Here is a 72,089-nt window from a genome sequence, read left to right as displayed (position 1 = left end):
AGGTGGACGTTGCCACTAGGGTAACGTTCCTTATACTGCGTCTGGCAGTTGTTCGTATCCTCGCACACTAGTGGAGCGAACGCAGGTAGGAGCTTTGTGCGGCTTACGCTGCTGTCCGTCTCTTTTGCACCACTAGAAGAGCAGACCTAGGCAGGTGCCATATCTAGTGGTTCGTGTCCTCGCACACTAGTGGAGCGAACGCAGGTAGGAGCTTTGTGCGGCTTATGCTGCTGTCCGTCTCCTGGCACCACTAGAGGAACGGACCTAGGTAGGTGCCATTTCACACTCACTGCTTTTGTCTCTGTGATCTTTAACAGAGACCATTCCACACACCCTCCAAGTAAGGGAGGAATTGCTTTATTTTCTAATTATATTCCTCTGTGAGTTTAACAGAGGTATTGCACTCTGCACTTGTGCTATTATTTTTTACAGTGGCACATTTATATACCCCTTATCCTCTGCCATAGTCTGCAGCAGAGTCTTTGCATGGTGGACCCTGACTGTCTGACATTCCTTTAGGTTTTATTATCAGACAGCCCCCCGTAACAGGTACACTCTGGTGGAGGTGGTGGTAACTCTTCCTCAGGCAAGATGGAATGCACAAAATGCACCGGACGAGATGGAGGTGCGTGCGGGTCGCTCTGAATCCTTGTGGGACAACTGGATTGCAGGTGCCCAAGGTTTCCCACACCCATAACATCTCCTCTCTGTGATTCCCCCAGGGCATGGTTGGAACTGTTGGGGCCCAGAATTGTGAGACGTGGATGTCATTAACCTGAAGCTGGGTAGAGGGGCAGATATAGCTTGAGAGGGCCGAGGCGCAGGAGGATCAGACTGTGACGTATTGTCCATAAGCCTACTCCATTGTGGTTGGATAGTAAAGGCCTCATCAGTAAGGGGTGCAGTTCTATCCAAGGTGCATGGCGTGCGCTCTCTGACCCATTCCCGTATTTCTGATAGACACTTGTAAACAAATTGTTCTATAAGAAATACCTGCATAACGTCTTTCACAGTGAAGGCATCTTCCGCTTCCAGCCATCTCCGACATGCCTGGGACATCTTATGGGCATACATCCTAAACGATCCCCCCGTGGTGCATGGGAAGTCTCGTAATTGTGCCCTATGTGAGTCTGGGGTGATAGCATGGTAATCCAGGATAGTCAGTTTTACAATGTTGTAATCCCGGTTCTGCTGTGAGTTAATGGTGCGATAAACCTCCACCAGGCTTCCGTTCAGGAGTCCCACTAATAAACGCATCGAGCCAGAGTGGGGCACTTCCATCACGGCACACTGCTGCTCAAAGTCCTTGAAGAACCCCTCCACAACTCCGGAAGCCTTATCAAATGGCTTGAAGTCTGCCCAGGTAATCCGTACAGGCTCAAAGAGCTCCACTCACATTACTCCTTCTGTTGGACTCCATTGCTTCTTGTCTCCTCTGTGCTTAGCGAGCAGCATCCTCCTTTTACTCCTGAGATGCACAAGGGCCAAGAGCTGCCATCTCTTCTTCGAACCACACCAACCACTGGCTTTTTGGGGCAGGGATCCACGTCCCATGTCCTTGTCCACCAGACATCTGGGAGGAGGTGGACTGGCTCGCACCTACCAGTAGATCAATTAGGGCTTCTTTACTCAGTCCCTGGTAGCTCATGCCCAAATCACTGGCTCTCTCCTGTAGACTGGATGCTGTCCAGTTTTCTTACTCACTCTGTGAGTTGATCTCCATTAGGCTGCGCTCTGTTGATCCCACCGCTGCCACCAGTTGTGACGGGGTCCTTCTCCCATATCACACAATCAACAGAGCGAGAGAATAGTGAGCAATCGAAAGCATATTTATTCCATGCAATCCAGAATTTCAATCAAATAATCCACCACACAGAGGATAAAATATTCCAATAATGGTATAAATGTCCCGGGAATGAGTCACAATCCTCCAGCAGTCCTTTTCCAGGCAAATCGGGGTGTCTCAGTCTCTCTTCAAGTTCTCAAACAGACTGACCAATCCCCCCAGGTAAGGAAATTGGTTAGGTGGGTTCCAGGCCCACCTCCCCCACACCTAAGGACAAACACTACAGGGGGTGATTACCTGCAGACAATACAATGTACACACAAGCAATACAAATAATGGACAGTGAACCACGCCTAAAATACGACCCTACACAACATGATACACAGTACACCATAACCCACCATCACATCAAGGACTAGTGGAAACTATATGCAACTGGGTAAGGAATTGGCTAAAAGATAGGTAACAAAGAGTTGTCGTAAATGGTACATTAAATGGGCTATAGTCAGCTCAGCAGTGGGGTACCTCAGGGATCTGTGCTAGGACCGATTCTTGTTTATCTCTTTATTAATAACCTTGTTGATGGACCTTTCGATCACTGTTTTTAAACATTTTTTTTTGTTTAATAAGACAAATGTGCACTTCTTCTGTTTAAATATATATACAGTATACATATAAAAATTTTTGATGATAAAAAAGTCATGCTTTATTTTGATTTTTTTTTTTTTACATTTTATCCCTTTATGTAAGTAATACAGTTTTACAGTTACCACCATATAGTAATTTTGGGGAACATCTTGTAGTAATGTTCCCATCCTGGTCCTCATATTTTAGTAATGTCCTTCATCCTGTTCCTTTTCTTGTAGCAATGTGCACCATCCTGGTCCCAATTCTGTAGTTATGTGCCCAATTCTGCTCCCTATTCTGTAGTAATGTGCCCCATCCTTGTCCCCTTATAGTACTGTGCCCATCCTGGTCCCCATCTTGTGTAATATTCTCCATCCTGGTCCCATCCTATAGTAATGTGCCCATCCTTGTCCCCATTCTGTAGTAATGTGCCCATTCTTGTCCTCATCCTGTAGTAATGTGCCCATCCTTGTCTCCTTCTTGTATTAATGTGCCAATCCTTGCCCCTTGTAGTAATATTCTTCATTCTGTTCCCCACCCTTTGGTAATGTGCCCCATCCTTGTCACTATCCTGTAGTAATGTGCCCATCCTTGTCCCCATAATGGTATAAAGTGACCATCTTTGTGCTCATGCTGTAGTAATGTGCCCATGTTTGTACCCATGCTGTAGTAATGTGCCCTATCCTTGTGCCCATCCTGTAGTAATATGCCCAATGCTTTTGCCCAGCCTATAGTAATGTGCCCATGCAGGTCCTCTTTTTGTTGTTATGTTCCTTTTGCTGGTCCACTTCTGGTACAAGTGTCCCATCCTGGTCCCATATTGTACCATTCTGCACAAACACACACAAACCAAAACATTCTTCTCACCTATCCTCCATTCACCTAGCAATGAAAAATAACTGGCACACCAAATAAGTAAAAAAGAAGGTTGATAAAATCTTGCTGTTTATTTTCGTGCATAAGGCATATGTAAAACAAAAAAAGTCCAACGTTTCGACCCTTGTAGGGTCTTTATCATGGACATATGGTCTAAATAGGTATGTGCTAGAGTGTTGTTCTCAGAAGAGGTATACCCTAGTCTCTTGAATATATGCCATAAAGATGGTTTGATCAAAGCTCTGGTGTCTATCAGACTATAACCTGAATATTCTTTGTGTTGGGAAATAATCCAATGTGAGGTAGTGAAACCAAGCCGGTGATGAGGCGGCGTAAGTTAAATGTTGCTAGTCCTGGAACCATAAACTGCAAATGAATGGAGACAATTAAATAAACCACTTTGACATTTGAGAGTCTGACTGATAATGGGAGTCTCTGCTACTATGTCGTATTAAATATTCAATGAGAATGCCATATTCAATTGGCCCATGAGTTAATTATGTGAAGGGTTAGTATGTCCTGGTGTATGGGTTGGTGCCCAATTTAAGTGTAGCGGAAATGCACCTCCAGTGGTGAATCAGGTGAAGATATATGTTTATGGTTCCAGGCTTAGTAATGTTTAACTTACGTCGTCTCATGACCGGCTTGGTTTCACTAACTCACATTGGATTATTTCCCAACACAAGGAATATTCAGTTAATATTCTGATAAACACCAGAGCTTTGATCAAACCGTCTTTAAGGCATATATTCAAGACTCTAGTGTATACCTCTTCTGAGAGCATCACACTAGTACATACCCATTTAGACTATGTGTCCGTGATAAAGACCCTACAAGGGTTGAAACATTGGATGTTTTTTGTTTTACATAGTCTTTATACACAAAAATAAACAGTGAGATTTGATCAACCTTCATTTTTACTTATTTGGTGTGTCAAAGTTATTTTTCCCTATTGTGTACTATTTTGACTTTCCTGCACCCAACATTTAATAGTTCAGCCAGGTTTTACGTCATATTTGCTCCGTTCCCCCAGTGTCCTCTTTCCTTGGCCCACAGGCACGTGGACCAAGTAACAATCACAGCCACTATCAGCGCTTCAACTGAACTTCAGATTAACATTTTCCCAGTGCTGCTCAAATGGCAGCCACTGGCAAATCAAAGGCAAACAACTGAGGGCATACATGTCAGTTGCTTGCCTCTGATTGGCTGGCAGCTGCCATTGCAATAATTGTGCAGCAAGAGTTTGACTCTGCGCAGCACCGGCAAAAGGTTCATCTAAAATAAAGCACGCCCCTGCACCAGCCACAATCATGATTGGGTCCACGTGCCTGCGGGCTGCAAGAAGCAGCCTGAGCGGCCACATGCGGCCCCAGGGCGCGTGTATGAGACTCCTGAACTAGATAAACCTAGATCTTTTTTCAGCCTATGTAATTATGTAATTATACCATTTTCTAATTGCCTGTTAAGGGCGCTTTACATTCTGCGATATCGCTATTGATATCACTAGAGAGCTTACCCATCCCTGTCGGTTGTGCGTCACGGGCAAATCACTGCCCGTGGCGCACAACATCGCTTACACCCGTCACACGTACTTACCTTCCATATGACGTCGCTGTGGCCGGCGAACCGCCTTTTTTCTAAGGGGGCGGTTCGTGCGACGTCACACGGCAGCTGTCCAATAGAAACGGAGGGGCAGAGATGAACGGGCGGAATATCTCGCCCACCTGCTTTCTTCCTCATTGCCGGTGGACGCAGGTAAGGAGATGTTCGTCGTTCCTGCGGTGTCACACATAGTGGTGTATGACGGCGCAGGAACGACGAACAACCAGCGGCATGCACAACCAACGATATTATGAAAAGGAGCGACGAGGCAACGATCAACGATTTTTGACGTTTTTGCGATCGTTGACTGTCGCTCCTAGGTGTCACACACTGCGTTGTCGCTAATGACGCCGGATGTGCGTTAAGCGGGCTTTACACGCTACGATTTCGCTACAGCGATCTCGTTGGGGTCACGGATTTTGTGACGCACATCCGACCGCTGTAGCGATGTCATAGCGTGTGACTCCTAGAAGCGATTTTGGATCGTTGCAAAAACGTCCAAAACCGCTCCTCGTTGACATGGGGGTCCACTCCCAATTATCGCTGCTGTCGCAGGGGCGATGTTGTTCCTCATTCCTGCGGCAGTGCACATCGCTCCTTGTGACGCCGCAGGAACGAGGATCATCTCCTTACCTGCCTCCAGCCACAATGTAGAAAAAAGGAGGTGGGCGGGATGTTACCGCTCATCTTCGCCCCTCCGCTTTCATTGGGCGGTCTCTTAGTGACGTCGCTGTGACGCCGGACAGACCGCCCCCTTCGAAAGGAGGCAGTACGCCGGTCACAGCGACGTCGCTATGCAGGTAAGTATGTGTGACGGGGGTGCCGGATTTTGTGCGTGACGGGCAGCGATATGCCCGTTTCGCACAAACGATGGGGGTGGGTCGCATGCTAGCGATATCGGGCCAGATATCGCAGCATGTAAAGCCACCCTTACTAGCGACATGACCCCGACGATATATCCTTAATGATGTCACAGCATGTAAAGCAGCCTTTACTGCATTTTAATGCAATATTGCGGCGACCAAAAAACGTAATGTTGGCATTTGGATTTTTTTTTTTTTGCTACGCCATGTACTGATCAGATTAATTGATTTTGTATCTTGATAAATTGAGCATTTCTGAATGCAAGGATACCAATATTTGTACTTTTTATTGTTTTATTATCAATGGAGTCAAAGGGGATGATTTGACTTTATAGGTTTTTTTTCATATTTTTTAAAAAATCTTTTTATTTTTTTAATTAATTTTACTAGTCCTCATAGTGGACTTTATCATTGCAGTGTCTGATCACTTGTGCTGATCAGAGCAATGCTGCAGGTTGACTCCCAAGTCTGCCTATGTGGATCCCAGGCACCAGAGAAAACATCGGAGGAGTGTCAGAATCTGCAATCTGAACAGAGTCCAATGCCTTAATGACAGTTGGTGAAGTTTATGCAAGACTTTGCGTGATATTACCCCTCTTTCTAAGATGGGCCTCTGGACCCTCAGGACCTAGCCTCTAAGGACGGAGATGATGGAATGTCCTAACCAGGTGCTCAGTATGGATATCTGAGGCTGATACCCAAGTCCTCTCTTCGAGGTCATAACCTTGCTGATGAACTAAACACTGTAAAGATCGCCAAGTGAAATGAAAATCAACAATTTTGGAGACCTGAAGTTCAAATGACCTATTGAGTAAGACCAGAAGTGAGGGAAGGGGAAAAAGAGTTCCCAAACCCACATATTTCTTTAACAGAGATCTATGAACAACATTATGAATCTTGTAAGTTTCCAGTAATGCCAGGCAGAAAGCAACCAGATTAATAACTGCTGTGATTTTGTATGGACCAATAAACTGAGGTTCTAACTTCAATGAAGGTATCTTAAGTATAATGTTTTTCGTAGATAACCACACCAGATCACCCACACACAGGTCCAGGCCAGGCATATGTCTACAGTAAGATCCATATTTCAATTTAGAATATTTAAACTTATGTAGATGATAATGCTGAGACATATTGGTCCTCGCCAGGCACCCCTCTTGAAATGTAGAGAATTGGGGATGACGACAATAGACACAAAAAATGGAGATATACCAGAAGATTCATGGCGGCGATTATTGATGAAAAATTTAGCAACAGGAAGGAACAATTACCACTCTTCCTGATTATCTGAAGCAAATTCTGATTCACGCATTCTGCTTACCCATTAGACTGACCTGGAACGCTAACAAATGAGATAGTTTAATCCCTTATCAGGAGCAGAAAGCGCTCCAAAAGTTGGGGATAAACCGAGTTCCTCGATCAGAAACAATATTAGAGGGAACTCCATGGAGTTTGAGAATGTCACGAATAAACACCTGGGCTAATGTGTTACGAGGGGGACCCGGGGAAGCGTGCCAAGATGGGGAATGGACAGCTTCCGCCGGTCAAGGTCCACTGTGCGGTGTAAGGGACCGCTGCTATGGTGGGTGAAGAGTGAGCGGGTTGCTGCTAGCGATCGTCTGGAATGTCACAGACGATCTATGTACACCGGTCTGCCCTAACCCGTGTGGGTTTTATGGCAGGGATCACACGGCTCGGTGTACCTGTTGCACGGGGAATCACAGAGGTGCCCACGCACGTGTGCCAGTGGAAGTCACGAGAATATGGCACGAGGGTAGCACAGTGGTGCCCACGCACGTGTGCTTTCAATAACCAGGTGAGTCCAGTGGAGACTCGAGGAGCTCACCTGGGACAGGAACACGGCCTGTAGAAGGAGCTACTGCCGGAGCAGCAAGGCAGGGACACGGCCTGCAAACTAGGTGCTGCCTAAGCAGCAAGGGCCAAGCCCACAGAAGAAGATAATGCCTGAGCAGTGGCGTGGCAGCACGCTGCCAGACATCCAAACATAGAAGGACGGTCGCGCGCCGCCATGATGGCAGGAGGAGCTTTTAAGGAGGTGTAGCTCCAGCCAAGGGCGGGCGCGAGGCGGAGATGATGGACTTGACCCAATCAGGATCCACGACATCCCAGCCTGGCCAGTCAGGATTCACCACGTCACCAGCCTTGTCATCAAGCCATGTGACGTCAGTGGGCGAATCAGGATCCACCAAGCATAGCACATGCTCACCCTCCTGCCTCTGGGAAATAGAGGTGGGATCCTCGGTCTCACAATGTGTAGAGATAACGGGAGTCTCACTGCTTCCCTGAGCAGCAAACCTCTGCACATTGCGCAACCTCACAGACCTTCGAGGCTGCTGAGCAGGAGGAGCTGCGGCAGGCAAGGAATGGGAGACCGCCTCATTTCTTGCAACAGGAGTACCACTAGGTGTCACCCTTGTGCTGCCTCTCTGAGGAGGTTTCTCCTGCACTCTGCGCAGTCTGGCAGACCTTCGGCGCTGCTGAGTAGGAGCGCTCGTGGCAGGCAAGGAGACTGTCTCATTCCTTGCCACAGGAGAGCCACGAGGTGTAACACTAATGTTTTGGAATTAAGTAACAACAGTAAGGCAATAATATGTGTCATCTTAGAAAACCTATCCACCACCACCAAAATAACCAGCAAAGGAAGGTAAATCCAGAATAAAGTCAGTGGAAATATCTGTACAAGGTTAACTAGGGACACTCAAAGACTGCAAACATCCCGAAGGATGAGAGTGAGATGCCTTCAACCACACATAGGTGGCACATGCAGACACAAAGGATACCACATCCCTCTGGATTCTGGGTCACCAAAAGTAATGCACTATGAGAGTACCTTTGACCTCAGAGTGACCAGGCAGGACTGAACAATGACGCTCTCAAAGAACCTTGAGATAAAGATTCTAAGAAACAAACACCTTGTTTACTAGAACCCCAGATGCAGCATCACCTTGAGCCTAAGCAACCTCAGATTCCATTTCAGTACTAAGCACCAACACCACCACTCCTTTCTGAAGAATTCAGACCTGGAAAAATCCTTGACAAAGCGTTGACTTTAAGGTTTTTAGAACCAGGGCAATAAGTAACCAAAAAACTAAACCTAGTAAAAAAAAAAGACCATTGAACTTGGCTCAGTGTTAAATAAAGACCATTGAACTTGTCTCAGTGTAAGATATTTAGTAGACTCAAGGAAAAGAAGGTTTTTATGGTCACCATTGATCAAATGCTTACTTAGTCACCAACAATTCCGTTACTAATATCCTAATTATGTTTGGCTGAAGATACTTTCTTAGAAAAGAAGGCACGTGGATTCAGTTTACCAAGAGACAGACCTTGGATGACAAAGCTCTCACCCCCACTTCTGACACATGAACCTACCCCTGACGAGGAGCACTTCTTTAAACTGTCGAAAGCATATAAAGCCCTATAGAAGTCCATACCTTCTTAGTCATGTCAGTAAGTGGTTTTATAATAATAGAGACATGCTTAATAAACTTCTGGTAATATGTAGCAAAACCTAAAAAACGTTGCAGGGCCTTGAGGTTCTTGGAACGGTCTCATTTTAATATAGCCTGTAGTTTAGTGGTATCCATCTGAAAACCTGCAGCAGAGATAAAGTAACTCTAAAACGGAGGTTCTTGAACAGCGAACACACATTTTGATAGATTAACGTACAATTTATTCACCCTGACAATTTGTAATACTTATAGCCTACAAAGATATACAGGAATCATAGGTTATGATTTTCAAAAATAGAAAGTTTATTATGCAAAGTGCTAGTGCAAAAACAATAAAATTTCATTATACATAGGCTGACATAAATTTGGGTATTGAGGGGATAAAGAGCCGCACCACAGAGGGTGGTACATATAGTGCAGTTACCACAACATATTAAAGATGCATATACAATGGCCAGTGATGATCACATATCACATGTAGCAAGGAAAATCATAATCGGTATATATCAATAATCTCAAAACAGGTCATTGAATGATAGATACCTAATATCTACATGTGACTCTATGCAAAATATATATAATACATCTCCGGGGTGTTTAATATTTAGGGCACACTGCCCCTATAAATTACATCCATCCCATAAGTATTAATGTTGCATAGATGTAGCCATCTAAATACCTGTGGCCATTAATGAGGTAAATCAATCCTGTGCAGCACTGCAGAATATACCACCACCACCTCGACGCGTGTTTCACCATACTGCTGGTTTCATCAGGAGGCGTATCCATAATGTGGTGTGTGTCCCTTTTTAAGGCTCCATAATTAGATTCAGGCGCACACTGACGGTCTGGTTTGTGGGCGCATGCCATGACATGATGCGCATACTGTGCTTGAGTCGCCCATCGAGCGCGTCATACGTCACATGACCATGAGTCACTCGGTCAGCGAACACATGACACTGAGCAAGCACGGAGACACACAGCGCATTCCACCCGTGCGTCCCTCGATAACCGAGCAGTGCCTGGATCCAACCATAGACGGTAGTGTTGTAAATGTTAGTTATGCTTTTGCTGCTTTGAGGCTCCCTCCCTTGGTTTAGACAGAGACCAGGTGTGTTAAGCAATGGACATTTCCATTGCTAAAGGGGCTTTACACGCTACGATATCGTTAATGTTTTATCGTCGGGGTCACATTGTTAGTGATGCACATCCGGTGTCATTAATGATATCGCAGCATGTGATACTTACCAGCGACCTTAAGCGACCTCAAAAATGGTGAAAATCGTACACCATGCAGAGGTCATCCCAAAACCAAAAATGGGTAATGGTTGATTATCGATGTGGTTCATCGCTCCAGAGGTAGCACACATCGCTGTGTGTGACACCGCAGGAGCGAGGAATGTTTTGTTACCTGCCACTGGCCGCAATGCGGAAGGAAAAAGGTGGGCGGGATGTTACGTCCCACTCATCTCCGCCCCTCAGCTTTGATTGGCCGGCCGCTTAGTGACATCGTGGTGACGTCGCTGTGATGACGAAAGTCCCTCACCCTTGAGGGAGGGATTGTTCGGCAGTCACAGTGACGCCGCCGACCAGGTAAGTGCGTGTGATGCTGCCGTAGCGATAATGTTCGCTGCAGCAGCGATCACACGAAATTGTATGCACGATGGGGGCGGTTGCTTTTGCGTATGATATTGCTAGCAATTGCTAGCAATATCGTAGCGTGTAAAACCCGCTTAACTCTCTGCCTATTTAAACCCTGGTCTGCTAGCAAGCTATACTGATGTCGGTTGTTCTTTGTTCACCGGCCTGCTTCATCCTGCTCCAGACCAAATCTATCCCAGATAAGTGCTTGGCTCTTTATTTGTTGTTTGGTTCTTTTTGATCTTATCTGAGTTTGTCATTTACTGTGGTTGCTTTCAGTTTATTTGCATGCAGGGATCTTCCCTCTCAGTTGCTTAGCTGGGAAGCTCCCTGCAGCTATGTTTGGAGTATTACTCCTATTAGTCCATGTGTTTGTTGCTTCTTGAATTTGTAATGGTTCCTGCTTTCTGTTCATTGGTATGACAAGAGCGCCAGGTATAGGACGGAGTTCAGATCTAGCGATCTGAGGGCTTTTTGTACTGTCAGGTTTTTGGATTTTTAAAGGGTTTTTCTCTGGCCACCATCAGTCCCTTTCCTACCTTGTCCTATTTCGTCAGTAGGGCCTCACCTTTTGCTAATCCTATCATCTATCTGTGCATTGTGTTTTCCTATATTACCACAGTCTTTGAATGTGGTTGGCTTGCTATTCTTTATCTATTTTCTGAGGCAGAGAGTTATTCATCTTTCCTTCCTTTAGGATAGCTAGTTCTCCGGCTGGGTTCGCGGTGCACAGGATGTTAGTTCACCCCTCGGCTACTTCTAGTGTTGATGGTTAGTGAGGGGATGGTGGCCAGATTAGTTGTCAATGCTCTTGTCACCTTTTACCAATGATTTATAGTGGTTTTCCATGGTTCTGGATCATAACAGTACATGCGGCCCACAAATTTAAAGGGTACTCTTAAGTAGGAAAAAATAAATAAATAAAAAAAAAAGTCTGCTAAAAGATTTTTTTTTTTTTTTGGTGTTTTTCCTCTTTTTCTTTGGGTTCAGTGGAAGATTTCTTTTTCCTAGCATGGATGAATTGGGTGAGTGTGTTGCTCATCTTGATGCTAAGGTTCGCTGTATAGAGTCTTATCTTGCATAGACTCATCTTGCAGAGCCTAAAATTCCCGTTCCTGAATTTTTTCGGGAGATAGGTCGAGATTTTTGAGCTTCAAAAATAATTGTAAATTATTTTTTGACCTGCGCCCTAAGTCCTCAGGGAATCCCGTACACCAGGTCAAGATTGTCATCTCCCTGCTGCGTGGTGACCCTCAGGACTGGGTCTTCTCTTTGGCGTCTGATGATCCGATTCTCAGTAATGTGGACTCCTTTTTTCAGGCCTTGGGTTTATTATATGAACCCAACCCAATATTGTGGACCAAGCAGAAAAGGCCTTGTTGTCCTTAACTCAGGGTCTGGATTCTGCAGAAACTTTTTGTCAGAAATTTCGAAAGTGGGTGATCCTTACCAAATGGAATGATGACGCGCTTGCGGCTCTTTTTCGGAAGGGTATTGCTGATACTGTGAAGAATGTAATGGTGGGATTCCCCATCCCTTCTGGTCTTGATGCCTCTATGACCTTAGCCAATCAGATTGATAGGCGGTTACGTGACCACAGGAAGATACCTGCTGATTTTGTGCCTGTGGAACAGCCTTTGGAGCCTATGGAGTGTGATAGGGTCCTTTCCAATGCTAGTCGGCAGGGGTTCAGATGGAAGAATAGACTGTGCTTCTATTGCAGAGACGCTTCTCATAATATCTCTGTCTGCCCTAAACGTGAAAGGAGATTGGCTACTGTTACTGTGGGTTCTTTGCAACCAAAGTTTCTTTTGTCTGTCACATTGATTTGCTCATTGTCTTCCTTTTCTGCATTGGCCTCTGTGGACTCAATTTGATGGATTTTGGGTTTGCTAGGGATTGTGCTTTCCCCATGGTTCCTTTGCAAACTCCTATTCCTTTAAGGGGCATTGATGCTACCCCTTTGGCAGAAAATAAACCCCAATTTTGGAGTCAGGTGCCTATGAGAGTTGCACCAGCGCATCAGGGAACTTGTAAATTTTTAGTATTGCATATTCTACAGGATACCTTGGTACTGGGATTTCCGTGGTTGCAGACCCATAATCCAGTTCTTGACTGGAGATCCTTGTCGGTAGCTAGTTGGGATTGTCAAGGTGTGCATCAGGAACTTTCCATGTCGTCTACGTCTGCTCAGGCAGTTGATGTTCTGGCCTTTTTGTCTGATTTCCGTGATGTATTTAATGACCAATGACCTGTTGTGAGATTATTGATATATACCGATTATGATTTTCCTTGCTACATGTGATATGTGACCATCACTGGCCATTATATATACATCTTTAATATGTTGTGGTAACTGCATTTTATCTACCACCCTCTGTGGTGCGGCTCTTTATCCCTCTAATATTCAAATTTATGTCAGCCTATGTATAATGAAACTGTATTGTTTTTGTACTAGCACTTTGCATAAAATATTTTCTATTTTTGAAAATCATAACCTGTATATCTTTGTAGGCTATAATTGTTGATGATAGGAATCTATTAATGAATATGAGAGGCCGTTTATAGGTAATATAATTTGTAATACTTGTCTGACATGTTCCAAATGAGGCCCAAAATCTTGTAAATATATAAGACTGTCATCAAGATAAACAAAATAAATTTCCCTAACCGATGAGAAAACACATCTTTAACAAAATGCTGGAATACTGCAGGCACATTGGTTAGACCAAATGGCATCCCCAGATTTTTGATGTGCCCCTCTGACGTATTGAAGTTTGTGTGTGTAACTTGAAAAAATGTGGAATAGCTCATGGCCTTTGAATACTTTTTCAAGGCACTGTAGTAGTATTGTTATTGTTAATAATAATAATAATAATAATAATAATAATAATAATAATATTAGCTTATATTTTGCGGTAGTATTTACCTTCATATAGCGTAATGCTATAAAATTGCAGTATGTAACTGAATATATACACATACAGTCCTTTAATTTCATTGTCTTGTTTAATGACATACTTTTGAGTCGTAGCTTCAACACTTAGAGCTTCTAATCTCCAAAAAGTCCCAGGAAAGCAAAAAGTTGCTGAGCAGATCAACATAATTTCAACTACAGTGCATAATGTTAAGTGGATTTATACCTAAATATACTGTACTGATATTTTACTGGAACAGCAGTTTGAAGTCCTTAGTATCATTCCACTGGGACAATCAGTGAATAGCATACTTGTCGTTTATTTGTTGGCTGTGTAAGTAATGCACACACTAAATTTATATTTTAACCTCTTTCCTGGCAGGTTTTTCTGTGAGCTTATACATTTTAAGCTCTTAGGCACATAGTAATGTATGTTTATAGCAATCTGCTGGTTCAGCCTCTGTGCCTAATGTGAAAAACAGTCAACTTTTAATCTTTACAATGACAGGAAGATACTGATTTTAGCACAACGGTTCATAAACCTATTAACTATGTAGATATTCATACTCCCTATATCAGGCTACTTTGAGAATTTCAGAAAATGCCATATATGATGCTGAGTCATGCAGGAAAAGTGAAGCAGATTTCTATGGCATTTGTCCATGATTTTCACTTCTCATTTCAGAGGTTCTTTGCTCTCTGCACTTATTAAGATCATTGTGATACATCTTTCCCATTCAGTCAAGTGAAAAATTCAGCCCTTCAAAATGTTATATGTGTTACTGTTAGAAAATCATACCCTGCGTGGCTTGATTACTGCAAAACTAAAGTGTGTAGTTAGGTTTAAGTGTACCTTTACCTGAGACTTTTTGGGAATGCACATTCAAAACTGCATTCATGTAGAAAAATTACAGCACAAAACTATCAGCATTTGCAGTAAAACCAATGGTTTCAATGCACTTTGCAAAGAAAAATTGGGAAAAGGTTTTATGTAAATGTACCCATATGCCAAACACATACGAAACATAGACTGTGTTCAGATGGCAATACTTGACTAGACTGTTGGTCTTCTGATCTGAGCTAAATTCCTCGTATAGGTCTCTTAGGTGACTCATTCAGATCAGTGATTTGCAGATAGGCCAAGGAGGGTTCCACATACAAAATAAATAAATATACAATAACAGTCAAAAATTTGTACACACCTGTTTATGCAATGGCTTATCTTTTACTTATTGGAATAATTAGGGAAAGTAAGTATTTGATCCCTTGCTGATTTTGTAAGATTGCCCCCTGACAAAGACATAAACAGTCTAGTTTGAAGGGTAGATTAATTTTACGGCCGAGGCCACATGGGGATTTGTGCGAATGCTCGCATGACAATCGGCACACACTTGCAGCACAGCGGGAACTTAGTGTCGTGCAAGTGTCATACGAGTGTGGTCCAATCGTGAGATCAGACCAGAATTGCGGAGGGGGGCCGGAGCTGCGGAGAGGAAGTCCAGCACTGCGGAGAGGAGGTCCAGCCCTGCAGATGAGATGGAAAGATTTATCTCCCTCTCTCCTCCGTTGCCAGCTGATGTATGAATCGCACTGCTCTAGCGTTACACCGGTGTAACACGAGAACAATTAAATGTTTCTTTTGCCCCATAGATTTGCATGGGTGCGAGTGGAAAAGGATCGCATTTCACTCGCAGCATGCTGCGACTGTTTTCTTGGTCCAATTAGGGCTGAGAAATTAATCGCTTATGGGAGCTGCCCCATAGAGTAATATTGGTCAGAGTGGAATGCAATTTTTTTTATCGCATCCCACTCGTAACCTTTTTCTCGCCGTGTGTCCTAGGTCTAACAGTCAGAAAATAATATCCAGAAAAGCACATTGTATAAATGATATAAATTTATTTGCATTTTACAGAGAGAAATATGTATTTTACCCCCTACCAACTCTTAAGCGTTCTGGCTCCTACACACCTCCTAACCAACTCGTTACCTGCATTACAGACAGCTATCTTAAATTGTCACCTGTCCACAGACTCTGTTAATCAGTCAGACTCTATCCTCTAAAACATAGGCAAGACCAAAGAGATTTCTAAGGATGTCAGAAACAAGATCATAGACCTGCACAAGGCTGGAATGGACTACAAAACTATAAGTAAGACACTGGGAGGGAAGGAGACAACTGTTGATTCAAAAATAAGAAAATGGAAGAAATACAAATTGAGTGTCAATTGACCGATCTTGGGGCTCCATGCAAAATCTCACCTCATGGAGTATCCAGGATCATGAGGAAGATGAGAGATCAGCCTAAAACTACACTGGGGGAACTTGTTAATGATCTCAAGGCAGCTGGGACCACTGTCACCAAGAAAACCATTGGTAACACATTATGCTGTAAAGGCTTAAAATCCTGCAGTGCCCACAAGGTCCCACTGCTCAAGAAGTCACATGTACAGGCCCATCTGAAGTTTGCCAATGAACACCTGGATTATTCTGAAAGTGATTGGGAGAAGGTGCTGTGGTCAGATGAGAAAAAATAGAGCTCTTTGGCCTTAACTCAACTTGCCATGTTTGGAGGAAGAGAAATGCTGCTTATGACTAGAGATGAGCGAACCGGTCGCGGTTCGGCTCGAAGTTGGTTCGCCGAACGGACCTCCCGTTCGAGTTCGGTTCGTCGAACGTTCGACGAACCGAACTCGAACTGCATAGGAAACAATGGCAGGCAATCACAAACACAGAAAAACACCTAGAAAACACCCTCAAAGGTGTCCAAAAGGTCACAAACAACTCACAACACATGGGAAAGTGACAAGGACATATACTCATGCAAAAACAAAAGAGCTGGACAAGGAAAAAGAGGAGGACACACAGATATATGAGTATATGCAAGGAAACATGCCATTATTGTGCAACTTGAGCCCTGCTCATTCTTGGCTTCCAATCTTGATAAATTGCCTGAGCTCGCCACGTACGTCTTGGGGATCTTGTCGTGTCCTGCAGCCAGCGTTCTCTCGGAACCTGTCTTCAGTGCTGCTGTGGGTCTGCTGGCAGATAAGCACACGTGTCTGTCCACTGACAATGTGGACATGGCTCTCAGAGGACTTTTCTTCCCCGGGGTCAGCCAGGGGACGGGAAAGGCACGCGTATTTTTGAGAGTGCTTCATGCAAAGCATCTTTTTCTTTTTCAAAAGGGGGCTCAACCGATGCCAGTCAAGTGGGGTGTGTGTGGCCCAGTGAGTGGCAACGAGGGAGACTGTGGTTGGAGTCCCCTCGCTGTGTTTCTAAAAGAACCAAGATGAACAAGTCATGGCTCTCAGAGGACTTTTCTTCCCCGGGGTCAGCCAGGGGACGGGAAAGGCACGCGTATTTTTGAGAGTGCTTCATGCAAAGCATCTTTTTCTTTTTCAAAAGGGGGCTCAACCGATGCCAGTCAAGTGGGGTGTGTGTGGCCCAGTGAGTGGCAACGAGGGAGACTGTGGTTGGAGTCCCCTCGCTGTGTTTCTAAAAGAACCAAGATGAACAAGTCATGGCTCTCAGAGGACTTTTCTTCCCCGGGGTCAGCCAGGGGACGGGAAAGGCACGCGTATTTTTGAGAGTGCTTCATGCAAAGCATCTTTTTCTTTTTCAAAAGGGGGCTCAACCGATGCCAGTCAAGTGGGGTGTGTGTGGCCCAGTGAGTGGCAACGAGGGAGACTGTGGTTGGAGTCCCCTCGCTGTGTTTCTAAAAGAACCAAGATGAACAAGTCATGGCTCTCAGAGGACTTTTCTTCCCCGGGGTCAGCCAGGGGACGGGAAAGGCACGCGTATTTTTGAGAGTGCTTCATGCAAAGCATCTTTTTCTTTTTCAAAAGGGGGCTCAACCGATGCCAGTCAAGTGGGGTGTGTGTGGCCCAGTGAGTGGCAACGAGGGAGACTGTGGTTGGAGTCCCCTCGCTGTGTTTCTAAAAGAACCAAGATGAACAAGTCATGGCTCTCAGAGGACTTTTCTTCCCCGGGGTCAGCCAGGGGACGGGAAAGGCACGCGTATTTTTGAGAGTGCTTCATGCAAAGCATCTTTTTCTTTTTCAAAAGGGGGCTCAACCGATGCCAGTCAAGTGGGGTGTGTGTGGCCCAGTGAGTGGCAACGAGGGAGACTGTGGTTGGAGTCCCCTCGCTGTGTTTCTAAAAGAACCAAGATGAACAAGTCATGGCTCTCAGAGGACTTTTCTTCCCCGGGGTCAGCCAGGGGACGGGAAAGGCACGCGTATTTTTGAGAGTGCTTCATGCAAAGCATCTTTTTCTTTTTCAAAAGGGGGCTCAACCGATGCCAGTCAAGTGGGGTGTGTGTGGCCCAGTGAGTGGCAACGAGGGAGACTGTGGTTGGAGTCCCCTCGCTGTGTTATACATGCTTTTAGAAGGGCATGACATGGCTTGGAGGTTGACTTTCATAAAATGCAAACTGTTGGCTACCAAAATGCTGCCTTTCCAACAACTGTGGTTATAGGCAATGAGGAACATACTGATGAAGATGAGACGCAGATACCCGATTGGGATGACAACTTAAATATTCGGTCAGGGCAAGAAGAAACTCGGTCTGAGGGGGAGGGGAGTGCAAACACAACAATTGATGATGAAGTTCTAGATCCCACCTACTGTCAACCCACAGTCAGACACTCGAGGAGGTCAATAGAGGCGGTGGAGGAGGATGCAACCGACGTCGAAGTAACCTGGCGCCTTCCTGGACACAGTCGGAGCACTGGTAGCACGTCTACAACTGCATCCTCAGCCACCACTCTGCCTCTGAGCATTATTCGGGGTGGATCAACAGGTCGCATGGCCTCTAAGCCTTGCCTAGCCTGGTCCTTTTTTGACATAAAAAAAGATCGGCCAAATTATGTGATCTGTAACATTTGCCATGGTTATCTTAGTAGAGGTCAAAACCTCAGCAGTTTGACAACTTCTTCCATGAATCGTCACATGAATAAATATCATATGGCCTGGTGGGAAGCTCACCGTGCTGCAATGCGGCCTAGTGGAGCCAACCATCCACCGCCTGCCCCTTCCAGGGCATCCGCGCGCTCGTCATCTTCTAGGACTGTGGGGACAGCTGTCACACCTGTTTTTCCACCCACAACTTCCACCACTGTAACCGCAACAGGCAGTTTGCTTGGTAGGTCGTCAGTTGGTTTGGAAGGGGAAACAAGTGAGTGTGTACAGCTCTCTCAGACATCGATAGCACCAACTTTGGATGAAGGCAACATCATGTCTCCGCCTGCACTTTCCTCCCAAAGCTGCATTTTTCCAGGGACACCCTACTCAACACCGTCTACACACAGCAGCCAGATCTCTGTCCCTCAGATGTGGTCAAATAAAAGGCCACTTCCTTCGACCCATGACAAAGCGAAGAGGTTGACTCTATCCCTCTGTAAGCTGTTGGCTACAGAAATGCTGCCTTTCCGCCTAGTGGACACACAGGATTTTAGAGACCTTATATCTGTCGCTGTGCCCCAGTACCAGATGCCTAGTCGCCACTACTTCTCTAAGAAAGGTGTGCCCGCGCTACACCAGCATGTCGCACACAATATCACCGCTTCCTTGAGAAACTCTGTGTGTGAACGGGTGAATTTCAGCAACGATACTTGGACCAGTAAGCATGGACAGGGACGTTACATGTCGCTGACTGGGCACTGGGTAACTATGGTGATAGATGGTGAAGGGTCTGCTGCACAAGTCTTGCCGTCCCCACGACTTGTGTGTCAATCCTCTGTCTGTCCAAGTTCCGCCACTGCTTCTGCATCCTCCACCTCATCTGGGTCCTCCACCTCCGCCCCAAGCCTGCCTGGTCAGGCCACCAGCGTTCTCACTGCGCAGAAGGAATCACGCACCCCTCATTACTATGCTGGCAGCAGAGCGCAACGGCATCAGGCGGTCTTTAGCTTGACATGTCTTGGGAATAAGAGTCACACAGCTGAGGAGTTGTGGTCAGCTCTGCGGTCCGAGTTTAATAAATGGTTGTCTCCACTCAACCTGCAGCCTGGTAAGGCCGTGTGCGACAATGCTGCAAACCTGGGTGCGGCCCTTCGCCTGGGCAAGGTGACACACGTGCCTTGTATGGCTCACGTGTTGAACCTTGTTGTCCAGCAATTTTTAACACACTATCCCGGCCTAGATGGCCTTCTGACCAGGGCACGGAAACTGTCTGCAGTGCTCACTTCCGCCGTTCAAGCGCCGCAGCTGAGCGACTTGCATCGCTCCAGAAGTCTTTCGGCCTGCCGGTTCATCGCCTGAAATGCGATGTGGCGACACGCTGGAATTCAACTCTCCACATGTTACAGCGACTGTGGCAGCACCGCAGAGCCCTGGTGCAATACGTCATGACGTATAGCCTGGGCCAACGAGATGCAGAGGTGGGGCAGATCACCCTGATGGAGTGATCTCAGATCACGGACCTATGCACCCTTCTGCACAGTTTCGACATGGCGACGAATATGTTTAGCGCTGACAATGCCATTATCAGCATGACGATTCCAGTCATTTACATGCTGGAGCACACGCTAAACACTATTCGGAGTCAGGGGGTGGGACAACAGGAAGGGGAGGAACTACAGGAGGATTCATATGCGCAAGACACAACAACATCACCAAGGTCCAGACTAGAGTTGAGCGCGGTTCGTGGTTCGTGGTTCTCCAGTTCTAGGCTCGAGTGATTTTGGGGCATGTTCTAGATCGAACTAGAACTCGAGCTTTTTGCAAAAGCTCGATAGTTCTAGAAACGTTTGAGAACGGTTCTAGCAGCCAAAAAACAGCTAAATCTTAGCTTGGTTTCTGCTGTAATAGTGTAAGTCACTCTGTGAATCAAACTATTATCACATTTCAGTGTATAGTGTGCGTGAACAGCGCCTTCAGATCACTGCTGTTTCTATAATGGCGATCGCCATTTTTTTTTTTTTTTCTTGTCTTCCTTCCCTAAGCGCGCGCGTCTTGTGGGGCTAGCCAGCATGTCAGCCAATCACAGACACACACACACCTAAGTGGACTTTGAGGCAGAGAAGCAACGGCATGTGTGATAGGATCTGCATGTCACATGTCCCTGCATTATAAAACCGGACATTTTCTTCACGATCGCCATTATCTGCCTTCTGCGTCTTTGGTGTCAGACATAACTGTCGCAGTTCCGTCCTTTGTCCTATCGCCGATACAGCTGTATGCGCTGCATACACAGCGTTAGACAGCTTAGGGAGAGCACATTCTAGCAGTCCTTTTAAGGGCTCGTACCGGCAGGGTCAGAGAGCCATAGGTGACAGGTCCTGCAAACAGCAACAGCGTCTGTGTAGCCCAGGTCAGGGATTTCCTCCCTGCATTTCACCATTAGGAGGGAATAGAAAGGCAGGCTTCCATTCCTCTACCCAGAGCACCACAATCCTGCCACTGTACCCTCTTGTCTTCTGCACACTCCAACTCATTCTAACTAAGCCATTATACTAGCAAACACTCAGTGTACCTAGTGGCATCCTATCTGTGGCTATTGGACTTTGCTATAGTCCCACTAGTGCAAAGACATTTGCAGAGCACATCTGCCTGCATTGCACACTCCAAGTTTTTTAAACTAAGCCATTTTACTAGCAAACACTCAGTGTACCTAGTGGCATCCTATACGTGGCTATTGGACTTTGCTATAGTCCCACTAGTGCAAAGACATTAGCAGAGCACATCTGCCTGCATTGCACACTCCAAGTTTTTTAAACTCAGCCATTATACTAGCAAACACTCTGTACCTAGTGGCATCCTATACGTGGCTATTGGACTTTGCTATAGTCCCACTAGGGCCAAGACATTTGCAGAGCGCATCTGCCTGCGTTGCACACTCCAACAAATTATAACGAAGCCATTATACTAGCAAACACTCAGTGTACCTAGTGGCATCCTATACGTGGCTATTGGACTTTGCTATAGTCCCACTAGTGCCAAGGCATTTGCAGAGCACATCTGCCTGCATTGCACACTCCAAGTTTTTTAAACTAAGCAATTTTACTAGCAAACACTCAGTGTACCTAGTGGCATCCTATACGTGGCTATTGGACTTTGCTATAGTCCCACTAGTGCAAAGACATTAGCAGAGCACATCTGCCTGCATTGCACACTCCAAGTTTTTTAAACTCAGCCATTATACTAGCAAACACACAGTGTACCTAGTGGCATCCTATACGTGGCTATTGGACTTTGCTATAGTCCCACTAGTGCCAAGACATTTGCAGAGCGCATCTGCCTGCGTTGCACACTCCAACTAATTATAACGAAGCCATTATACTAGCAAACACTCAGTGTACCTAGTGGCATCCTATACGTGGCTATTGGACTTTGCTATAGTCCCACTAGTGCCAAGACATTTGCAGAGCGCATCTGCCTGCGTTGCACACTCCAACTAATTATAACGAAGCCATTATACTAGCACACACTCAGTGTACCTAGTGGCATCCTATACGTGGCTATTGGACTTTGCTATAGTCCCACTAGTGCCAAGACATTTGCAGAGCGCATCTGCCTGCGTTGCACACTACAACAAATTATAACGAAGCCATTATACTAGCAAACACTCAGTGTACCTAGTGGCATCCTATACGTGGCTATTGGACTTTGCTATAGTCCCACTAGTGCCAAGACATTTGCAGAGCGCATCTGCCTGCGTTGCACACTCCAACTAATTATAACGAAGCCATTATATTAGCAAACACTCAGTGTACCTAGTGGCATCCTATACGTGGCTATTGGACTTTGCTATAGTCCCACTAGTGCCAAGACATTTGCAGAGCGCATCTGCCTGCGTTGCACACTCCAACTAATTATAACGAAGCCATTATACTAGCACACACTCAGTGTACCTAGTGGCATCCTATACGTGGCTATTGGACTTTGCTATAGTCCCACTAGTGCCAAGACATTTGCAGAGCGCATCTGCCTGCGTTGCACACTACAACAAATTATAACGAAGCCATTATACTAGCAAACACTCAGTGTACCTAGTGGCATCCTATACGTGGCTATTGGACTTTGCTATAGTCCCACTAGTGCCAAGACATTTGCAGAGCGCATCTGCCTGCGTTGCACACTCCAACTAATTATAACGAAGCCATTATACTAGCACACACTCAGTGTACCTAGTGGCATCCTATACGTGGCTATTGGACTTTGCTATAGTCCCACTAGTGCAAAGACATTAGCAGAGCACATCTGCCTGCATTGCACACTCCAAGTTTTTTAAACTCAGCCATTATACTAGCAAACACTCAGTGTACCTAGTGGCATCCTATACGTGGCTATTGGACTTTGCTATAGTCCCACTAGTGCAAAGACATTAGCAGAGCACATCTGCCTGCATTGCACACTCCAAGTTTTTTAAACTCAGCCATTATACTAGCAAACACTCAGTGTACCTAGTGGCATCCTATACGTGGCTATTGGACTTTGCTATAGTCCCACTAGTGCCAAGACATTTGCAGAGCGCATCTGCCTGCGTTGCACACTCCAACTAATTATAACGAAGCCATTATACTAGCAAACACTCAGTGTACCTAGTGGCATCCTATACGTGGCTATTGGAGTTTGCTATAGTCCCACTAGTGCCAAGACATTTGCAGAGCGCATCTGCCTGCGTTGCACACTCCAACTAATTCTAACGAAGCCATTATACTAGCACACACTCAGTGTACCTAGTGGCATCCTATACGTGGCTATTGGACTTTGCTATAGTCCCACTAGTGCCAAGACATTTGCAGAGCGCATCTGCCTGCGTTGCACACTCCAACTAATTATAACGAAGCCATTATACTAGCAAACACTCAGTGTACCTAGTGGCATCCTATACGTGGCTATTGGACTTTGCTATAGTCCCACTAGTGCCAAGACATTTGCAGAGCGCATCTGCCTGCGTTGCACACTCCAACTAATTATAACGAAGCCATTATACTAGCAAACACTCAGTGTACCTAGTGGCATCCTATACGTGGCTATTGGACTTTGCTATAGTCCCACTAGTGCCAAGACATTTGCAGAGCGCATCTGCCTGCGTTGCACACTCCAACTAATTATAACGAAGCCATTATACTAGCAAACACTCAGTGTACCTAGTGGCATCCTATACGTGGCTATTGGACTTTGCTATAGTCCCACTAGTGCCAAGACATTTGCAGAGCGCATCTGCCTGCGTTGCACACTCCAACTAATTATAACGAAGCCATTATACTAGCACACACTCAGTGTACCTAGTGGCATCCTATACGTGGCTATTGGACTTTGCTATAGTCCCTCTAGTGCCAAGACATTTGCAGAGCGCATCTGCGTGCGTTGCACACTCCAACTAATTATAACGAAGCCATTATACTAGCAAACACTCAGTGTACCTAGTGGCATCCTATACGTGGCTATTGGACTTTGCTATAGTCCCACTAGTGCAAAGACATTAGCAGAGCACATCTGCCTGCATTGCACACTCCAAGTTTTTTAAACTCAGCCATTATACTAGCAAACACACAGTGTACCTAGTGGCATCCTATACGTGGCTATTGGACTTTGCTATAGTCCCACTAGTGCCAAGACATTTGCAGAGCGCATCTGCCTGCGTTGCACACTCCAACTAATTATAACGAAGCCATTATACTAGCACACACTCAGTGTACCTAGTGGCATCCTATACGTGGCTATTGGACTTTGCTATAGTCCCACTAGTGCCAAGACATTTGCAGAGCGCATCTGCCTCCGTTGCACACTACAACAAATTATAACGAAGCCATTATACTAGCAAACACTCAGTGTACCTAGTGGCATCCTATACGTGGCTATTGGACTTTGCTATAGTCCCACTAGTGCCAAGACATTTGCAGAGCGCATCTGCCTGCGTTGCACACTCCAACTAATTATAACGAAGCCATTATACTAGCAAACACTCAGTGTACCTAGTGGCATCCTATACGTGGCTATTGGACTTTGCTATAGTCCCACTAGTGCCAAGACATTTGCAGAGCGCATCTGCCTGCGTTGCACACTCCAACTAATTATAACGAAGCCATTATACTAGCAAACACTCAGTGTACCTAGTGGCATCCTATACGTGGCTATTGGACTTTGCTATAGTCCCACTAGTGCCAAGACATTTGCAGAGCGCATCTGCCTGCGTTGCACACTCCAACTAATTATAACGAAGCCATTATACTAGCACACACTCAGTGTACCTAGTGGCATCCTATACGTGGCTATTGGACTTTGCTAAAGTCCCACTAGTGCCAAGACATTTGCAGCACGTCTGCCTGCGTTGCACACTCCAACGAATTATAACTAAGTTACATTGTCAGGGATATTTATTCTTTATTATTCTGCTGTTAATAAAGCTAGACCACCACTGCAATCTTCACCACCTCTCAATTTTTACTACCACATTTTCAGTCCACAATCTTGTCGCAATCAACATGAGTGGCAAAATGACAGATGCTGGTGGAAAGGGGAAGAGGCGTGGTGGAAAAGGCAAAAAATGTTTTGTCAGTGGGGAAGGTGGCAAAGCTCCATTATCATCTGCTGAAGATAGACCATCTACTAGCAAAAGTAAGATGTCTACTACTTATTGTGGACAATCCGATGTGCTCCCTTTTTTACGGACACGAACAAGAGGAACAAAGGTAGATGATGGGCAAAAAAGGAAAATGCTTGAATGGATCTCAAGTGGTCCAACAAGTGCCCTCTCAGCCACTTCAAGTACCGCATCCAAAAAACACCATTCCTCTGAGTTGTCATCCCAATCACACTTGATTTCTCTCAGCTCTGAAGTCTCCATCAGCCCTGCACAGTATGGTGGAACTGAGATGGCTGAGTCTGCAGAGCTGTTCAGTCACACTATAGCCTGGGAATCAGAGGTCTGCTCCCAAGCTACAGTGAGTACAGAACAGGAAATGGTCTGCAGTGATGCCCAGAACCTTTGTGACTCAGATTCAGGCCGTGAGGACCAAGTTTCTGAGCATAATGTTGACCCTTTGTCACAAACTGTAACACCTGTGGTTATAGACAATGAGGAACATACTGATGAAGATGAGACGCAGATACCCGATTGGGATGACAACTTAAATATTCGGTCAGGGCAAGAAGAGGCTCGGTCTGAGGGGGAGGGGAGTGCAAACACAACAATTGATGATGACGTTCTAGATCCCACCTACTGTCAACCCCCAGTCAGGCACTCGAGGAGGTCAACAGAGGTGGTGGAGGAGGATGCAACCGACGACGAAGTTACCTTGCGCCTTCCTGGACAGAGTCGGAGCACTGGTAGCACGTCTACAACTGCATCCTCAGCCACCACTCTGCCTATGAGCATTATTCGGGGTGGATCAACAGGTCGCATGGCCTCTAAGCCTTGCCTAGCCTGGGCCTTTTTTCACATCGAAAAAGATCGCCCAACTCATGTGATATGTAACATTTGTCATGATTCTGTTAGTAGAGGTCAAAACCTCAGCAGTTTGACAACTTCTTCCATGAATCGTCACATGAATAAATATCATAAGTCCCGGTGGGAAGCTCACCGTGCTGCAATGCCGGCTAGCGGAGCGAACCATCCACCGCCCGCCCCTTCCAGTGCATCCGCGCGCTCTTCATCTTCTAGGACTGTGGGGACAGCTGTCACACCTGTTTTTCCACGCAAAACTTCCACCACTGTAACCGCAACAGGCAGTTTGCTTGTAAGGTCGTCAGTTGGTTTGGAAGGGGAAACAAGTGAGTGTGTACAGCTCTCTCAGACATCGATAGCACCAACGTTGGATGAAGGCAACATCATGTCTCCGCCTGCACTTTCCTCACAAACCTGCATTTTTCCAGGGACACCCTACTCAACACCGTCTACACACAGCAGCCAGATCTCTGTCCCTCAGATGTGGTCAAATAAAAGGCCACTTCCTCCGACCCATGACAAAGCTAAGAGGTTGACTCTATCCCTCTGTAAGCTGTTGGCTACCGAAATGCTGCCTTTCCGCCTAGTGGACACACAGGATTTTAGAGACCTTATGTCTGTCGCTGTGCCCCAGTACCAGATGCCTAGTCGCCACTACTTCTCTAAGAAAGGTGTGCCCGCGCTACACCAGCATGTCGCACACAACATCACCGCTTCCTTGAGAAACTCTGTGTGTGAACGGGTGCATTTCACCACCGATACTTGGACCAGTAAGCATGGACAGGGACGTTACATGTCGCTGACTGGGCACTGGGTAACTATGGTGATAGATGGTGAAGGGTCTGCTGCACAAGTCTTGCCGTCCCCACGACTTGTGTGTCAATCCTCTGTCTGTCCAAGTTCCGCCACAGCTTCTGCATCCTCCACCTCATCTGGGTCCTCCACCTCCGCCCCAAGCCTGCCTGGTCAGGCCACCAGCGTTCTCACTGCGCAGAAGGAATCACGCACGCCTCATTACTATGCTGGCAGCCGAGCGCAACGGCATCAGGCGGTCTTTAGCTTGACATGTCTTGGTAATAAGAGTCACACAGCTGAGGAGTTGTGGTCAGCTCTGCGGTCCGAGTTTAATAAATGGTTGTCTCCACTCAACCTGCAGCCTGGTAAGGCCGTGTGCGACAATGCTGCAAACCTGGGTGCGGCCCTTCGCCTGGGCAAGGTGACACACGTACCTTGTATGGCTCACGTGTTGAACCTTGTCGTGCAGCAATTTTTAACACACTATCCCGGCCTAGATGGCCTTCTGAACAGGGCACGAAAACTGTCTGCTCACTTCCGGCGTTCAAGCGCCGCAGCTGAGCGACTTGCATCGCTCCAGAAGTCTTTCGGCCTGCCGGTTCATCGCCTGAAATGCGATGTGGCGACACGCTGGAATTCAACTCTACACATGTTACAGCGACTGTGGCAGCACCGCAGAGCCCTGGTGCAATACGTCATGACGTATAGCCTGGGCCAACGAGATGCAGAGGTGGGGCAGATCACCCTGATGGAGTGGTCTCAGATCAAGGACCTATGCACCCTTCTGCACAGTTTCGACATGGCGACGAATATGTTTAGCTCTGACAATGCCATTATCAGCATGACGATTCCAGTCATTTACATGCTGGAGCACACGCTAAACACTATTCGGAGTCAGGGGGTGGGACAACATGAAGGGGAGGAACTACAGGAGGATTCATATGCGCAAGGGACAACAACATCACCAAGATCCAGACGTTCATCATCACCAACGCAGCAGGCATGGGACCATGGGGAACAGGGATCGACAAGGGCGCATAGTAGCAGGCGAAATGTTGAGCAAGGTGCAGGAGAACATGAAGAAATGGAGGACGAACTGTCCATGGACATGGAAGACTCAGCGGATGAGGGAGACCTTGGTCAAATTTCAGTTGAAAGAGGTTGGGGGGAGATGTCAGAGGAAGAAAGAACGGTTAGCACCTCTATGCCACAAACACAGCGTGGACTTGGTCCGCATGGCTGCGAAAGACACATGAGTGCCTTCTTGTTGCACTACCTCCAACATGACAGTCGTATTGTCAAAATTAGAAGTGATGATGACTACTGGATTGCCACACTATTAGATCCCCGGTACAAGTCCAAATTTTGTGACATAATTCCAGCCATAGAAAGGGACGCACGTATGCAGGAGTATCAGCAGAAGCTGTTACTCGATCTTAGCTCGGCTTTTCCACCAAACAACCGTGCAGGTGCAGGGAGGGAATCTCCCAGTTGTAACTTGACAAACATGGGACGGTCTCGTCATCTTCACCAGTCTACCCGTACCAGTAGGACCGTATCTGGTGCCGGTAACAGCAATTTTATGGAATCTTTTCATAATTTTTTTAGACCCTCTTTTGCAAGGCCACCAGAGACAACAAGTCTGACACATACTCAACGGCTGGAGAGGATGATACAGGAGTATCTCCAAATGAACATCGATGCCATGACTGTGCAACTGGAGCCTTGCTCCTTTTGGGCTTCAAACATAGAAAAATGGCCAGAGCTCTCCAGTTACGCCTTGGAGATTTTGTCGTGTCCAGCTGCCAGCGTTGTCTCTGAACGTGTATTCAGTGCTGCTGGGTGTGTGCTGACAGATAAGCGCACGCGTCTGTCCAGTGACAATGTGGACAGACTGACGTTCATCAAAATGAACAAGTCATGGATCCAGAAGGAATTTACTACCCCTGTGTCATCCTGGGGAGAGTAAATGCTTGTGGATTTGGAATGTGCTTAATGCAAATCAAAACATCCTGTTTGCAACTAGGGCCCAAGTGCTGCCACTGATGGGGTGGGTGTCTGTGTGGCCCAATTTTTGGAAAAAAGGGAGACTCCGCTTGGAGTAACCCTTGCTTGCTGTGTTTTTAAAAGAAGCCAAGATGAACAGAGCTGGGATCAGGAAAGACTTTGCTACCTACCCCGGTGTCATCCTGGGGACGGATAAGAATGGCGTATTTTTGAATGTGCTTGATGCAAATCTAGCTGTGAAGTGTACAACTGGGGCACAACTGCTGCCACTGAAGGGGTGGGTGTGTGTGGGCCCAATTTTTGGAAAAAAGGGAGACTCCGCTTGGAGTAACCCTTGCTTGCTGTGTTTTTAAAAGAAGCCAAGATGAACAGAGCTGGGATCAGGAAAGACTTTGCTACCTACCCCGGTGTCATCCTGGGGACGGATAAGAATGGCGTATTTTTGAATGTGCTTGATGCAAATCTAGCTGTGAAGTGTACAACTGGGGCACAACTGCTGCCACTGAAGGGGTGGGTGTGTGTGGGCCCAATTTTTGGAAAAAAGGGAGACTCCGCTTGGAGTAACCCTTGCTTGCTGTGTTTTTAAAAGAAGCCAAGATGAACAGAGCTGGGATCAGGAAAGACTTTGCTACCTACCCCGGTGTCATCCTGGGGACGGATAAGAATGGCGTATTTTTGAATGTGCTTGATGCAAATCAAAACATCCTGTTTGCAACTAGGGCCCAAGTGCTGCCACTGATGGGGTGGGTGTCTGTGTGGCCCAATTTTTGGAAAAAAAGGGAGACTCCGCTTGGAGTAACCCTTGCTTACATTGTTTTTAAAAGAAGCCAAGATGAACAAGTCATGGATCAGCAAAGACTTTATCTACGTACCCCGGTGTCATCCTGGGGACGGATAAGAATGGCGTATTTTTGAATGTGCTTGATGCAAATCAAAACATCCTGTTTGCAACTAGGGCCCAAGTGCTGCCACTGATGGGGTGGGTGTCTGTGTGGCCCAATTTTTGGAAAAAAGGGAGACTCCGCTTGGAGTAACCCTTGCTTGCTGTGTTTTTAAAAGAAGCCAAGATGAACAGAGCTGGGATCAGGAAAGACTTTGCTACCTACCCCGGTGTCATCCTGGGGACGGATAAGAATGGCGTATTTTTGAATGTGCTTGATGCAAATCTAGCTGTGAAGTGTACAACTGGGGCACAACTGCTGCCACTGAAGGGGTGGGTGTGTGTGGGCCCAATTTTTGGAAAAAAGGGAGACTCCGCTTGGAGTAACCCTTGCTTGCTGTGTTTTTAAAAGAAGCCAAGATGAACAGAGCTGGGATCAGGAAAGACTTTGCTACCTACCCCGGTGTCATCCTGGGGACGGATAAGAATGGCGTATTTTTGAATGTGCTTGATGCAAATCAAAACATCCTGTTTGCAACTAGGGCCCAAGTGCTGCCACTGATGGGGTGGGTGTCTGTGTGGCCCAATTTTTGGAAAAAAAGGGAGACTCCGCTTGGAGTAACCCTTGCTTACATTGTTTTTAAAAGAAGCCAAGATGAACAAGTCATGGATCAGCAAAGACTTTATCTACGTACCCCGGTGTCATCCTGGGGACGGATAAGAATGGCGTATTTTTGAATGTGCTTGATGCAAATCTAGCTGTGAAGTGTACAACTGGGGCACAACTGCTGCCACTGAAGGGGTGGGTGTGTGTGGGCCCAATTGTTGGAAAAAAGGGAGACTCCGCTTGGAGTAACCCTTGCTTGCTGTGTTTTTAAAAGAAGCCAAGATGAACAGAGCTGGGATCAGGAAAGACTTTGCTACCTACCCCGGTGTCATCCTGGGGACGGATAAGAATGGCGTATTTTTGAATGTGCTTGATGCAAATCTAGCTGTGAAGTGTACAACTGGGGCACAACTGCTGCCACTGAAGGGGTGGGTGTGTGTGGGCCCAATTTTTGGAAAAAAGGGAGACTCCGCTTGGAATAACCCTTGCTTGCTGTGTTTTTAAAAGAAGCCAAGATGAACAGAGCTGGGATCAGGAAAGACTTTGCTACCTACCCCGGTGTCATCCTGGGGACGGATAAGAATGGCGTATTTTTGAATGTGCTTGATGCAAATCTAGCTGTGAAGTGTACAACTGGGGCACAACTGCTGCCACTGAAGGGGTGGGTGTGTGTGGGCCCAATTTTTGGAAAAAAGGGAGACTCCGCTTGGAGTAACCCTTGCTTGCTGTGTTTTTAAAAGAAGCCAAGATGAACAGAGCTGGGATCAGGAAAGACTTTGCTACCTACCCCGGTGTCATCCTGGGGACGGATAAGAATGGCGTATTTTTGAATGTGCTTGATGCAAATCAAAACATCCTGTTTGCAACTAGGGCCCAAGTGCTGCCACTGATGGGGTGGGTGTCTGTGTGGCCCAATTTTTGGAAAAAAGGGAGACTCCGCTTGGAGTAACCCTTGCTTGCTGTGTTTTTAAAAGAAGCCAAGATGAACAGAGCTGGGATCAGGAAAGACTTTGCTACCTACCCCGGTGTCATCCTGGGGACGGATAAGAATGGCGTAATTTTGAATGTGCTTGATGCAAATCAAAACATCCTGTTTGCAACTAGGGCCCAAGTGCTGCCACTGATGGGGTGGGTGTCTGTGTGGCCCAATTTTTGGAAAAAAAGGGAGACTCCGCTTGGAGTAACCCTTGCTTACATTGTTTTTAAAAGAAGCCAAGATGAACAAGTCATGGATCAGCAAAGACTTTATCTACGTACCCCGGTGTCATCCTGGGGACGGATAAGAATGGCGTATTTTTGAATGTGCTTGATGCAAATGTAGCTGTGAAGTGTACAACTAGGGCACAACTGCTGCCACTGAAGGGGTGGGTGTGTGTGTGGCCCAATTTTTGGAAAAAAGGGAGACTCCGCTTGGAGTCACCTTGCGGTGTTTTACATGATTTTAGAAGGGCGTGCCATGCCTATATCTGTGTGTCCTCCTCTTTTTCCTTGTCCAGCTGTTTTGTTTTCGCATGAGTATATGTCCTTGTCACTTTCCAATGTGTTTGAGTTGTTTGTCACCTTTAGGACACCTTTGAGGGTGTTTTCTAGGTGTTTTTCTGTGTTTGTGATTGCCTGCCATTGTTTCCTATGCAGTTCGAGTTCGGTTCGTCGAACGTTCGACGAACCGAACTCGAACGGGAGGTCCGTTCGGCGAACCAACCTCGAGCCGAACCGCGACCGGTTTGCTCATCTCTAGTCCAGACGTTCATCATCACCAACGCGGCAGGCATGGGACCATGGGGGACAGGGATCAACAAGGGCGCATGGTAGCAGGCGAGATGTTGAGGAAGGTGCAGGAGGACATGAAGATATGGAGGACGAACTGTCCATGGACATGGAAGACTCAGCTGTTGAGGGGGACCTTGGTCAAATTTAAGTTGAAAGAGGTTGGGGGGAGATGACAGAGGAAGAAAGAACGGTTAGCACCTCTATGCCACAAACACAGCGTGGACTTGGTCCGCATGGCTGCGCAAGACACATGAGTGCCTTCTTGTTGCACTACCTCCAACATGACCCTCGTATTGTCAAAATTAGAAGTGATGATGACTACTGGCTTGCCACACTATTAGATCCCCGGGACAAGTCCAAATTTTGTGACATAATTCCACCCATAGAAAGGGACGCACGTATGCAGGAGTATCAGCAGAAGCTGTTACTCGATCTTAGCTCGGCTTTTCCACCAAACAACCGTGCAGGTGAAGGGAGTGATTCTCCCAGTTGTAACTTGACAAACATGGGACGGCCTCGTCATCTTCAACAGTCTACCCGTACCAGTAGGACCGTATCTGGTGCTGGTAACAGCAATTTTATGGAATCTTTTCATAATTTTTTTAGACCCTCCTTTGCAAGGCCACCAGAGACATCAAGTGTGTCACATAGTCAACGGATGGAGAGGATGATACAGGAGTATCTCCAAATGAACATCGATGCAATGACTTTGCAAATGGAGCCTTGCTCCTTTTGTGCTTCAAATCTAGAAAAATGTCAAGAGCTCTCCAGTTACGCCTTGAAGATTTTGTCGTGTCCAGCTGCCAGCGTTGTCTCTGAACGTGTCTTCAGTGCTGCTGGGTGTGTGCTGACAGATAAGCGCACGCGTCTGTCCAGTGACAATGTGGACAGACTGACGTTCATCAAAATGAACAAGTCATGGATCCAGAAGGAATTTACTACCCCTGTGTCATCCTGGGGAGAGTAAATGCTTGTGGATTTGGAATGTGCTTGATGCAAATCAAAACATCCTGTTTGCAACTAGGGCACAAGTCCTGCCACTGATGGGGTGTCTGTGTGCCCAATTTGGGGAAAAAAGGTAGACTCCGCTTTGAGTAACCCTTGCTTGCTGTGTTTTTTAAAAATGATACAAGATGAACAGATCTGAAGGCAAGATGAAGGCAACATCATGTCTCCGCCTGCACTTTTCTCACAAACCTGCATTTTTCCAGGGACACCCTACTCAACACCGTCTACAGACAGCAGCCAGATCTCTGTCCCTCAGATGTGGTCAAATAAAAGGCCACTTACTGCGACCCATGACAAAGCTAAGTGGTTGACTCTATCCCTCTGTAAGCTGTTGGCTACCGAAATGCTGCCTTTACGCGTAGTGGACACACAGGATTTTACAGACCTTATGTCTGTCGCTGTGCCCCAGTACCAGATGCCCAATCACCACTGCTTCTCCAAGAAAAGCATGCCCGCGCTACACCAGCATGTCGCACACAACATCACCACTTCCTTGAGAAAATCTGTGTGCGACAGGGTGCATTTCAACACAGATACTTGGACCAGTAAGCATAGACAGGGTCATTACATGTCACTGACTGGGCACTGGCAAACTATGGTGAGAGATGGAGAAGGGTCTGCTGTACAAGTCTTGCCGTCCCCACGAGTTGTTTCAATCCTTGTTCTGTATGTAGAAGTTAATACACTGCTTCTGCCTCTTCAACCTCGTGTGGGTCCTCTACCTTGGCGCAAACCCTGTGTGGTCAGGCCACCCTTCCTTGCAACTGCGCACAAGGACTACCACACACCTCCTTACTATGCTGGCAGCAGAGCTCAATGCCATCAGGCGGTCAAAGTTTTACTTTGAAATGTATGGGAAATGTGAGTCACACCGCTATTACAGAGAATAGTAGTCAGGCAGGGTCAAAACATTAATTGAGGAACAGGAACAGAATGGGACGGCCAGGAAAGAATCAGAAAACAAGCAGAGGTGAAATGCGTATCGGCCAACAAGGTACATAAACAGCAAGCAGGAAAAGTAGTCAGGTAACAAGCACACAAAATCATAAAACTGAACTGGGGGTAAAATTAACCAGAGGTTCATAGCTATGTCTGGCAGTGGTCTGCAGACAGGATGGGCATAAAAAAGGGTGTGGTGTCTTCCCATTGGTTGTAGCTGAATGATGGTATTTCATCTGTGAGATACCCACCAGCTACATTCAGCCAGAGATTCTGCATCTGTCAAGGTAATGCAGCCCAGTGGGTGAGCATAACCTGCGTCCACCTGCGCCGCTGGCATCGACTACTCTCCCATCATCAGCACTATTCATGAAAGGAACACGTTGTCACCTGGCGACCGGAGTACAAATTGACGGAGCGGACTCCGTTGGTGACTTAACAGCCGTGTGCGGCAATGATACAAACCTGGCTGCGGGCCATCCTCAGGGCAATGTGACACACGTGCCTTTTAGGGCTCACGTGTTGAACCGAATTCGCCAGCAATTTTTAAAACACCATCACGGCCTACATGGCCTTGTGCAGTGGGCACGCTCGCTATGTGCTCACTTCCATCGTGCGCACACAGCAGCTCAACAACTTTCATCACTCCGGAAGTCTTAGGGTCTGGCAGTTAAACGCCGTAAATGCGATGTTTCGACACGCAGGAATTGGAATCTGCACATGTTGCAGCGTGTGTGGCAGCACCGCAGAGCCCTGCTGAAATACGGTAAGACATATAGCCTGGGATAACTTGATCCAGAGGTGGTGCAGATCACGCTGCTGGAGTGGTGTCAGATCAAGGACCTATGCACCCTGCTACACAGTTTTGAAATGTCGACGAAGATGTTTAGCACTGGCAATGTCATTCTCAGCGTGACAATTCTGGTCATCTACATGATGGAGCACACTGTAATTATTATTCGGAGTCAGGTGTTGGGACAAGAGGAAGGGGAGGAAGTACAGGAGGAGTCATATGCGGAAGGGATAACAAGATCTACGAGGTCCAGATGGTCAGCGGCACCTATGCGGCAGTCATGGTGAGGGAGAGGGATTAACAAGGGCGCATAGTATCAGCAAAAAGTGTTGATGAAAGTGCAGGAGCCCATGAAGAAATGGAGGACGAACTGGCGATGGGCATGGAAGACTCAGCAGATGAGTGAGAGCTTGCTCACATTTCGGTTGTGCGAGGTTGGGGGGAGAGGGCAGAGGAAGGATGCACGATTCTCACCTCTCTGCCACCAACACACCAAGGACTTGGTCCTCCTGGATGCACAAGACACATGAGCGCCTTCTTGCTGCACTACCTACATGACCCTCGGATTGTATGAATTTGAACTAATCCTGAATACTGGGTTGCCACACTGTTAGATCCCCGGTACAAGACAAAATTTGGCGAACTAATTCCTGCCATAGAAATAGACGCACGTATACAGGAGTATCTGCAGAATGTGGTACGCAATCTTAGATCTACTTGTCCACTAAACACCAGTGCTGCACAGAGTGAATCTCAACGCTTTGTCATGGATAGGAGGAAATGGTCTTTTACTTGTCCACATCGGAGGGACCGAGGGATGGCTGCTGTGCTGAGATGCCGTTGAGTACGGTGTCCCTGCACAGTTGCACTTTTGGTCATATCCCAAAATGAGTTGAAAAAGGACAGATGCTGTTGGAAAGGGGAACAGGTGTGTTGGAAAGGGGAAAAAAGTTTTGGTCCGTGGATTTGGTGGTTAAGCAACTGTAACATTTGCTGAAGAAACAACATCTGTTACAGTGGGACTGGCAGATTTGGATAAAGTGGTATATAATCTGTGACCGCTATATAACGAAAATTAATAAGAAAAGAAAGAGAAAGGTATATATCCCCATCAGCAGTCAGTGTCCACCGTGCTCCCAGTTGGAAAAGGAGAGGTTGGCAACTTGAAGGTTTGGTGGAGGATACAGAGCTGTGTGGCTATGAAACTAATAGTAGCCTGAACCGAGTTAGACGCCATTCGGATCTGGAGACTGTGAGCCCTGTTAGCGTCACAGGGTCCACATGCCCACCCAGCCCAGGAACTCCCTGTTAACAACACAGGGGCCATTGAGTACGCTGACCGTGTGCGTAGGGGCCACACCTGTGGACAGCAGGCGCATCAGCAGCAGCAGGCCTGTTAATGCCACTGGGCTGCACAAGCAGGACTGTTAGGACAGGAGCTGGTCTTAACCGTTCTGCGTTACCAACTGTGGTGGTGGCCTGCATCCACCACCCGATCCCTGCCTACCTCTGGCCTAAAGCCGCAATGGGTTCAACACATGGAGGTGTGCTCTTTCGGAGCATAATAGAAGACTGCGCACCTCCTTGTTGGCTCCAGCCCCTTTTATAACCTGGGTCCGCCCCAAACCAGGGTGAACCACAATGCACCTCCTGGAGACAAAAGTAGAGTGACACGTCATGAGTGGCATAACTAGCGTCCTATTTGGAAACGCAACTTCAATGATGACCTCATGGCTGCCATGACCCAAACACCTCACCAGTCATCGTCTGAGCATCAATAATGCGGTGACAAGTCATAGGTGTGGGCCTCTGCAAGCCATTTGGGAGGACACCTGATGCCCTGTGGTCTATATGGGACCCCCACATCAGGGCCAGGGCCAAAGAGTTCATTACCGGACCTAGTCTCTGATGCAGGAAGTGCCTGAGCATGCTCAGTAGCATGAAATACAGTCTCTGAAAAAAGACTATCAGCTTTAGCATGGTGTCTATGCCCAAAACAGGACTTATACCCGGCACGGAATGCAAGCACCTGTGCAAAGAGGCTTTTCACACTTAGTGTGGGAGCATGCGCTGTATCCCGAAATGAAAACTTAGCGTCAGGAATGGCACAGTCAGGCTGAGCATACTCACTAGGCGAAACACTGTAATTATGCTGCAGCTGGGGTACATCGGCACACGCATGCGCACTAGCTGCCTCTCCACACTTAGACGTGGAGGGGAAATTTGTCTTGGAGATGCTGTCTATGAACAGAAGGAAAAGCTAAAGGAAGCCTGACTTTCTATCCCTCCGAATTATGAAATGCAGCAATGAATTCCATGAGTTTGATATAACATTAGCGTAGCAAAATGTGCATGAGGGTGTGATGTAGAGGTGCTATAAATAGCTTGTCACCAGTGGGGCACTAATGGAATACAACAGCCAGTTCTATGATGCCACAAAATGGCAGTATTTTGTGCTATCATTATAGCTTATTAAAAACAGAGCACGAGGTTGTCATGCAGAGGTGCTGCACATAGATTTGCAGTAGTGTGAATTGACAAAAGTACAATAGCCACGTTTAGGATGCCACTAGGTACAGTGAGTGTTTGCTAGTATAATGGCTGAGTTTAAAAAAGTTTGAGTGTGCAAGGCAGGCAGATGTCCTGCAAATAACGTTCCAATACTGTGAATTGACAAAAGTACAATAGCCACGTTTACGATACAACTAGGTACAGTGAGTGTTTGCTAGTATAATGGCTGAGTTTAAAAAAGTTTGAGTGTGCAATGCAGGCAGACGTGCTGCAAATAACGTTCCAATACTGTGAATTGACAAAAGTACAATAGCCACGTTTAGGATACAACTAGGTACAGTGAGTGTTTGCTAGTATAATGGCTGAGTTTAAAAAAGTTTGAGTGTGCAAGGCAGGCAGATGTCCTGCAAATAACGTTCCAATACTGTGAATTGACAAAAGTACAATAGCCACGTTTAGGATACAACTAGGTACAGTGAGTGTTTGCTAGTATAATGGCTGAGTTTAAAAAAGTTTGAGTGTGCAATGCAGGCAGACGTGCTGCAAATAACGTTCCAATACTGTGAATTGACAAAAGTACAATAGCCACGTTTAGGATACAACTAGGTACAGTGAGTGTTTGCTAGTATAATGGCTGAGTTTAAAAAAGTTTGAGTGTGCAATGCAGGCAGACGTGCTGCAAATAACGTTCCAATACTGTGAATTGACAAAAGTACAATAGCCACGTTTAGGATACAACTAGGTACAGTGAGTGTTTGCTAGTATAATGGCTGAGTTTAAAAAAGTTTGAGTGTGCAATGCAGGCAGACGTGCTGCTAATAACGTTCCAATACTGTGAATTGACAAAAGTACAATAGCCACGTTTAGGATACAACTAGGTACAGTGAGTGTTTGCTAGTATAATGGCTGAGTTTAAAAAAGTTTGAGTGTGCAATGCAGGCAGACGTCCTGCAAATAACGTTCCAATACTGTGAATTGACAAAAGTACAATAGCCACGTTTAGGATACAACTAGGTACAGTGAGTGTTTGCTAGTATAATGGCTGAGTTTAAAAAAGTTTGAGTGTGCAATGCAGGCAGACGTCCTGCAAATAACGTTCCAATACTGTGAATTGACAAAAGTACAATAGCCACGTTTAGGATACAACTAGGTACAGTGAGTGTTTGCTAGTATAATGGCTGAGTTTAAAAAAGTTTGAGTGTGCAAGGCAGGCAGATGTCCTGCAAATAACGTTCCAATACTGTGAATTGACAAAAGTACAATAGCCACGTTTAGGATACAACTAGGTACAGTGAGTGTTTGCTAGTATAATGGCTGAGTTTAAAAAAGTTTGAGTGTGCAATGCAGGCAGACGTGCTGCAAATAACGTTCCAATACTGTGAATTGACAAAAGTACAATAGCCACGTTTAGGATACAACTAGGTACAGTGAGTGTTTGCTAGTATAATGGCTGAGTTTAAAAAAGTTTGAGTGTGCAATGCAGGCAGACGTCCTGCAAATAACGTTCCAATACTGTGAATTGACAAAAGTACAATAGCCACGTTTAGGATACAACTAGGTACAGTGAGTGTTTGCTAGTATAATGGCTGAGTTTAAAAAAGTTTGAGTGTGCAAGGCAGGCAGATGTCCTGCAAATAACGTTCCAATACTGTGAATTGACAAAAGTACAATAGCCACGTTTAGGATACAACTAGGTACAGTGAGTGTTTGCTAGTATAATGGCTGAGTTTAAAAAAGTTTGAGTGTGCAATGCAGGCAGACGTGCTGCAAATAACGTTCCAATACTGTGAATTGACAAAAGTACAATAGCCACGTTTAGGATACAACTAGGTACAGTGAGTGTTTGCTAGTATAATGGCTGAGTTTAAAAAAGTTTGAGTGTGCAAGGCAGGCAGATGTCCTGCAAATAACGTTCCAATACTGTGAATTGACAAAAGTACAATAGCCACGTTTAGGATACAACTAGGTACAGTGAGTGTTTGCTAGTATAATGGCTGAGTTTAAAAAAGTTTGAGTGTGCAATGCAGGCAGACGTCCTGCAAATAACGTTCCAATACTGTGAATTGACAAAAGTACAATAGCCACGTTTAGGATACAACTAGGTACAGTGTGTGTTTGCTAGTATAATGGTTGAGTTTAAAAAAGTTTGAGTGTGCAATGCAGGCAGACGTGCTGCAAATAACGTTCCAATACTGTGAATTGACAAAAGTACAATAGCCACGTTTAGGATACAACTAGGTACAGTGAGTGTTTGCTAGTATAATGGCTGAGTTTAAAAAAGTTTGAGTGTGCAATGCAGGCAGACGTCCTGCAAATAACGTTCCAATACTGGGAATTGACAAAAGTACAATAGCCACGTTTAGGATACAACTAGGTACAGTGAGTGTTTGCTAGTATAATGGCTGAGTTTAAAAAAGTTTGAGTGTGCAAGGCAGGCAGATGTCCTGCAAATAACGTTCCAATACTGTGAATTGACAAAAGTACAATAGCCACGTTTAGGATACAACTAGGTACAGTGAGTGTTTGCTAGTATAATGGCTGAGTTTAAAAAAGTTTGAGTGTGCAATGCAGGCAGATGTCCTGCAAATAACGTTCCAATACTGTGAATTGACAAAAGTACAATAGCCACGTTTAGGATACAACTAGGTACAGTGAGTGTTTGCTAGTATAATGGCTGAGTTTAAAAAAGTTTGAGTGTGCAAGGCAGGCAGATGTCCTGCAAATAACGTTCCAATACTGTGAATTGACAAAAGTACAATAGCCACGTTTAGGATACAACTAGGTACAGTGAGTGTTTGCTAGTATAATGGCTGAGTTTAAAAAAGTTTGAGTGTGCAATGCAGGCAGATGTCCTGCAAATAACGTTCCAATACTGTGAATTGACAAAAGTACAATAGCCACGTTTAGGATACAACTAGGTACAGTGAGTGTTTGCTAGTATAATGGCTGAGTTTAAAAAAGTTTGAGTGTGCAATGCAGGCAGATGTCCTGCAAATAACGTTCCAATACTGTGAATTGACAAAAGTACAATAGCCACGTTTAGGATACAACTAGGTACAGTGAGTGTTTGCTAGTATAATGGCTGAGTTTAAAAAAGTTAGAGTGTGCAATGCAGGCAGATGTCATGCAAATAACGTTCCAATACTGTGAATTGACAAAAGTCCAATAGCCACGTATAGGATGCCACTAGGTACACTGAGTGTTTGCTAGTATAATGGCTTCGTTATAATTAGTTGGAGTGTGCAACGCAGGCAGATGCGCTCTGCAAATGTCTTGGCACTAGTGGGACTATAGCAAAGTCCAATAGCCACGTATAGGATGCCACTAGGTACACTGAGTGTTTGCTAGTAAAATTGCTTAGTTTAAAAAAGTTGTAGTGTGCAATGCAGGCAGACGTGCTCTGCAAATGTCTTGGCACTAGTGGGACTATAGCAAAGTCCAATAGCCACGTATAGGATGCCACAAGGTACACTGAGTGTTTGCTAGTAAAATTGCTTAGTTTAAAAAAGTTGTAGTGTGCAATGCAGGCAGACGTGCTCTGCAAATGTCTTTGCACTAGTGGGACTATAGCAAAGTCCAATAGCCACGTATAGGATGCCACTAGGTACACTGAGTGTTTGCTAGTAAAATTGCTTAGTTTAAAAAAGTTGTAGTGTGCAATGCAGGCAGACGTGCTCTGCAAATGTCTTTGCACTAGTGGGACTATAGCAAAGTCCAATAGCCACGTATAGGATGCCACTAGGTACACTGAGTGTTTGCTAGTAAAATTGCTTAGTTTAAAAAACTTGGAGTGTGCAATGCAGGCAGATGTGCTCTGCTAATGTCTTTGCACTAGTGGGACTATAGCAAAGTCCAATAGCCACGTTTAGGATGCCACTAGGTACACTGAGTGTTTGCTAGTAAAATTGATTAGTTTAAAAAAGTTGTAGTGTGCAATGCAGGCAGACGTGCTCTGCAAATGTCTTTGCACTAGTGGGACTATAGCAAAGTCCAATAGCCACGTTTAGGATGCCACTAGGTACACTGAGTGTTTGCTAGTAAAATTGCTTAGTTTAAAAAAGTTGTAGTGTGCAATGCAGGCAGACGTGCTCTGCAAATGTCTTTGCACTAGTGGGACTATAGCAAAGTCCAATAGCCACGTTTAGGATGCCACTAGGTACACTGAGTGTTTGCTAGTAAAATTGCTTAGTTTAAAAAACTTGGAGTGTGCAATGCAGGCAGATGTGCTCTGCTAATGTCTTTGCACTAGTGGGACTATAGCAAAGTCCAATAGCCACGTATAGGATGCCACTAGGTACACTGAGTGTTTGCTAGTAAAATTGCTTAGTTTAAAAAAGTTGTAGTGTGCAATGCAGGCAGACGTGCTCTGCAAATGTCTTTGCACTAGTGGGACTATAGCAAAGTCCAATAGCCACGTATAGGATGCCACTAGGTACACTGAGTGTTTGCTAGTAAAATTGCTTAGTTTAAAAAAGTTGTAGTGTGCAATGCAGGCAGACGTGCTCTGCAAATGTCTTTGCACTAGTGGGACTATAGCAAAGTCCAATAGCCACGTATAGGATGCCACTAGGTACACTGAGTGTTTGCTAGTAAAATTGCTTAGTTTAAAAAAGTTGTAGTGTGCAATGCAGGCAGATGTGCTCTGCTAATGTCTTTGCACTAGTGGGACTATAGCAAAGTCCAATAGCCACGTTTAGGATGCCACTAGGTACACTGAGTGTTTGCTAGTATAATGGCTTACTTAGAATGAGTTGGAGTGTGCAGAGGACAAGAGGGTACAGTGGCAGGATTGTGGTGCTCTGGGTAGAGGAATGGAAGCCTGCCTTTCTATTCCCTCCTAATGGTGAAATGCAGGGAGGAAATCCCTGACCTGGGCTACACAGACGCTGTTGCTGTTTGCAGGACCTGTCACTTATGGCTCTCTGACCCTGCCGCTTTGAGCCCTTAAAAGGACTGCTAGAATGTGCTCTCCCTAAGCTGTCTAACGCTGTGTATGCAGCGCATACAGCTGTATCGGCTATAGGACTCAGGAGGACGGAGCTGCGACACTGATGTCTGACAACAAAGACGCAGAAGGCAGATAATGGCGTTCGTGAAGAAAATGTCCGGTTTTATAATGCAGGGACATGTGACATGCAGATCCTATCACACATGCCATTGCTTCTCTGGCTCAAAGTCCACTTAGGTGTGTGTGTGTGTCTGTGATTGGCTGACATGCTGGCCCGCCCCACAAGACGCGCGCGCTTAGGGAAGGAAGACAAGAAAAAAAAAAAAAAAATGGCGATCGCCATTATAGAAACAGCAGTGATCTGAAGGCGCTGTTCACGCACACTATACACTGAAATGTGATAATAGTTTGATTCACAGAGTGACTTACACTATTACAGCAGAAACCAAGCTAGGATTTAGCTGTTTTTTGGCTGCTAGAACCGTTCTCGAACGTTTCTAGAACTATCGAGCTTTTGCAAAAAGCTCGAGTTCTAGTTCGATCTAGAACATGCCCCAAAATCACTCGAGCCGCGAACTGGAGAACCACGAACCACGAACCGCGCTCAACTCTACTTATGACCCAAAGAACACCATCCCCACTGTCAAGCATGGAGGTGGAAACATTGTTTTGGGAGTGCTTCTCTGCTAAGGGGACAGGACTACTTCACCGCATCAATGGGACAATATAAGGAGTCATGTATCATAAAATCCTGAGTGACAAACTCCTTCCCTCTGCCAGGACATTAAAAATGGGTCGTGGCTGGGTCTTCCAGCACAACAATGACCCAAAACATATTCATACAACCAAGGCAACAAAGGAATGACTGAAAAAGAAGCACATTTAGATCATGGAGTGGCCTGGCCAGTCTCCAGACCTTAATCCCATAGAAAACTTATGGAGGGAGCTGAAGCTCCGAGTTGCCAAGCAACAGCCTCAAAATCTTAATGATTTAGAAATGATCTGCAAAAGGAGAGGACCAAAATTCCTCCTGACATGTGCGCAAATCTCATCATCAACTACAAAAGAATCTGACTGCTGTGCTTGCCAACAAGGGTTTTGCCACCATGTTTTAAGTCTTCTTTGCCAGAGGTATTAAATACTTATTTCTCTCTGCAAAATGCAAATATAATTATATAATTTATACAATGTGGTTTTCTGAATTCTATTTTGAATATTCTATCTCACTGTTAAAATTAACCTACCTTTAAAATTATAGATTGTTCATGTTTTTGTTAGAAGGCAAACTTACAAAATCAGCAAGGGATCAAATACTTATTTCCCCCACTGTATATACTCAAAATGAAAGCAGCAAAACCCACAAATAAACACATATGGAAACGAGTGAAGAAACACATGGGAAACAAAACAAAATTTGTGTTGAACTGTAGAATTCTCAAAGTACACGTCTTTTAGTCTGATGACATCTTGACACATCATTGGGATTTCTCAAGCAGCTTCATCAGTTAGTCACCTAGAATCACTTACAATGAACAGGTATGACTTGTAAAGAGTTCATTTGTGAAATCACTGACCTTCAGACAATTTTTATGACCATCAGAAGTGTTTTGAAGAAGTGTTGTTGGGACATACTTTCATACAGTCCTGAGCCCTATTCTACTACTGTTCTAAGCAATAAAATGGCAAGACCCACTCAACGAAGCAAAGCAAAATGACAGTCCTTCATGACCCGAAGACAAAATAGTCATTCAGTCTTGAAAATGCAAGAACCTTGAAGACATTCTCAAGTACAGGCATGAAAACCATCAATCAATCATGATGTTATCTTTCATGAGGACTGCCTCTTAAACAAAAGAAAAAGAATTACATGTGAGACAGAATATACAGTTAGGTCCAGAAATATTTGGACAGTGACACAATTCTCGCGAGTTGGGCTCTGCATGCCACCACATTGGATTTGAAATGAAACCTCTACAACAGAATTCAAGTGCAGATTGTAACGTTTAATTTGAAGGTTTGAACAAAAATATCTGATAGAAATTGTAGGAATTGTACACATTTCTTTACAAACACTCCACATTTCAGGAGGTCAAAAGTAATTGGACAAATAAACCAAACCCAAACAAAATATTTTTATTTTCAATATTTTGTTGCGAATCCTTTGGAGGCAATCACTGCCTTAAGTCTGGAACCCATGGACATCACCAAACGCTGGGTTTCCTCCTTTTTAATGCTTTGCCAGGCCTTTACAGCCGCAGCCTTCAGGTCTTGCTTGTTTGTGGGCCTTTCCGTCTTAAGTCTGGATTTGAGCAAGTGAAATGCATGCTCAATTGGGTTAAGATCTGGTGATGGACTTGGCCATTGCAGAATGTTCCACTTTTTTGCACTCATTAACTTCTGGGTAGCTTTGGCTGTATGCTTGGGGTCATTGTCCATCTGTACTATGAAGCGCCGTCCGATCAACTTTGCGGCATTTGGCTGAATCTGGGCTGAAAGTATATCCCGGTACACTTCAGAATTCATCCGGCTACTCTTGTCTGCTGTTATGTCATCAATAAACACAAGTGACCCAGTGCCATTGAAAGCCATGCATGCCCATGCCATCACGTTGCCTCCACCATGTTTTACAGAGGATGTGGTGTGCCTTGGATCATGTGCCCCCTTTCTTCTCCAAACCTTTTTCTTCCCATCATTCTGGTACAGGTTGATCTTTGTCTCATCTGTCCATAGAATACTTTTCCAGAACTGAGCTGGCTTCATGAGGTGTTTTTCAGCAAATTTTACTCTGGCCTGTCTATTTTTGGAATTGATGAATGGTTTGCATCTAGATGTGAACCCTTTGTATTTACTTTCATGGAGTCTTCTCTTTACTGTTGACTTAGAGACAGATACACCTACTTCACTGAGAGTGTTCTGGACTTCAGTTGATGTTGTGAACGGGTTCTTCTTCACCAAAGAAAGTATGCGGCGATCATCCACCACTGTTGTCATCCGTGGACACCCAGGCCTTTTTGAGTTCCCAAGCTCACCAGTCAATTCCTTTTTTTTCAGAATGTACCCGACTGTTGATTTTGCTACTCCAAGCATGTCGGCTATCTCTCTGATGGATTTTTTCTTTTTTTTCAGCCTCAGGATGTTCTGCTTCACCTCAATTGAGAGTTCCTTAGACCGCATGTTGTCTGGTCACAGCAACAGCTTCCAAATGCAAAACCACACACCTGTAATCAACCCCAGACCTTTTAACTACTTCATTGATTACAGGTTAACGAGGGAGACACCTTCAGAGTTAATTGCAGCCCTTAGAGTCCCTTGTCCAATTACTTTTGGTCCCTTGAAAAAGAGGAGGCTATGCATTACAGAGCTATGATTCCTAAACGCTTTCTCCGATTTGGATGTGAAAACTCTCATATTGCAGCTGGGAGTGTGCACTTTCAGCCCATATTATATATATAATTGTATTTCTGAACATGTTTTTGTAAACAGCTAAAATAACAAAACTTGTGTCACTGTCCAAATATTTCTGGCCCTGACTGTAAGTTAATCAGAGTTTTCAGCCTCAGATAACCCAAACTAATAGCAGCTTTAAAACCCCTCAAAAACTATGCACACAAATCAAGTAACCGACACATTATAAGAAGGAACTACTGAAATCAGGCCTTTTTGGTTGAATTTCTACAGAGAAGCCATAACTGAGAAATTGCAAGCAAGAGGAGGTTTGTTTGGGCCAAGGAAAACAAGGACTATACATTAGATAAGCAGAAATCTGTACTGTATTTTTCGAGTCTAAATTTGAGATATTTAATGCCAACAATCCTGTCTTTATGACGTTTAGTATTTAGTCAGTATCTTACATCAGTATTTCTAAGCCAAAACTAGGAGTGGGTTAAAAATGCAGAGGTGTTTCTTCTTTAGACTTTTCCTCTGATTTTACCACTCCTAGTTTTGGCTACAAATACTGAGTTAAAATACTGACCAAATAGTCAACATAAGCACATGAGCTTAGAAATGGCGATTACTTAGCATATTTGCTACAGTGTACTAGTCACAGGACAAGGAGGGGTTAAACATTCAACCGTTTAATCTCTACTGGAAATAATCTTCCCTTTATTGATAGAGAGAAATAATGTCCTCCAGACACAACACAATCCCCTCTACCAAGACCAATAATACCACATACAAGGGAGAAATACCACCACTCCGTGACCAGACAACATATTACCACCACATAGTAACCAAATACAACCACTTACAAGAAAAAACTACCACCACACCATAACCAGAGCACATAATGACCGAATATTATCACATACAAGTGTCAGGTTTCCGGGTTTTCCAGTTCTCTTTTGAAAGAGCTTGCCCTCGGTTAACATGGAGTTTGCTGTTCTGTTGCCCTACTTCCTGTCCAGCTGCTTAAAAGGCCGCCTCTAAGCCTAGTCCAGTGCCTGAGTATACTGCTTGCTGTGTGCTCCTGCTTTGCTGCTCCTATTTCCTGATTGACATTTGGATCCTCCTGAAAGACCACCGACACCGACTCTGGACTTTACCCGGTTTCATCAAGCTGTGCCTGGACTCCGTCTGCCGTCTTTGGTCAGCACTTTTGCCCGGTTCCTTCTGGTTCGTAACCACTCTGGACTATCATCCCGTACGGACACTTCTGGACTTTACCTCTTGCCCCTTGTGTCCCGGCTGCTGCGCATTTAGGCCTTCCGGGGTGATTGCCAGACAGTCCCTGTATAGGGGTTCGCTCTTGGTGGTCTCCCTGAGGGAGTCCGGTGCGTGGCCCCGGGAATTCCCTTCGCTCCGATCCGGGAAGGTATTTCGTGTGTTATTGTTCTACTGTGTTTGTTCCGTTTGTGTACCTATCGTGGTTACATATTATAAACATCTCTGTACCAAGAACTCGTCTCTGGTTGTCATTGCCCTAACGCTATCGAAATCCTCAGAACATACAATAGTATTACAACACGGAACAAATACCTCAACACTATGACCAGACTATATAAATGACCAAATAATACCACATACAACAGAGAAATACCATTACATTGTGACCAGACTACATATTACCACCACACAGTGCCCGAATAATACTACAATAATGATCATGAATAAAAACCACAGTAATAATAACACTAATATTACCATCAGATTACCATCAGTGCCATTATACATAGGAGCTCTCTATATAGTGTCAGTGTACAGGTAATACAGTGATCCCCAGTGACAATAGTTTGTGACATTATACACAGGAGTTCTGTGTATAGTGTGTGTGTACATGTAATACACTGACTTACCAGTGACTTCTCTAGCTGAAGTTATTCATCTTCGCTCTCCCGCTTCATCCAGCACTGACCACCATCATGCCTTCCTGCCATGATGCGACTCTACAGAAAATAACACACAGTCACCTATATCTGATCACTCCCAGAGCACATTCCTCACTTTTCCTTCAATCTCTATACCACGTCAGACTTTTGTTCCTCCATGGAAGACAGTATCCGCAAAGGTAAATTGTTTTACAGCAGTAATAATGTCCCCACAGGTCATTCGGCAACTGTGGAAACTGCAGAGATCACACAGAATTTGTGCTATCATTGCAGTTTATGATGGAAAGACTGGGGGCTCATCAGAGCATGGGGGCCCAGTCTGCCTGCTCTAATGCTGGCATTGATAAACACCGCTGTCCAGCTTGCAATAACAATCCCTCGGTACTCCCACAATATAAAGCTTAGGGGCCCACTGGGGCCCTGGGAGTAAACCGGATGATTCTCCGGTGCTCCGGTGGGCCAGTCCAACACTGATGTACATACTTATATAGGAGGCTGATTGCACCAAGCCAGCCTTACTTTCTGTTTTCTTCATTTGGAAGGGAAGGATGAACAGATGGAGTTTTCTTTTCATACCATGGTTTTATAAATACAATTTAAATTTGAAGGCAAAATACTTGTTTAAAATTTTCCATTACATTTACTAAAGATGTTCGCCCAACTCATTTAAACCACACAAGTGATAAGGAAAAACAATTGGTCATACACTAAGGAATATAATGTGGTCAAAAGAGCTCATTTATGCAACTAAATGGGACATTTCTAATGACTTCCTGTATGAGACTCAATTGTCAAAAATGAATTAAAATAAATATATGTATAATAATCAATATAATGTTCAGAATTGTCAGCAATAATGTTTCTATAAAGGTAGTATCCTTTGCAGCAAACATAAAAAAATCAAAGTGCACCGAGGATAAACAATTCAATATACCCAGACAGTGCAAAATTACACTCATTAAAATAGTCTCTTATGGAGCAGGAAAACAACAATGAGGAAGAAAGCCTTTAAAAATCCTCAAAGAAAAGGCAGAAGAAATATAATATTAGGCCATTCAAAACATAAGGTAGCACAAATTCAGTATCCACTCATGACCAGAATCAAGTGTTCTGACTTTGATTCTGAGTCTGTTCAGAGATCTCAAAATATACAGTAGATGCCTCCACTTAAACCACCATGGATCAACTTCAACTCTAAAGTACACAGCAGACAGAAGAATAATCTTCAAGTGATACTTATAGATATATAAAATATTGCTGTAACATAGTTTAAAAGTCTATAAAACAGCATGCCTCATTACTTGCTCTGCTAGACCAAGGGTTTAACCCTACCGACTTTGTTGAGACCTAAAGGAACAAAACCCTAGAGCTGGACTATTATTCTCGGGATACCTTGTATATTAGAACGGTGTATGACGTTCCATTGTGAATACTAAATCTTTATTGCCATATGTTTTGAACAGTCCAACATTATATTTATTGTGAAATATCCATCTACTTAGGAACCGAAGAAAAGAGAAAGCCATGACAGTCCAGTAATAGTGGCAATTACTTACGTCACCATACTTCAGTGCCATTTTTCCTTGCCAGCTTCAATGATATTTCAGTGTGGCTAGTATGGTGTGGTATGAAGAAGGTCAAGCCACTTCATAAGGGTTTTCATAGAGATTAAAATTACTTTCAATTAATAGGAAAAGGAATATATGTTTTAAGTTGAAGTCACTGATTTCTTGAAATAAATGTGATTTGCGGTGAATAAACTTGTGCAAATACTAATATTGCAATGCTTGTAATTCTTTGGAAAATAAATGTAGAGGATAGGAGAGAGATAACTCTATTGACCATAAAAGCTTGCACACTAGAGAATAGAGAGAGGAACCATTGAGAGAAAGGACCTCACTGACCATGAGAGTTTATACTCTACAGGTGAGAAAGGTCCCTATCTATATATATAATTACCTTATTCTGTCTGTCTGTCTGTCTGTCTTGCTCCAAAATTGTGTCCTTACCGTGACACATGTCCTTACGGTGACACACAGCGGATTGGTTGCTGGGCTCGCCATAGCCCCGCCCCCCGCACGGATTGGCCGCTCGCCTCGGCTCCTCCCCCCGCATGGATTGGCCGCTCGCCCCGGCCCTCCGCACGCATCGTCAGACATAACCTTGCGCTGCTGGGATCGTGACGGAGCCGGTGTACGCTGGTAACCATTATACACATCAGGTAACTAAGGTCCCTTAGTTACCCGATGTGTATCATAGTTACCAGTATACACCGGCTCCGTCACGATCCCAGCAGCGCCAGACATAACCTTGCGCTGCTGGGATCGTGACGGAGCCAGTGTACGATGGTAACCATTATACACATCGGGTAACTAAGGTCCCTTAGTTACCCAATGTGTATCATAGTTACCAGTATACACCGGCTCCGTCACGATCCCAGCAGCGCCAGACATAACCTTGCGCAGCTGGGATCGTGACGGAGCCGTTGTACGCTGGTAACCATTATACACATCGGGTAACTAAGGTCCCTTAGTTACCCGATGTGTATCATAGTTACCAGCGTACACCGGCTCCCAGTACACATGTGCAGGGAGCCGGCATTATACTCCTCTCCCCCCAGGAATACTACTCTTATTATAGTCCTCCTATTATACTCCTCTCTGAGTATAATAGGAGAACTATTATAGCATGGGGGATGGAGCACATGGGGGTGCGCAGCATGGGGGATGTAGCACGATGGAAAGTGCGCAGCATGGGGGATGTAGCACGATGGGGAGTACGCAGCATGGGGGATGGAGCACGATGGGGGGTGCGCAGCATGGGGGATGGAGCACGATGGGGGGTGCGCAGCATGGGGGATGGAGCAAGATGGGGGGTGCGCAGCATGGGGGATGGAGCACGATGGGGAATGCGCAGCATGGGGGATGGAGCACGATGGGGAGTGCACGGCATGGAGGATGGAGCACGATGGGGAGTGCGCAGCATGGGGGATGGAGCACGATGGGGAGTGCGCAGCATGGGGGATGGTGCACGATGGGGAGTGCGCAGCATGGGGGATGGAGCACGATGGGTGGTGCGCAGCATGGGGGATGGAGCACGATGGGGGGTGCGCAGCATGGGGGATAGAGCACGATGGGGGGGTGCGCGGTATGGGGGATGGAGCACGATGGGGGGTGCGCGGCATGGGGGATGGAGCACGATGAGGAGTGCGCGGCATGGAGGATGGAGCACGATGGGGAGTGCGCGGCATAAGGGATGGAGCACGATGGGGAGTGCGCAGCATGGGGGATGGAGCACGATGGGGAGTGCGCAGCATGGGGGATGGAGCACGATGGGGGGTGCGCAGCATGGGGGATGGAGCACGATGGGGGTGCACAGCATGGAAGATGGAGCACGATGGGGGTGCGCAGCATGGGGGATGGAGCACAATGGGGGGTGCGCAGCATGGGGGATGGAGCACGATGGGGAGTGCGCAGCATGGGGGATGGAGCACGATGGGGAGTGCACAGCATGGGGGATGGAGCACAATTGGGGTGCGCAGCATGGGGAATGGAGCACGATGGGGGGTGCGCAGCATGGGGGATGGAGCACGATGGGGAGTGCGCAGCATGGGGGATGGAGCACATTTGGGGTGTGCAGCATGGGGGATGGAGCACGATGGGGAGTGCGCAGCATGGGGGATGGAGCACGATGGGGAGTGCGCAGCATGGGGGATGGAGCACGATGGGGAGTGCGCAGCATGGGGGATGGAGCACGATGTGGGGTGCGCAGCATGGGGGATGCAGCACGATGGGGGGTGCGCAGCATGGGGGATGGAGCACGATGTGGGGTGCGCAGCATGGGGTATGGAGCACGAAGGGAGGTGCACAATTCCCCCCAAAACACACACACACACACACCGCCACACACGCACTGCACAACACACCACACACACACTGGGAAGCACAAACACCGCCCTACACAGACATCCACACACACAGACAATGCCGCACACACACAACACCCAACACACAAACACCGCGGCACACACAAATATACGCACATGCCGCACAACACACACATTGCACAAAACATACTGTAATACTATTGTATGTACTGAGGATTTCGATTGCGTTAGGGCAATGACAACCAGAGACGAGTTCTTGGTGCAAAGATGTTTATAATATGTAACCAACAAGATGTACATAAACGGAACAAAACACAGTAGAACATAAAACACAGGAAATACCTTCCAGGATCGGAGCGGAGGGGAATTCCCGAGGCCAGGCACCGGACTCCCCCAGGGAGACCACCAAGAGCGAACCCCTATACAGGGACTGTCTGGCAATCACCCCAGAAGGCCTAAATGCGCAGCAGCCAGGACATAAAGGGCAATAGGTATAGTCCAAAAATGTCCGTACGGGATGATAGTCCAAAGTGGTAACGAACCGGAAGGAACTGGGCAGAAGTGCTGAGCAAAGACGGCAGACGGAGTCCGGGCACAGCTGGATGAGACCAGGTGAAGTCCAGAGTCGGTGTCGGTTGTCTTTCAGGAGGATCCAAATGTCAATCAGGAACCAAGAGCAGCAAAGCAGGAGTACACAGCAAGCAGTCTACTCAGGCACTGGACTAAGCTTAGGGGCGGCCTTTTAAACAGATGGACAGGAAGTAGGGCAACAGAACAGCAAACTCCATGTTAACAAAGGGCAAGCTCTTTCAAAAGAAAACTGGAAAACCCGGAACTCTGACAGTACTCCCCCCCCCAGAAACGGCCTCAGGACGGATCAGGGCCCGGCTTGTCCGGGTACCGCCGATGAAACTGCGCAACCTTCCGGGGCGCACGAATGTTACCCATGGGTTCCCAGGAATCGTCCTCAGGGGAGTACCCCTGCCAACGTACCAGATACTGAAGCCGATGCCGATGGAGCCGGGAGTCAATAATGTCCTCAACCACGAACTGCTCCTGGCCGTCAACCATCACAGGCGGAGGAGGAGGCACGATACGGCCATGAAACGGATTAGGGGAGACAGGTTTGAGTAGCGAAACATGAAAGACCGGGTGTACCTTCAAATGGTGCGGCAACCTCAGCCGACAGGCAACAGGACTCACGATCCCGGTGATCCTAAACGGACCGATGAATTTCTGCCCCAGCTTCTGCGAAGGAACACCCAATTTCAGGTTTTTGGTGGATAACCACACCGAGTCCCCTACCTTATACATGGGTGCCCGTTTCCGGTGAGTGTCTGCCGACTCTCTTGTAACGCTCCTGAGCCGAAGCCAAAGAGTCCTTTAAAACCTCCAGATTCTGTCGTAGCTCCGTCACTCTGTCCTCCACCGCTGGCACTGAAACCGCCACCGGTGACCTAGGCAAAACATTCGGATGGTAACCCAAGTTAGCGAAAAAGGGCGTTACCTTAGTGGAGCTGCTCTGAGCGTTGTTATACGAGAACTCCGCCAAAGGAAGCAGCTTCAACCAATCATCCTGCAGATGGCTGACATAACAACGTAGGTACTGCTCCAGGGTTTGATTAGTCCGTTCGGTTTGCCCATTTGTCTGAGGATGGTATGCAGAAGACAAACAGACATCAATACGGAGTGCCGAACAAAACCCCTTCCAGAATTTAGACGTGAACTGCACGCCCCGGTCAGAGATGATCTCATCTGGTACCCCATGCAGTCGAAATACATTCTGGATAACCAAATCCACTGTCTCTGCGGCTGAGGGAAGACCGGTACATGGAATAAAGTGAGCAGCTTTGGTCAACCGATCCACCACCACTAAAATGGTATTGTTACCGCCTGAGACTGGCAACTCCACAATAAAATCCATTGAGATGGATCCCCAAGGGCGAGATGGAACGGGTAACGGTTGAAGGAGTCCCGTAGGAGCCACACGAGGGACCTTGCACCGGGCACAAACCACACATGAGTGGACATAGTCTTTCACATCCTTTAAACAGGTTGGCCACCAGAAAAAACGACTCAGAAATTCCTGCGTCTTCTGTACCCCCCTATGACCTGCCAACACGGAGTCATGGACCAATTTGAGAACCCGAAGTCTTACAGCCTCCGGGACATAAATACGTCGCTCTCTCAACCACACACCATTCCGAAGGACAAGAGTCACATCATTCGGGGGGGCAGCAAGAAATACGTCACCATCATAGGCCAGCTTGATGTCCTTCCACAAGTCCTGGTCCTGAATTACTCCAACGAAATTGGCATCAGATAACACGGTCTGAGACGGGGTTCCAGGAACGGAGTCCATGGCGTGGATTCGGGACAAGGCATCGGCTTTCCCATTATGTGAACCTGGACGGTATGTAACGATAAAATTGAACTGGTTAAGGAACAAGCTCCAACGGGCTTGCCGTGGAGACAGGCACCTGGCAGATTTAAGGAATTCCAGGTTACGATGGTCTGTGAGAACTATCACTTGCTGCGCTGCTCCCTGTAAGTCTTGTCTCCATTCCTTAAAAGCTGCAATAATCGCCAACAATTCCTTGTCCGCAATGTCATAGTTCCTTTCTGCAGGGGACAACCGGCGAGAAAAGAAAGCACACGGATGCAAGAGACTCTTGTCCCCAGTTCTTTGGGAAAGGATAGCCCCTAACGCATAATCGGAAGCGTCGACTTCCACAATAAAGGGGAGTGCGGGATTCGGGTGTATTAGTATTGGTGCTGAGGTAAAACAAACCTTGAGACGATTGAAAGCTTCCTGGGCCTGGGCGGACCACACAAACTTCTGTCCTTTCTTGGTTAACAGAGTAATAGGACGGACGATCTCTGAAAAGTTACGGATAAAGCGTCTGTAAAAGTTGGCAAAACCGACAAAGCGTTGTACCTCCTTGATGTTTCCCGGTTCCGGCCAGTCTAGAATTGCTTGTATCTTGCCAGACTCCATGTTCAGTCCCTGAGGAGAGATGACATATCCTAAAAATTGTATTTTTGAGCAATGGAATTCGCACTTCTCCAGTTTAATATACAGGTGGTTATCCCTCAGTCGGGTAAGTACTGTCTTGACGTGCTCCTGGTGTTCCTGTAGGGAATCAGAAAAGATTAAGATATCATCCAGGTAAATCACCATGAATTGGTCCATTATATCCCTGAAAATATCGTTGACGAGGTGTTGGAAAGCCGCAGGAGCGTTACAAAGTCCAAAAGGCATCACTAGGTACTCATAATGTCCATACCGACATCTGAACGCTGTCTTCCACTCGTCTCCGGGACGTATGCGGAGTAGATTATATGCCCCACGGAGATCCAATTTAGTGAATATCTTTGCCTGTTGGACTCTCTCCAATAGCTCAGGAATCAACGGTAACGGATACCGGTTCCGGATGGTTATCTTATTTAGTTCCCGGTAGTCGATACAAGGTCTCAGAGTCCCCTCTTTCTTTTTTACAAAAAAGATGGGTGCCCCTGCTGGTGAGGTAGAAGGGCGAATAAATCCCTTGGCTAGACTTTCATCGATGTAATCCTTTAGTGCTTCTAACTCAGGTGCCGCCAACGGGTAGACATGACCAAACGGGATCTCTGCCCCTGGGAGTAAGTCTATGGGACAATCATACGGTCTATGCGGGGGAAGCCGATCTGCTTTTCTTTTGTCGCATATATCAGCGAAGTCCTGATAAACCGGGGGTAGAACAGGTACCTTTACAGTGCCCTACGCATTCGGTGTTACTGGAACCGGTACAGTTGGACTAATGGTCGGACCACTCTGCGGTGGGAAGGATATTTCTTTAGTCTCCCAATCGATGACTGGATTTGTAGACCGCAGCCACAGAATTCCTAAAATTATCGGAAAATGGGGAGAAGAAATTAACATGAAAACAAGGGTCTCCTGCTGACCTGGCTTCATCACACATTCTAGGGGTACTGTTTCCCGATCAACTGGTCCAGAAACTAATGGAGATCCGTCTACCGTCTCCATGGTAACCGGTGAAGATCTTTGTTGTGTCTGGATACCGTGTTTCCTGGCAAAAGAAGAGTCCATGAAATTTCCCCCTGCCCCAGAGTCTATCATAGCAGATGTTGGAATTAACTGTCCCTCCCACCGTATCTGAATGGGAAGCGAGCAATGGGTGTATTTCCCTTCTGAGTCCTTAGGTGAAGTTGACATTACAGTCAAGGGAAATACCGCATCCAGGTGTCCACTTGCCTCAGAGATATCGGACTCTGCGTCCGTGTTGTCACACTCTGCCATGGCCGCCAATACCTTATTTGGGCGATTTGGACGTTTTGGGCAGTCAATCAGGAAATGGTCCGATTGACCGCAATAGAAACACAAACGCTCACGGAGCCGGTGTTCACGACGTTCGTTGGTCTCTCGCTTTTGTAGAGAGTCCACTTGCATAGGAACATCCTCGGCCTCCCGTGGCGTCCTGAGAGCGGGTTCTCTGGAAGGAAACGCAAAGTTGGTTACCCGGTTTACAGCTGCCCATTTTTCCTGTCTACGTTCCGTCAAGCGGGTATCGATACGCACACAGTGTTGGAGAAACAGTTCAAAATCCCCTGGAGATTCGGAACGAGCTAACTCGTCCTTGATGGTACCGGACAAACCTTTTCTGAAAACTGACAATAACGCATTGTTTCCCCAGTCGGTGTCTACCACTAACCTCTTGAACTCAGTGGCGTATTCAACGACAGACCGCTTTCCCTGACGTAAGGAAAGGAGAGCCGATTCAGTGGTAGCACGGCGATTCGGATCATCAAACATTTGCGCCATTGCTGTTAAAAAGTCATCCAGGTGATTTAAACGGATATCACGATTCTCTATCATAGGATTAGCCCAAGCCAGTGCTCTGGAGGTTAACAACATGATTATACATAACACTTTTGACCGGTCAGAACGGTAATAATCAGCATGTACATCAAAAAACAGTATACACTGGTTAACAAATCCACGAAACTGACTACGATCACCACTGAAACGAAACGGGGGTAACCTAGGCATACCGGCAGCTGATACGGACGTAGTGGGGGCGGCTTCCTGAGCCTCCACTCTGGTTTGCAAATCCTGAATAGCTGGACCCAGTACCTGGTGATCATGGCCCAGCTGTACCTCCACATCTCTAAGATTAGTTTGCACCGCCTCCATCTCCTGCTGCAAGGAGTTAATCATGGAAAAAAGCTGATCTACTCGTGTCTCAGTCATTGCCCCAGCGAAATCCTTTTGCGGCCTGAGTATAATGTAATACTATTGTATGTACTGAGGATTTCGATTGCGTTAGGGCAATGACAACCAGAGACGAGTTCTTGGTGCAAAGATGTTTATAATATGTAACCAACAAGATGTACATAAACGGAACAAAACACAGTAGAACATAAAACACAGGAAATACCTTCCAGGATCGGAGCGGAGGGGAATTCCTGGGGCCACGCACCGGACTCCCCCAGGGAGACCACCAAGAGCGAACCCCTATACAGGGACTGTCTGGCAATCACCCCAGAAGGCCTAAATGCGCAGCAGCCGGGACATAAAGGGCAATAGGTATAGTCCAAAAATGTCCGTACGGGATGATAGTCCAAAGTGGTAACGAACCGGAAGGAACTGGGCAGAAGTGCTGAGCAAAGACGGCAGACGGAGTCCGGGCACAGCTTGATGAGACCAGGTGAAGTCCAGAGTCGGTGTCGGTTGTCTTTCAGGAGGATCCAAATGTCAATCAGGAACCAAGAGCAGCAAAGCAGGAGTACACAGCAAGCAGTCTACTCAGGCACTGGACTAAGCTTAGGGGCGGCCTTTTAAACAGATGGACAGGAAGTAGGGCAACAGAACAGCAAACTCCATGTTAACAAAGGGCAAGCTCTTTCAAAAGAAAACTGGAAAACCCGGAACTCTGACACATACCTCCCCCCAAAACACACACACACACCCCACACCCACACAAACCGTGCAACACACACACACAACGCAACAGACACACAGCGCTCCACAAACAACGCAACACACACAACGCAACACACAAACAACACCGCTCTTACCCCCCGCCACACCCAGAACATGTACAGCGCCCTACACAAACACTTGGTAACTACACACAACAACATCTATATATATATATATATATATATATATATATAGATATATAACAAAAATCATACATTAACTACACAATACGCTAATTCTAGAATACCCGATGTGTAGAATCGGGCCACCTTCTAGTTTACCATAAAAGCTTACATAGAAAGGACCCTATTGACTATAAGACCGTAAACTCTACTAGAGAGAGAGAGGACCTCACTGACCATAATAGCTTAAACTGCACAGAAGAGAGAGGCTTACCCTCTGACTTTGGAGATTGAAAAATTACTCTGCAGAACAAACTGTGCTACACTGGAAACCACATAAAATGACACATAGCTCAGACTGATACAATCCTGGACTGCAGAGTACCACAAAATCATATAAGGTGTAGAAGCTTGGACAAACTTTTCTAGGCCTGAAAACAATCATCTAAAAAAAAAAACACCTGTGTTTGAAGGTGACTTTAAAGAGTACTATGTGTCATTAGCATTTATTTCTTAATATTTCTATTTACAATTGATTTAGCAAGAACAAATTAAAAGCTTTTAATAATATGCCCCACACAGTCCCACAACACAGTATGAAAGGCCCCATAGGCTTCCGCACATTAAATTTTCTCCCAGAACCCTCAACACATTATAAGAGCCAGAACACAGCTATATACACAATACAATGACCTCCACACAGCCCTCCACAAGGTATAGTTGTCCCTATACAGTTCTCCATAAAGTGTAATGGTTGCACACAGCCTTCAACACAATCTTCTACACAGTATAAGGCCTTCACAGCCCTTCACATATTATAATGGCACGCACAGAGTCCTTCACACGGTATAATGGCTTCAATACAGTAAAATGGCCACCCACAGCCCTCTGCACAGTAAAATGACCCCACACAGCCCTTTCACATAGTATAATGTTGCCTACACAGCCCTCAAACACAGTATAATGTAACACACAGCTCTCCACACAGTATAATGGAGGTCCCCTACTTAGCCGTTCCACTGATTAAAAAGCCCCCCACTACAGAGTATAGTTAGCCTACACAGCCTTTCCTTCACTAAATAAAATTGAGCACACAGTATAATGCCCCCTTAGACCTCCACACATTATAATGACATCCACTGAGCCTTACACACAGCATAATTACCCCATAATTACTACTTCCACAAAGTAAAATGTCCCTCACACAGCCCTCCAGCACAGTATTATGGTGGATCCCACAAAGAGTCCCACACATTATTATGCACATACAGACACCACACAAATTATGATTTCCCACACTGTCCACCCAGACATATTATGATGGCCATACAAACCATGTAACATGTGGAGGTTTCCTGCCAAACATGGGAATGCCATAGCCATGTTGGAGAATTTCAGGTGAAGGGATAGTGTATTTGCTTTTCATTAAAAGCATATAGGCAGGGATTATTGCCTTACTGTCTATGCTGCTGCAATATTAAAAAAAAGTCATTTTCTGTTCGACATCTATTCTATTCTAGTCCATATTAGTATCATTCTTAGCTGCATTTAGTGTAGGGAGAGTTGCTGGAGAAGGTATAGTGTATTAGTGTATTAGTGTATTAGTTTGACATTAAAGGTATATAGATAGGGATTATTGCATTACAGTCCTTAATGCTGCAACATAGACAAAATGTCCCTTTCAGTCCTACATCTATTATATTCTAGTCCTTATTAATACCATTCTTAGCTGCATTTAGTGTAGGGAGAGTTGCTGGACAAGGGATAGCATATTAGTTTAGCATTACAAGCATTTATGCAGGGATTATTGCCTTACAATCCTTGCTGCTGCAAAATAAAACTAAAAATCCTCCTACATCTAATCTATTCTAGTCTATATTAATATCACTGTTAGCTGCATACCTAAGTCTTTAGCTCTTTTAAAGAAACTGCTCTTTTGAAAAAACTGCAAACAACAAAAAAAAAGTAATTTTCAATTTGTGAAATGCCACAATCAGTAGGTGCCTGCATACTACCAGCCGGACCACCACCAGCATGCTCAGACATATGTCATCAAAGCACCTGAGTAGGTAGGCCAAATGCCTGTCTCCACAATCAGCATCTTCGGGTGAACCTACTGCCTCTTCTCCTAGGCTATATGCTTGTCAATCCCCTGTCCAAGATGTAGGCACAGATGCCTCCCACTCTGCACCAGTCATTGCACAAACAGAACCAACATCAGTAACCATGTCCACTTCTTTATCTCAGCACAGCATTCAACTGTTACTACAATAGGCCTTTGAACACAAGCGGAAATATGCAGAAACCCACACTCAGGCCCAAATACTACACACTTGCACTTAGTGCATAGGCATTACCAATTGAGGAATCCCACTCTTTTTAAAATTGTAAAAAAATAAATAAATTCTGAGGCCTTCCTGTACATGACTTCCAGGGTGCATTGCAGTCCCTCCTTAATATTTTTGCTAGGCTTTGCACGAATGTTGTACAGGTTTGGAATAATGGCTCAAAAAAAGTGAAGAAGCCTTGACTTTAATATCATCTTAAGAAGTGTCAACTCGAGTTTGCCAAACAGTCTGAAAAGTGGACAATAGAAGTTTGGAAATGGGTGATTTCGAGTAATTATAATTAAGTCAATAGACTAGGTTCTGATCGGTGCAAATAGGTCTGGAAGAAACAAGGAAAAGCAGCTAAGGCATTGAAAAATTAAAGGAACTGTCAAGAAGGAATCCTGATGTTATGGACTTGTCTTACAGCCAAATGCGTTAAATACGTGATCAAGACTGATGGTGGTCTCAATGCTGAGCTATATGTGAGTATCCTAAAAGATGAGTTACTTTGTACACTCGAGTACTATAGGTATGAAAAGGATGATGTAATGTTCCAGCAGGCCATTGACCCAAAGCAAGTGCCGAGATTGGCAAAGAAATGGTTCAATGACAAAAAAGTAGAGGTTCCAATCTGGCTCCCAGAGTTCCCAGACCACAACTCAATAGAACACGTGTGGGTAGAGTTGAATAAACAGCTGTATACATACCTAAGTGAGTCAACCAGTATGCACCCATATTGGGAATGTGTAGAAGAGACTTGGGATCAGATTTCAGTGGATACATTCTTGAATCTGATCAAGAGCATGCCTAGAAGGATTCAGGCAGTGTCAATGTACAAAATACTAAGAAAATAAATTAGATTTTTATGAGCAAAGCAATAACAATGCAATGACATGACAAGAATCTGCAATAGCTAATAATATGCTAAATAGTTGAATGTCACATTTATTTATGAGATAGCCATGATAATTGTCTATAAAATGATGGTAGTCTTACATTCAAAGCTATAGTGAATGGAAAGATATGGAGTCTGCAGTTCAAATATGGAGAGAAAATGGTTAATAAACCGTGCTACTATAGAAAGGAGGGTCCATGTAGAAGGAATTATTTTATTTGTCTATGTGTTTCAAAGCCTTATCACTTCTTCCTCAGGACAAATCATATGGATATGGACTCTGAAAGTGAAAAATTCAAGAGTGTTACTCTTTTGCTTGTCAGTGCATAATGCCCCCCACACTGCTGAGTATTATGATGGCTTCCACAGTGATCAACACACATTATCGTGCCCATACAGACCCCACACACATTATAATTTCCATCAAAGTCCTCCCATGCACATTATGATGACCTCCATACTGTGAAATGGCACATTACATCACTCCACACATTATAATGGTCCTAGAACAGCACTCCAGAAAGTATGAGGCATTCACAATCCTTCATACAGTAATGCAACTCCAAATCAACTCTCACGCAGATTATTATGGCTCACCATAGTTCTCTGCACATTATAATTAGAGATGAGCGAACCGGTCGCGGTTCGGCTCGAGGTTGGTTCGCCGAACGGACCTCCCGTTCGAGTTCGGTTCGTCGAACGTTCGACGAACCGAACTCGAACTGCATAGGAAACAATGGCAGGCAATCACAAACACAGAAAAACACCTAGAAAACACCCTCAAAGGTGTCCAAAAGGTCACAAACAACTCACAACACATGGGAAAGTGACAAGGACATATACTCATGCGAAAACAAAAGAGCTGGACAAGGAAAAAGAGGAGGACACACAGATATATGAGTATATGCAAGGAAACATGCCATTATTGTGCAACTTGAGCCCTGCTCATTCTTGGCTTCCAATCTTGATAAATTGCCTGAGCTCGCCACGTACGTCTTGGGGATCTTGTCGTGTCCTGCAGCCAGCGTTCTCTCGGAACCTGTCTTCAGTGCTGCTGTGGGTCTGCTGGCAGATAAGCACACGTGTCTGTCCACTGACAATGTGGACATGGCTCTCAGAGGACTTTTCTTCCCCGGGGTCAGCCAGGGGACGGGAAAGGCACGCGTATTTTTGAGAGTGCTTCATGCAAAGCATCTTTTTCTTTTTCAAAAGGGGGCTCAACCGATGCCAGTCAAGTGGGGTGTGTGTGGCCCAGTGAGTGGCAACGAGGGAGACTGTGGTTGGAGTCCCCTCGCTGTGTTTCTAAAAGAACCAAGATGAACAAGTCATGGCTCTCAGAGGACTTTTCTTCCCCGGGGTCAGCCAGGGGACGGGAAAGGCATGCGTATTTTTGAGAGTGCTTCATGCAAAGCATCTTTTTCTTTTTCAAAAGGGGGCTCAACCGATGCCAGTCAAGTGGGGTGTGTGTGGCCCAGTGAGTGGCAACGAGGGAGACTGTGGTTGGAGTCCCCTCGCTGTGTTTCTAAAAGAACCAAGATGAACAAGTCATGGCTCTCAGAGGACTTTTCTTCCCCGGGGTCAGCCAGGGGACGGGAAAGGCACGCGTATTTTTGAGAGTGCTTCATGCAAAGCATCTTTTTCTTTTTCAAAAGGGGGCTCAACCGATGCCAGTCAAGTGGGGTGTGTGTGGCCCAGTGAGTGGCAACGAGGGAGACTGTGGTTGGAGTCCCCTCGCTGTGTTTCTAAAAGAACCAAGATGAACAAGTCATGGCTCTCAGAGGACTTTTCTTCCCCGGGGTCAGCCAGGGGACGGGAAAGGCACGCGTATTTTTGAGAGTGCTTCATGCAAAGCATATTTTCTTTTTCAAAAGGGGGCTCAACCGATGCCAGTCAAGTGGGGTGTGTGTGGCCCAGTGAGTGGCAACGAGGGAGACTGTGGTTGGAGTCCCCTCGCTGTGTTTCTAAAAGAACCAAGATGAACAAGTCATGGCTCTCAGAGGACTTTTCTTCCCCGGGGTCAGCCAGGGGACGGGAAAGGCATGCGTATTTTTGAGAGTGCTTCATGCAAAGCATCTTTTTCTTTTTCAAAAGGGGGCTCAACCGATGCCAGTCAAGTGGGGTGTGTGTGGCCCAGTGAGTGGCAACGAGGGAGACTGTGGTTGGAGTCCCCTCGCTGTGTTTCTAAAAGAACCAAGATGAACAAGTCATGGCTCTCAGAGGACTTTTCTTCCCCGGGGTCAGCCAGGGGACGGGAAAGGCACGCGTATTTTTGAGAGTGCTTCATGCAAAGCATCTTTTTCTTTTTCAAAAGGGGGCTCAACCGATGCCAGTCAAGTGGGGTGTGTGTGGCCCAGTGAGTGGCAACGAGGGAGACTGTGGTTGGAGTCCCCTCGCTGTGTTTCTAAAAGAACCAAGATGAACAAGTCATGGCTCTCAGAGGACTTTTCTTCCCCGGGGTCAGCCAGGGGACGGGAAAGGCACGCGTATTTTTGAGAGTGCTTCATGCAAAGCATCTTTTTCTTTTTCAAAAGGGGGCTCAACCGATGCCAGTCAAGTGGGGTGTGTGTGGCCCAGTGAGTGGCAACGAGGGAGACTGTGGTTGGAGTCCCCTCGCTGTGTTTCTAAAAGAACCAAGATGAACAAGTCATGGCTCTCAGAGGACTTTTCTTCCCCGGGGTCAGCCAGGGGACGGGAAAGGCACGCGTATTTTTGAGAGTGCTTCATGCAAAGCATCTTTTTCTTTTTCAAAAGGGGGCTCAACCGATGCCAGTCAAGTGGGGTGTGTGTGGCCCAGTGAGTGGCAACGAGGGAGACTGTGGTTGGAGTCCCCTCGCTGTGTTTCTAAAAGAACCAAGATGAACAAGTCATGGCTCTCAGAGGACTTTTCTTCCCCGGGGTCAGCCAGGGGACGGGAAAGGCACGTGTATTTTTGAGAGTGCTTCATGCAAAGCATCTTTTTCTTTTTCAAAAAGGGGCTCAACCGATGCCAGTCAAGTGGGGTGTGTGTGGCCCAGTGAGTGGCAACGAGGGAGACTGTGGTTGGAGTCCCCTCGCTGTGTTTCTAAAAGAACCAAGATGAACAAGTCATGGCTCTCAGAGGACTTTTCTTCCCCGGGGTCAGCCAGGGGACGGGAAAGGCACGCGTATTTTTGAGAGTGCTTCATGCAAAGCATCTTTTTCTTTTTCAAAAGGGGGCTCAACCGATGCCAGTCAAGTGGGGTGTGTGTGGCCCAGTGAGTGGCAACGAGGGAGACTGTGGTTGGAGTCCCCTCGCTGTGTTTCTAAAAGAACCAAGATGAACAAGTCATGGCTCTCAGAGGACTTTTCTTCCCCGGGGTCAGCCAGGGGACGGGAAAGGCACGCGTATTTTTGAGAGTGCTTCATGCAAAGCATCTTTTTCTTTTTCAAAAGGGGGCTCAACCGATGCCAGTCAAGTGGGGTGTGTGTGGCCCAGTGAGTGGCAACGAGGGAGACTGTGGTTGGAGTCCCCTCGCTGTGTTTCTAAAAGAACCAAGATGAACAAGTCATGGCTCTCAGAGGACTTTTCTTCCCCGGGGTCAGCCAGGGGACGGGAAAGGCACGCGTATTTTTGAGAGTGCTTCATGCAAAGCATCTTTTTCTTTTTCAAAAGGGGGCTCAACCGATGCCAGTCAAGTGGGGTGTGTGTGGCCCAGTGAGTGGCAACGAGGGAGACTGTGGTTGGAGTCCCCTCGCTGTGTTTCTAAAAGAACCAAGATGAACAAGTCATGGCTCTCAGAGGACTTTTCTTCCCCGGGGTCAGCCAGGGGACGGGAAAGGCACGCGTATTTTTGAGAGTGCTTCATGCAAAGCATCTTTTTCTTTTTCAAAAGGGGGCTCAACCGATGCCAGTCAAGTGGGGTGTGTGTGGCCCAGTGAGTGGCAACGAGGGAGACTGTGGTTGGAGTCCCCTCGCTGTGTTTCTAAAAGAACCAAGATGAACAAGTCATGGCTCTCAGAGGACTTTTCTTCCCCGGGGTCAGCCAGGGGACGGGAAAGGCACGCGTATTTTTGAGAGTGCTTCATGCAAAGCATCTTTTTCTTTTTCAAAAGGGGGCTCAACCGATGCCAGTCAAGTGGGGTGTGTGTGGCCCAGTGAGTGGCAACGAGGGAGACTGTGGTTGGAGTCCCCTCGCTGTGTTTCTAAAAGAACCAAGATGAACAAGTCATGGCTCTCAGAGGACTTTTCTTCCCCGGGGTCAGCCAGGGGACGGGAAAGGCACGCGTATTTTTGAGAGTGCTTCATGCAAAGCATCTTTTTCTTTTTCAAAAGGGGGCTCAACCGATGCCAGTCAAGTGGGGTGTGTGTGGCCCAGTGAGTGGCAACGAGGGAGACTGTGGTTGGAGTCCCCTCGCTGTGTTATACATGCTTTTAGAAGGGCATGACATGGCTTGGAGGTTGACTTTCATAAAATGCAAACTGTTGGCTACCAAAATGCTGCCTTTCCAACAACTGTGGTTATAGGCAATGAGGAACATACTGATGAAGATGAGACGCAGATACCCGATTGGGATGACAACTTAAATATTCGGTCAGGGCAAGAAGAAACTCGGTCTGAGGGGGAGGGGAGTGCAAACACAACAATTGATGATGAAGTTCTAGATCCCACCTACTGTCAACCCACAGTCAGACACTCGAGGAGGTCAATAGAGGCGGTGGAGGAGGATGCAACCGACGTCGAAGTAACCTGGCGCCTTCCTGGACACAGTCGGAGCACTGGTAGCACGTCTACAACTGCATCCTCAGCCACCACTCTGCCTCTGAGCATTATTCGGGGTGGATCAACAGGTCGCATGGCCTCTAAGCCTTGCCTAGCCTGGTCCTTTTTTGACATAAAAAAAAGATCGGCCAAATTATGTGATCTGTAACATTTGCCATGGTTATCTTAGTAGAGGTCAAAACCTCAGCAGTTTGACAACTTCTTCCATGAATCGTCACATGAATAAATATCATATGGCCTGGTGGGAAGCTCACCGTGCTGCAATGCGGCCTAGTGGAGCCAACCATCCACCGCCTGCCCCTTCCAGGGCATCCGCGCGCTCGTCATCTTCTAGGACTGTGGGGACAGCTGTCACACCTGTTTTTCCACCCACAACTTCCACCACTGTAACCGCAACAGGCAGTTTGCTTGGTAGGTCGTCAGTTGGTTTGGAAGGGGAAACAAGTGAGTGTGTACAGCTCTCTCAGACATCGATAGCACCAACTTTGGATGAAGGCAACATCATGTCTCCGCCTGCACTTTCCTCCCAAAGCTGCATTTTTCCAGGGACACCCTACTCAACACCGTCTACACACAGCAGCCAGATCTCTGTCCCTCAGATGTGGTCAAATAAAAGGCCACTTCCTTCGACCCATGACAAAGCGAAGAGGTTGACTCTATCCCTCTGTAAGCTGTTGGCTACAGAAATGCTGCCTTTCCGCCTAGTGGACACACAGGATTTTAGAGACCTTATATCTGTCGCTGTGCCCCAGTACCAGATGCCTAGTCGCCACTACTTCTCTAAGAAAGGTGTGCCCGCGCTACACCAGCATGTCGCACACAATATCACCGCTTCCTTGAGAAACTCTGTGTGTGAACGGGTGAATTTCAGCACCGATACTTGGACCAGTAAGCATGGACAGGGACGTTACATGTCGCTGACTGGGCACTGGGTAACTATGGTGATAGATGGTGAAGGGTCTGCTGCACAAGTCTTGCCGTCCCCACAACTTGTGTGTCAATCCTCTGTCTGTCCAAGTTCCGCCACTGCTTCTGCATCCTCCACCTCATCTGGGTCCTCCACCTCCGCCCCAAGCCTGCCTGGTCAGGCCACCAGCGTTCTCACTGCGCAGAAGGAATCACGCACCCCTCATTACTATGCTGGCAGCAGAGCGCAACGGCATCAGGCGGTCTTTAGCTTGACATGTCTTGGGAATAAGAGTCACACAGCTGAGGAGTTGTGGTCAGCTCTGCGGTCCGAGTTTAATAAATGGTTGTCTCCACTCAACCTGCAGCCTGGTAAGGCCGTGTGCGACAATGCTGCAAACCTGGGTGCGGCCCTTCGCCTGGGCAAGGTGACACACGTGCCTTGTATGGCTCACGTGTTGAACCTTGTTGTCCAGCAATTTTTAACACACTATCCCGGCCTAGATGGCCTTCTGACCAGGGCACGGAAACTGTCTGCAGTGCTCACTTCCGCCGTTCAAGCGCCGCAGCTGAGCGACTTGCATCGCTCCAGAAGTCTTTCGGCCTGCCGGTTCATCGCCTGAAATGCGATGTGGCGACACGCTGGAATTCAACTCTCCACATGTTACAGCGACTGTGGCAGCACCGCAGAGCCCTGGTGCAATACGTCATGACGTATAGCCTGGGCCAACGAGATGCAGAGGTGGGGCAGATCACCCTGATGGAGTGATCTCAGATCACGGACCTATGCACCCTTCTGCACAGTTTCGACATGGCGACGAATATGTTTAGCGCTGACAATGCCATTATCAGCATGACGATTACAGTCATTTACATGCTGCAGCACACGCTAAACACTATTCGGAGTCAGGGGGTGGGACAACAGGAAGGGGAGGAACTACAGGAGGATTCATATGCGCAAGACACAACAACATCACCAAGGTCCAGACGTTCATCATCACCAACGCGGCAGGCATGGGACCATGGGGGACAGGGATCAACAAGGGCGCATGGTAGCAGGCGAGATGTTGAGGAAGGTGCAGGAGGACATGAAGATATGGAGGACGAACTGTCCATGGACATGGAAGACTCAGCTGATGAGGGGGACCTTGGTCAAATTTAAGTTGAAAGAGGTTGGGGGGAGATGACAGAGGAAGAAAGAACGGTTAGCACCTCTATGCCACAAACACAGCGTGGACTTGGTCCGCATGGCTGCGCAAGACACATGAGTGCCTTCTTGTTGCACTACCTCCAACATGACCCTCGTATTGTCAAAATTAGAAGTGATGATGACTACTGGCTTGCCACACTATTAGATCCCCGGGACAAGTCCAAATTTTGTGACATAATTCCACCCATAGAAAGGGACGCACGTATGCAGGAGTATCAGCAGAAGCTGTTACTCGATCTTAGCTCGGCTTTTCCACCAAACAACCGTGCAGGTGAAGGGAGTGATTCTCCCAGTTGTAACTTGACAAACATGGGACGGCCTCGTCATCTTCAACAGTCTACCCGTACCAGTAGGACCGTATCTGGTGCTGGTAACAGCAATTTTATGGAATCTTTTCATAATTTTTTTAGACCCTCCTTTGCAAGGCCACCAGAGACATCAAGTGTGTCACATAGTCAACGGATGGAGAGGATGATACAGGAGTATCTCCAAATGAACATCGATGCAATGACTTTGCAAATGGAGCCTTGCTCCTTTTGTGCTTCAAATCTAGAAAAATGTCAAGAGCTCTCCAGTTACGCCTTGAAGATTTTGTCGTGTCCAGCTGCCAGCGTTGTCTCTGAACGTGTCTTCAGTGCTGCTGGGTGTGTGCTGACAGATAAGCGCACGCGTCTGTCCAGTGACAATGTGGACAGACTGACGTTCATCAAAATGAACAAGTCATGGATCCAGAAGGAATTTACTACCCCTGTGTCATCCTGGGGAGAGTAAATGCTTGTGGATTTGGAATGTGCTTGATGCAAATCAAAACATCCTGTTTGCAACTAGGGCACAAGTCCTGCCACTGATGGGGTGTCTGTGTGCCCAATTTGGGGAAAAAAGGTAGACTCCGCTTGGAGTAACCCTTGCTTGCTGTGTTTTTTAAAAATGATACAAGATGAACAGATCTGAAGGCAAGATGAAGGCAACATCATGTCTCCGCCTGCACTTTTCTCACAAACCTGCATTTTTCCAGGGACACCCTACTCAACACCGTCTACAGACAGCAGCCAGATCTCTGTCCCTCAGATGTGGTCAAATAAAAGGCCACTTACTGCGACCCATGACAAAGCTAAGTGGTTGACTCTATCCCTCTGTAAGCTGTTGGCTACCGAAATGCTGCCTTTACGCGTAGTGGACACACAGGATTTTACAGACCTTATGTCTGTCGCTGTGCCCCAGTACCAGATGCCCAATCACCACTGCTTCTCCAAGAAAAGCATGCCCGCGCTACACCAGCATGTCGCACACAACATCACCACTTCCTTGAGAAAATCTGTGTGCGACAGGGTGCATTTCAACACAGATACTTGGACCAGTAAGCATAGACAGGGTCATTACATGTCACTGACTGGGCACTGGCAAACTATGGTGAGAGATGGAGAAGGGTCTGCTGTACAAGTCTTGCCGTCCCCACGAGTTGTTTCAATCCTTGTTCTGTATGTAGAAGTTAATACACTGCTTCTGCCTCTTCAACCTCGTGTGGGTCCTCTACCTTGGCGCAAACCCTGTGTGGTCAGGCCACCCTTCCTTGCAACTGCGCACAAGGACTACCACACACCTCCTTACTATGCTGGCAGCAGAGCTCAATGCCATCAGGCGGTCAAAGTTTTACTTTGAAATGTATGGGAAATGTGAGTCACACCGCTATTACAGAGAATAGTAGTCAGGCAGGGTCAAAACATTAATTGAGGAACAGGAACAGAATGGGACGGCCAGGAAAGAATCAGAAAACAAGCAGAGGTGAAATGCGTATCGGCCAACAAGGTACATAAACAGCAAGCAGGAAAAGTAGTCAGGTAACAAGCACACAAAATCATAAAACTGAACTGGGGGTAAAATTAACCAGAGGTTCATAGCTATGTCTGGCAGTGGTCTGCAGACAGGATGGGCATAAAAAAGGGTGTGGTGTCTTCCCATTGGTTGTAGCTGAATGATGGTATTTCATCTGTGAGATACCCACCAGCTACATTCAGCCAGAGATTCTGCATCTGTCAAGGTAATGCAGCCCAGTGGGTGAGCATAACCTGCGTCCACCTGCGCCGCTGGCATCGACTACTCTCCCATCATCAGCACTATTCATGAAAGGAACACGTTGTCACCTGGCGACCGGAGTACAAATTGACGGAGCGGACTCCGTTGGTGACTTAACAGCCGTGTGCGGCAATGATGCAAACCTGGCTGCGGGCCATCCTCAGGGCAATGTGACACACGTGCCTTTTAGGGCTCACGTGTTGAACCGAATTCGCCAGCAATTTTTAAAACACCATCACGGCCTACATGGCCTTGTGCAGTGGGCACATTCGCTATGTGCTCACTTCCATCGTGCGCACACAGCAGCTCAACAACTTTCATCACTCCGGAAGTCTTAGGGTCTGGCAGTTAAACGCCGTAAATGCGATGTTTCGACACGCAGGAATTGGAATCTGCACATGTTGCAGCGTGTGTGGCAGCACCGCAGAGCCCTGCTGAAATACGGTAAGACATATAGCCTGGGATAACTTGATCCAGAGGTGGTGCAGATCACGCTGCTGGAGTGGTGTCAGATCAAGGACCTATGCACCCTGCTACACAGTTTTGAAATGTCGACGAAGATGTTTAGCACTGGCAATGTCATTCTCAGCGTGACAATTCTGGTCATCTACATGATGGAGCACACTGTAATTATTATTCGGAGTCAGGTGTTGGGACAAGAGGAAGGGGAGGAAGTACAGGAGGAGTCATATGCGGAAGGGATAACAAGATCTACGAGGTCCAGATGGTCAGCGGCACCTATGCGGCAGTCATGGTGAGGGAGAGGGATTAACAAGGGCGCATAGTATCAGCAAAAAGTGTTGATGAAAGTGCAGGAGCCCATGAAGAAATGGAGGACGAACTGGCGATGGGCATGGAAGACTCAGCAGATGAGTGAGAGCTTGCTCACATTTCGGTTGTGCGAGGTTGGGGGGAGAGGGCAGAGGAAGGATGCACGATTCTCACCTCTCTGCCACCAACACACCAAGGACTTGGTCCTCCTGGATGCACAAGACACATGAGCGCCTTCTTGCTGCACTACCTACATGACCCTCGGATTGTATGAATTTGAACTAATCCTGAATACTGGGTTGCCACACTGTTAGATCCCCGGTACAAGACAAAATTTGGCGAACTAATTCCTGCCATAGAAATAGACGCACGTATACAGGAGTATCTGCAGAATGTGGTACGCAATCTTAGATCTACTTGTCCACTAAACACCAGTGCTGCACAGAGTGAATCTCAACGCTTTGTCATGGATAGGAGGAAATGGTCTTTTACTTGTCCACATCGGAGGGACCGAGGGATGGCTGCTGTGCTGAGATGGCGTTGAGTACGGTGTCCCTGCACAGTTGCACTTTTGGTCATATCCCAAAATGAGTTGAAAAAGGACAGATGCTGTTGGAAAGGGGAACAGGTGTGTTGGAAAGGGGAAAAAAGTTTTGGTCCGTGGATTTGGTGGTTAAGCAACTGTAACATTTGCTGAAGAAACAACATCTGTTACAGTGGGACTGGCAGATTTGGATAAAGTGGTATATAATCTGTGACCGCTATATAACGAAAATTAATAAGAAAAGAAAGAGAAAGGTATATATCCCCATCAGCAGTCAGTGTCCACCGTGCTCCCAGTTGGAAAAGGAGAGGTTGGCAACTTGAAGGTTTGGTGGAGGATACAGAGCTGTGTGGCTATGAAACTAATAGTAGCCTGAACCGAGTTAGACGCCATTCGGATCTGGAGACTGTGAGCCCTGTTAGCGTCACAGGGTCCACATGCCCACCCAGCCCAGGAACTCCCTGTTAACAACACAGGGGCCATTGAGTACGCTGACCGTGTGCGTAGGGGCCACACCTGTGGACAGCAGGCGCATCAGCAGCAGCAGGCCTGTTAATGCCACTGGGCTGCACAAGCAGGACTGTTAGGACAGGAGCTGGTCTTAACCGTTCTGCGTTACCAACTGTGGTGGTGGCCTGCATCCACCACCCGATCCCTGCCTACCTCTGGCCTAAAGCCGCAATGGGTTCAACACATGGAGGTGTGCTCTTTCGGAGCATAATAGAAGACTGCGCACCTCCTTGTTGGCTCCAGCCCCTTTTATAACCTGGGTCCGCCCCAAACCAGGGTGAACCACAATGCACCTCCTGGAGACAAAAGTAGAGTGACACGTCATGAGTGGCATAACTAGCGTCCTATTTGGAAAC

The sequence above is a fragment of the Anomaloglossus baeobatrachus genome, chromosome 5, assembly GCF_048569485.1.
Source record: "Anomaloglossus baeobatrachus isolate aAnoBae1 chromosome 5, aAnoBae1.hap1, whole genome shotgun sequence".
Lineage (NCBI taxonomy): Eukaryota > Metazoa > Chordata > Amphibia > Anura > Aromobatidae > Anomaloglossus > Anomaloglossus baeobatrachus.
This window is presented reverse-complemented; position numbering follows the sequence as displayed.